Genomic DNA, 72,089 nt, shown 5'->3' on the forward strand with positions numbered 1-72,089 from the left:
CGGCTAGCTCAGCGGCTCGAGCCACCGTACTAACGTCTGGCCTATCCAAGACCCAGTACCGCACGTTCTCAGGTAACCGACTATAAAACTGTTCTAGCCCGAAACACTGCAGAACTTTCTCGTGGTCACCAAACGCTTTCTCTTCTTTGAGCCACTCCTGCATGTTTGACATAAGCCTGTAGGCAAACTCTGTATATGACTCACTTCTGCCTTTCTCGTTTTCCCGAAACTTCCGACGGAACGCCTCCGCTGACAGCCGGTACTTTTTTAGCAGACTCGATTTCACTTTGTCGAAATCCTCTGCCTCCTCTCTCTCCAAGCGAGCGACTACGTCGGCCGCCTCGCCGGGTAGCAAAGTGAGCAAGCGCTGTGGCCACGTTTCCCGAGAGAACCCCTGCTTCTCGCACGTTCGCTCAAAGTTAACCAGGAACAAACCAATGTCCTCTCCAAGCTTAAACGGCCGCATCAGGTCAGTCATTTTGAACAATACTCGTTCTCCTGCACCGTGTGCCTGACTTCCATTACGAGCGCGTTCCATCTCTACCTCGAGACGCTTCATTTCCAAAGCGTGTTCGCGCTCTTCTTTTTCTTTCTGTTCTTTTCGTTCACGCTCATCTTTCTCTTTCTGTTCTTTAAGTTCACGCTCCCTCTCCTCAATGGTCTCAAGGCATTCCGACAGCTCGTCATCCTCAGCTTCTAACTCAAGAATAGCCCTTAGCAGTTCTGGTTTTCTGAGTTTGTCTGAGACATCCAGACCCAACTCTCTTGCAAGCTCCAGCAATTTCGGTTTGCGCAACGACTTCAAATCCATGGCTGCTCTGAATGCTGCTTTCTCTACTGCCTACTATTGTCTTGCCGCAAACTAACCCGGCAGCAACGACAACCACAATTACCAGCTCTGTTTCTGACACTAACAAAAGCCTGGCAAAACTCAGAAGAAGAAAGTCCCGCACTCACCAAACCTCGCAGCCAAGAATTCAGCGCAGTCGTTCCGCTGCAGGCAACCAGTCATCACACAGGGCTCGTTGCTCTGCTCCCGGATGGTCGTTGTGCTGCTCAGCATACAGTCAACCGCATCTCTTCGCTGCTGGCCTCCGTTGTCGCGATCTCACCGCTGGCAACCAGTTGTTGGGGTCTCGGTGCTGACGCCCGTTATTGCAAATGGGTCGCAAGCCCCAAGGGTAGCGTTGGCCTGGCGGCCTGGGGCACTGGAAGCATCCGAAGGTCCCGGCAAAGCAAGAGAAGACAGGTAACAGAACAACTTGTTTATTCTAACATAGCAAAAGAGCGGCCGGTCAGGTCGACCGAAGTGGAGAGACGGGAGAGCACGTAACTCAACAGAAGAAATCGGAGCCTCTCTCCTGGCGTCCGGGGGCAGCTGCTCTTATACTCTCGGCGTCGCGGGCCAGAAGGAAGGTCACGGGATGAGCCCACGCGACGGCGGAGCATGAGCCCACGACGGCGCGCACGGTCGAGCCGAGAGACATGGTGAGCCGAGTGTAGTGACGCATCGCCAACCCACCGACGGACAGACCTGCTGGCTCCTCAATTGGAGAGCTCCGCTCCCCGGCTGCCGCGCTTTGACAAGCGTGGGCACACACACACACACGCACATACGAAGACACGTGGCACTGAAACACGCCTGGACACGCTTGGCGGGGAGGCGTTGCGGCGGCGTCGAACGGGCCAAAATGTCCGCCGCTTTGAACGAAGCCCCGGCGTCCGTTGCATCCGCGCCGGCATTACCGCGCGTTATAGGCGAAACGTAACACCCTTGACTGCCTCCAAGGCGCGGAGTTCTTCTCTTCTATCGACTTACGCAGCGGCTATAGGCAAGTTCCCATGGCACCCGAAGACCAACCTAAAATGGCCTTTGTAACACCAGATGGCCTATATGAATTTAGTGTCATGCCTTTCGGGCTTTGCAACGCCCCCGCAACATTTGAGCGTATGATGGACAACCTTTTGCGTGGTCTCGAGTGGAAAACGTGCCTGTGGTACTTAAATGATCTGCGTACTTTTTCGCCCGATTTTCCCACCCATCTCTGTTGGCTGGAAGAAGTGTTACAGTGCTTAACTGCCGCTTAAATGCCACTTTGACGCAAGTCAGCTCACCATCCTTGGCCATGTAGTATCTAAACACGGTATTCTTCCCAGGGCCGGATTAAGAAAAGTGGGGGCCCTGGGCTAATGCGCATGCAGGTCCCCTTTTCCTATACTGACCTCCCCCCCCACTGTTGCCTGCTCCGCTACTGGAAATATGCCATGTTTCATTTTAATTCCACCAAATTAAAAAGAACGACGTGCGATCAACGGGATTGTTATTATTGTTATTATTATAAGGAAAACAACAAAACTTGCTTGAAACGCGTGCTGTTGTAAACACCAACGCATATGTCCACTTTGTGATTAATCGGCATTGTGTTTTCCGCAAAAGCTCGGCTTTAAGAAAAAGTTTAGTGCATTCAAGGGAAACAAGAACGTAGAAAAGGCAACACAGCTCAGATGTCGATCCTTCTGAAGCTAGGCTTTGTTTGCATCACTAAGTTTAATCCCGTGAGGAGACGCATGGCTGTATCCAAAACATTCTTTATTAAAATTCAAGCATCAGACTGCAGTAATCGTTATACACGTTACTCTATAAATATGGAATAGATTTGTTACTGAAGGCAATGCAAACACAATAAAAATGCACTAGAATACAGATGAAAATTACCAACTGTAATTACAAAACATTATTTTAAAATATTTTCGTTAAAGGTTAGACAAGCAAGGACGACACCAAATAAACGTGGCACTATCAAAAACAACAAAAATACAGTTCTTTATAAGCACGCTAAATATCACAAGAAGAACAAACAAGAGACGAACAACGAAGATTTGCATATCTTGAATTACACTGCTCAGCATTTCATTGGCAACGTGGAGCACGGCCGCTCGATGAAAACGCACAGGTGTGCGCTTTCATCGAGGGGCCGTGCGCGGAGGCTGGGAGGCGACACAACGAACTTATTGGAACTATTCATGTATAGCGCAAACAGTCCTCTTTTAAAATGGCATCTTTCGCGCCTTCGCTTTGGCGAAATCAGATATAGTCTGTTCGAAGGATAGATTGCGGAGGAGGTCACTTTAAATGGACATGATGGCAAGCGAGTTCACCTTGTCGTCAAGGAGGCTCGAACGAAGGCGATTTTTTATGAGCGACAACTTGGAAAACGATCGTTCAGTCTCACAGTTTGCAACGGGTATGTTTAAGTACATTCGCAAAGCAATAGAAAGGTTCGGAAACACATCAATAAGCTTTCTTTCGTGCAGCAACTTCATTATTCCCAGGAAACTCGCGTCCTGGCACACAGAGTTGTGCAGAAAGTTCGCAAATTGAACGATTTCAGTGGAAAATGCTGGCTCCAAATCATTTTTGTAGGTTTTCACCAACTTCTCAGCCTGTTGTGCCAGAGAGGCCTCGCTCCCAACTTCTGTCAGCAATTTTAAGAATCCGAACCTTTCGCAGAGTTCAGTGTAGGCAGCCTTTCGCACTCGCAAAGCAGAGCCTAGACTGTCAAGCACAACATTGTAGGTCTCTACGATAAACTTTTTTCTACCTTGTAGCGCACTATCGCTTTTTCCGTCCGGGTGCTTACTCAAAACGATGCGTTTCCCCTCATCCTGATAACATTACTTGGTACCTTAGCGTGCGTACTCTTTCTTCGAAGGTATCAAAGAGAGGTCGCAAAGAATTAACAAAGCCTTCTAGAGAGCTCAGCAGGTCTACAGCAGTTGAAATGTCTAGGCCTGGTTTCTGAAGTGCTACGCTCGTTTTGTCAAAGCGCTCCAAGATTTCACTCCAGAAAATCGCCATGAATGCACTCTCTAGTTTTGTCATTTTCTTGAAGAGAGAGTGCGCTTCGTTCCTAGTGTCATCGTTTTCTTCCTCGTTCTTTGATATAGCTTCAAGGCAACACAAGACTGCATTGAAATTTTTCAGAATAGCCTTACATGATTCAGCGTGCCTTGACCACCTGGTCTCAGAGAGACTTTTCAAAACAAGCTGCTGGCCAGTTCCGCCCATGCTGTCCAAAAGATACCTCCATCGCTTAGGTGAGGCAGCAAAGAACACATACAGTCTCTGAATTACGGTGAAAAAATTTGACTGCCTCAAGCAACTGTCAAAGCTACACGCGCCAACTAAGTTCAGTGAAAGACCAGCACACGGGACGTAGACTGCCACTTCGTTCAGGTGTTTGATTTGAGCTTGCAGTGATTTGTATTTTCCTGACATATTACTCGCATTATCATAAGCTTGGCCCCTACTATCATCAATTGAGATGCCATTGGTCATCAAGAGGGACATCACGGTATCGAAAACATACAAGCCGGTATGCGATTCAGTTGGAGCAAATCCAAGAAAGCATTCGTACACTTTCCCATTTAAATAGTATCGTAAAACAACTGACAGCTGATCACCGTAAGGTCTGGAGTCGAATAAACAATTAAAGAGAAATATTTTGCGCGTTTCACTTCGTCAACGAGACGTTCCTTGACAGCCTTTGCTATATACTCGATAAATTCATCACAAATGGTTTTTGACAGATACGATGGGTGACCTTCTCCTTTGTTCCCGTAGCGTTTGATGTGCTCCTCTAGAAAGGGATCAAACTTGGCAATGGCCTCAAGCACTCCCATACAATTGCGATTTCTCGGTGAACCAAAAATCTCCTCACTGTCCCTAAACGCTAGGTTGCGCTCAGCTAGAAGCTTAACTACAAAGACTACGCGCTTCACCACCTCTGTCCAGTAAGCGGTCTCAGTGACAAGATGCTTAACCAGCTCCTTGTGAATTGTGCTGCTCGAGTTAGAGCGGGCGAGCCATGCTGCCACGCAGTTCCGGTGCTCGACGCTATTTTAATGTGCGCAAACATTTGCTTCTGCTCTTTTCCAATCAGAAAAACCGTGCGTGGTAAAAGCACTGGGGTTGCTTGAAATCGAAAATAGTTTGCACATGAAACAGTAAACGGAACAGTTGGACTCCAAGTACATTAACCAGTGTCGCTCGTACGCCTCCCCATTTACAGCCTTTCGCACGAAAAGATGAGGTATACAGTCTAGCCCGGTTATAACGAAGTCGGCGGGAAACGGAAATCACTTCGCTATATCCGCTATTTCGTTATATGTGGACTATGAAAAAAAAAATGCTAACATGGGCATACCGATTTATTCCCCCTGAAAGAAGTGGTCCAGCGTCCCCTGAACACGTTTCGCGAGTGCGGACTTCAGGATTGCGGCTTCCATACCATCCAACTTCGAACCAAAGATCTGGTCGAACTCCGGACTCCCGAGGTACATCCGTAGCGTGTCAACAGCTGCGATGGCCGCTGCGGAGGTGACCGGCGTAGGGGCGCAACTAGCATCGTCGCATTCGCTGTCGGAGGCGCTGTCCGCCAAGGTCTCTACCATGACACTCCCGGCAACTTCTTCAGTCGTGAAGTCCTCGGTGGCAACAAGGTCTTCGTCGGCGAAAACGAGGTTCATGTGGCTTAGACCCGCAGGCACAAGGTTCAAGTCGCTAGCGGAATCCCAAAGCTGCATGCTGCATCGATGCTGCCATGCGATGCAGTGAAGCAACCTTTCGCTCCGCAGGAGAGCAGACGACGCCATGAAAGGACGCCGTCAGCCGAATTTTGCTCTTATTTTCGCGGAAAAAATCACCTCAACGACGAAAAAATGTGATGATTGACAGATTATTTTTCGGTTTGTATTAAACCTCTTCATTATATCCGCTGACGCGCTCTTATTTACTTCGTTAAAACCGGACCCAAAATGTATTGAAAATGCAAAGATGGGAATGGGAAATTGAAATCCCTCCGTTATAACCGCTATTTCGCTATAAGTGGCTTTGTTATAACCGGGCTAGACTGTATATAGCGTTTCTGAGTTTTGTATTGCCTTTCGGAAGACGAAAAATTTTCTGCCCGATTTTGAAAATACAATGGCCCTTTCTCAAGGCATACACTACGAAAGCTGTCAGTAATAACGTACGGCCACTTAGCAGGGTCCCTTCGGAGAATCTCGCAACGTACATCTTGCTGCGGGGGTGTCTGTACTTCTCTCTTGCTGCATCGAGAAGCCGTCTCATTCGTCCTCTCGAGGCACACTTTGTGGGTGGGAACATAATTATTTGAAGCCAAACTAACATGAAACAAGGGAGTCGGTTTTTGGAGTGTTGTTTCCTGGCGCTCGTCAGTAGAAGGAGGCTCATCGGGGAGGTTTGGCACCTGTTGATCAGCAGCAGTAGAAATCGGGCGTGGCGGACCGGACACCTGGAGCTCTGTGGCAGGGGCCCGGCCGAGTAGCATAGACGTTGCTGACTCAGGGACAGGACAGGGCTCGGTTAGCGTCGGTTGCTCAGAAATATGGACGACCGAGGTTGGCACCGTTTTCACAAGGTCCAGACAACCAAGATGAGTCAAACCTTGCTTCTTGCCAGGAAACCGTGGCGATGGAGTTGGCAAGTCCTCCACAGAAGCACAGTCGGTACTATTGGGAGTTTGACACGGACTTTGGGTAGAGCGATCATACTGCTCCGCGGAAGCTGCATTCAGTAGGTACTTTGTTATCTTTGGTAGCTTCTTTTCACGCTCTTCTCTTTCTAACTTCGCCTTTCGTTTAGACACACCACTTTGATGCTTCCGACCGAGCATTTTCGCATGAATGGATGCTAATTGTTCACCGGGCACTTCGTCAGTCCGACGCGACCGCAGGTGTCCAACGGTGGCCGTCCCGATGACTGGCGCACGCTGCCTGGATGGTCCGTGGCTGGCCGAGAGTGGTGCGTCCCTCGGGAGCTCCTCAGCGGGCGGGCTTATGCAAGCTTAACCGGCGGCTCGGGGCTGAATCGCAGCCCGCGATCAACTTCCTTTTATAGACGCGCGCCGCGTCTGTCTGTTACTAGCGCCAAAGCAGGCGTTCACATACGCATAGAGTTCCTTGTACAAATTCCCTCCTTCTCCGTACAAACCCACTCCTTCTCCCGTTCCGGTCTCGTCTTCCTATTGGCTAGGAGCAATCGTCTGTTCTGGGAGGTTCTCGATTTTTCTTTCGTCCCGCCGACGCCGAGCGCGAGAACGAAGGGGAGAGGGCGACTCCTAGCGCGGGCGAAGTTCGCGCCCTCCGTCGGCTCTGAGTCATCTTTTTCTACTTCTTTCTGGAAAGCTCGGCGGCCAGTCTGGCCTCCTTGTTCCGTCGAGCGCTCGCGAGGGTGCGCAGCCACTAGGCAGGAATGGGCCTTGGAGACAGTCCTTTGTGTCCAGCTCTCCAACTTCCCCCTTCACTCTTCCACGGCCCTAGCCCGAACAGTGAACATTCCATGCCCCACGGCACGCGGACAAAAGCACGTGTGACGTCTTCTTTCCTTTCCTGCCTAGACTCTGCCGTCAGATTCATCATCATCTGCTATCGGACTCATCCTCCCCCGCCCAAATTCGACGGGGAGGCACTGTTGGGTACTGCAGCACATCCTTTCTGTGAGAAGGACAGCGGCGGAACTATTTGAGAGGTGGAGGGTGACATGGGGGTGACGAGGGGCAAGGGAGATTTAGGTCCTCATCCCACATCCCACGCGGGCAAGACAGATGACGACTATTCACTCTAATAACAGTCGCACCCTTTGGGTGTATATTTGCCACACAACGATAATCGTCATCTGTCTTGTCCGCATTTCCTTTCTTTAATGCGGCGAGCCCGGTACTTCCCAGTCACGAACGGCATGCGCGTTATCAGTGTGACGCAGCATTCTCGACAGGAAAGTAGCGAGCGCCGAGTTTTCAAGAAAGGAAACGCAAGCTAGGCAGATGACGATTATCGTTGTGGGACAAATATACACCCCAAAGGGTGCAACAGTTTTCAGAGTGTAGAGTGTTGTTGTTGGACAAGATACGCCCCAAAGGGTGTAAATTTTTCTAAGAGTGTAGTGTTGGCGAAATTAGTCAGTGTACATGCGGTCGTTGCTTCGTTAGGTGGGAAAACACAGACCATCAATTGTTAAACCAGTGTCATAAACTCGGACCTCTCATAGTAACTGATTTGGGGCCTACCTTACAATGGTGGCCAGGATTAATTCGGAAACATGTACGCATTTTCTGTAACATTAATCATTCTGAGCGACGAGACAATTAAGGTGTAGCGCAATGTTTTCGGCAACGTCCAGCATTTAGTAAGAGAAAAGAGAACAGTGTGCATGTATGGCATGGCATGGCAAGAACTTTATTTTGGTCCAGAGAAACTAGGGCCCGATGGCACAAGCCCCCAGGCTAAGTCGGTGGCTCCGCCCACGTAGGCACCGGTAGGCCAAAGGCTTTCCCGATGTCGTGAGCTCTCCGGACGGCCAGGAGTTGATCTTGGAGGACTTCGCTGGATATGCGCCGACTCCAGTCCTCCTCACTGTTGAGATCCGAAGCCCTTTCGTTGGTGCACAGCCAGAACATATGATCAAATAGACACGGAGTGTGGCCACAACTTTTACATTCCGCGGGAAAGTTCTGGTCAATTTTGTTAAGCACAAAAGGTGTGGGATAAGGTTTAGTTTGAATCAACCCGGCTCCGGTACATCTCTCCAGAGCCCTGGCCATGGCGGCAGCCTTAGCGCCGGAAGACACAACGGAGGACACGTACTGTCCGAACGGCTGTCAAAACATTTTGGTGGTATCGACTCCGCGGGAAGAAAATGCGAGAGCTTACGCCAAGGTACGCAAGATCCATACGAGGGATGGACCTTTCGAAGTGGCGGCCTACACCGCAGCAGGAGAAGATGCATGCAAGGGTGTTGTTCGCGGTATCGAGCTGGACATTAACGACACGGAACTCCTAGACCTCCTAGTACTCCTAGACCTTGCCCTTGTCGGTTGTCCTGGTTTCCCAAGGCCTCCGTTCTTGACTCGACCGGCCCATCTTGCTCTTGGGGTCGACTGTGAACGGGACCTCGATCTTGCCTCAGGTCCGCGGCGTTGCGAGTCGACACCAGGGGAGGTATTCTGTGAGAGTCCACCTGGTGGACATGTCCATTTCGTCTGCTGCTGAAGTGCTGATTGGCTGTGGCGCCTCGCTGCTGCGCACACGCAGACCAGCTCAGCCAATCAGAACTTCAACAGCAGACGAAATGGACATATCCACTAGGTGGACTATCACAGAATACCTCCCCAGAAGATTCTCCGGAGCCGGGTGTGCGCCACCGCAAATAGCGCACTTGGGATCACAATGATGATCTTCAAGTGGGGAAGTGATTCCACAGCCCCTACACTTTCTAACACTTGCCGGATTGGGACACACGTCGGATCTGTCTACGATTTCACCACAGCCGTAGCACACATGTATCTGTCGTCAGTAGAGATTACAAGGCATGAGTACGTTACCACAAATAACGTGGTTTGGCACTCTTTGTTCTTCAAAAAGTACCACCACCGTTGTAGTTTGCTTGATCCGACGTACCTCGACGAGGCCCGGATTTCGATTATTGACGAAAAGGGCTTTCAGTTCCGCGTCGTTAATGTCCAGCTCGATACCGCGAACAACACCCTTGCATGTATCTTCTCCTGTTGCGGTGTAGGCCGCCACTTCGAAGGGTCCATCCCTCGTATGGATCTTGCGTACCTTGGAGTAAGCTCTCGCGTTTTCTTACCGCGGAGTCAATACCACCAAAATGTTTTGACCGCCGTTCGGACAGTACGTGTCCTCCGTCGTGTCTTCCGGCGCTAAGGCTGCCGCCATGGCCAGGGCTCTGGAGAGATGTACCAGGCTGAACTTTTTAACGTCGAGGCCACCGCGTGCGCGGACAATTATCTTGATGTGATCCCTCGGTAGCATCGGGATCCTAGAGGCGGTAGCGACGCGCTCAAACACGTTCTGCGAGGTGGCCGTGCGGCGACTACCTTTCCCGCCATGATTGGTATCCTTTATAGCCACGGATTTCCCGCCAGCGGCTAATGCACGTCTCCTTCGGCGAGTGATGGCTGTCACCCATCCGATATCTTCCTCCGAGGTGATCTCCATGCCTCCAACAGCTAAGCCTGAGGCCATGCCTACACACCGTCGTGCGCGTGAGGCCTAGGCCTACAGCGCGAGTTAGGGGCTGGCACCTTTTCTACGTGGCACGCAGAAAAGAGTTTGCAAACAGGCGAAAAATGGGCCCACCGGCAAAAAACGGGCATCCACGTAATCCTTGTGATACGACGCGTCGATCGACACCAGGTTCTCAGAGGTGGAACAAAAATTCGGCGCAAAAACATTGATCGAAGCGGGAGCCGATGTTTGCACGACCACGCTAGTCGGCTTCTTCTTCTTCCTCCAGTGTGCATGTAGCTATTAATTTTTTTTAAATACTGTAATTTGGTGATGTTACACAAATGCACATGAACGAACTTTGCAAGGGTTGAGTTTCGGTTTTGTTATTACGACATATTTTCTAGTTCTTATCGCAGAAACCTATCTGGACGACAGGTTTAGAGGACATTGATTCAAGGAGGTTATACTACTAGTAGTATTAGTATAACCTCCTTGCACTGAATAACGTCAACAAAGGACGTGATGGCACACTGCAGCACATGCAGTCGCTCGCATCTGTTAAATAATTGCTTTGTTGTGTACAGGCATAAAGACAATATGATCAGAATAATAATCGAATCCGCAACAATAGATAAGCTTGACCAAGAGTGCGCTAGCGCTGCTTCGCTATCCTTATCGAGAAAATAAATATCGTTTCTCGCCGGCTCATATAGCATAAGCATGCTATTTGTCTTAGGTATACAAACCTTTGATCCATCTTCTAATAAAGCATTGTTGAAAGTAGCAATCACAAGCGCTACTTTTAAGAATTCTGTCCGTTTTATCTTGCGTTTCTGCGCTAAGAAATTAAAAACGCATGAATTAAAGCATGCACGCAAAACCGAAACCGAAGCGAATGTGGCGGCGCTGTGGCGTTTACGATGGGGGACGCTCGGGGCGAGGGAATTTCTTTCTCTATGGCGAGGGCATAGCGAGCAGAAGCTGCGTATGGCCGTGTGGTTGTAGCCGATTGTTTTAGCTTCATTTTTTTTCTCCGTGGTAGAATCACGCGGAGCTTTTGGTTGATCGCGCCAAACGAGCAGCGACGGCTATCAGCGGTTGTAAGTTTTGCCAGCGTAAAGAGGTGTGTTTTGAAGTTTCGGACAGTGCAAGACTCTTTGTGAGACAGTTGCGTTCGTGGAGTTGGCGGCAGCAGCTGCTTCGCGGTAACTTTTGAGAACTCGGTGCGTAACAAGTGGCTTCACGGCTTCACACTATGGCCAACAAGAGCGGAGATAGTTTTCAGGGGAACGACAAAAATGGTACGTATGACAGATACCCTGCAGGCGATCAAGACCTTCTTGCTGGTTTGTTAGGCGACTGCTTTGCTCCGTTTTCAATCCGGCGTATGCGCGCGTGCCTTGCGTGTAATTAAATTAGATGTAGCTGACGCTAGCTGTTAAAGCGGTACCGACTGCTTCGCGTGAACGTTTCTATTTTGCGCCATCGTTGGAGCCGGCATTGCGGCGTATGCTGTAGTGGTGCAGGTTTTGTGAGCGTTGCACAATCACATTGCAGAGTGGCGCAATAACGGATTTCCTGAGAGTACTGGCATCAGGAATTGGACCATTCAGCAAAGACCGCGTTGAACAACCATGTTCTTGTTTCTCTATTAGTTCACTGGCAGAAAATTACACCTTCTGACGCTTTCTTGGTGGTCGTGTAAGAGCATGTGGGATTGTGATGGTTTTTTCATTTCATGCTCTTTTCAAAGCAATGTAATAGTTCGCATGACGGCCTCTTTTTGACATGTCATATTAGTGCAAGTACGAACAACGCGTTTTGACACTGAGTATGCTGTGTTGAAGGTCACACGTTTGAAAAATTAATTTAAGCAAATAAATTCGGAAGAGTGCTGTGCGTTAATTACTGAACATGCAACACTCTTTGTAGTGGTGGTTGACACTATCTGTTAGTAGCACCTGAAATTTTTTTATTAGTAGGGAAGTACAGTGCTGTATGCTCACAGCTTTCATCCAGCACCATACAGACATTCATTTCCTTCTTGTGTCTATCACCTGCCTTGCAGCTAATATCTTTGTGTACTCTGTCTTATCACACTCATGTGCGTCTGAGTCACCTAGTTGCATGTCTCTAAGAGGGCTGAGCGAACATAAGTTTCGTATGGCTTGCTGTACAGTCAGCCGCAAAAGCTTGCGGGATATAGTCGCCTAGTTGCATGTCTCTAAGAGGGCTGAGCGAACATAAGTTTCATATGGCTTGCTGTACAGTTAGCCGTAAAAGCTTGCGGGATATAGTCACCTAGTTGCATGTCTCTAAGAGGGCTGAGCGAACATAAGTTTCGTATGGCTTGCTGTACAGTCAGCCGCAAAAGCTTGCGGGATCTGCAATGCGTGGCGAAGCTTGCAGATCCTGCATACTTTTGCGGCTGACTGTACACCACTTGCACTGATAACCAACTATGATAGGTAGTGTGTAATCTCTTTATTGGGCTTCAAACTGGGCAATGAAAGTAACATTTTTTGCGTGTAACTAATTTCCACTTAAGTGTAACGAGTTGCAAGCCTTTATGTGAGTGTAGCAAGCTTTGTTGATTGGTTATTAAAACATAACTGTCTGTCAGGTGCGTAAAAAGAAATAAAATAAGGAAAGCTTGGTTGGGATGTACTAGTTGCATTCACACGGGCTGTTGCAGGGTTCCTTGCAGATGTACAGACTGCTATAAAATGTCATGCAAATGTTTAATCTGTTTTTGCAGGGCATGCGGGAAGGGGGGGGGGGGGGGATTGTGCTCTTAATGTTTTACGAACACACACACTCAATTTAGCCCTTTCTGTGTCTTTCTTTTGCAGCTAATAGCAACAGTGAGACTGATGCAAGAAGCGTTTTTGGGGGGTAAGTGATATTTCAAAAACTTTTCTTCTCGTCAAATTATGTCCATTTTATTTCCCGTGTCCGAAAAAAAGAAAAAAGAATGCAGGCTAAAGGAATTAAGGGACGTTCTTCCTCCTATTAACAAACACCACATGTCAAGCTGGTTTCAGCTGATGTCAGTGGTAGCCTTGCAAATGAGTGAGAAATTGAGGATAACATTGTTCAGTGGGTGATCTTGGTCACGAGTGACAAATTGGTGGCTCTCTAATGCTTAAGATTTCTTGATATTTTTAAATGGTGTTTACACTGATATTTGCTGGAAAAAATGTGCATTTAATAAAGAAATTAGCTCTCACCCAGGGTTGTGGAAATGTAGAATTCTTAAAATATCAACATAAATATTGAGATCTTTGATTAACTTTTAGAGGCAAAGAGGTGGTGCTGTTTGACTTTCCAAATAGTTATAAAATATACTGTGATTATTATTCTAATATGTGAATGCTGGAAGTTTGTCCTTGCAGCTAGTGACAGTATATGGCAGCACTTTTGAAATTGAGCAGCAAGTGGAATGAAGGTGAACAGCTGCTCTGAGAGAACATCTTCAGTGTATTGCCACATTTGAAGAATGATGAAGTGTAGTGTTGCCTGACACATAAGATTTGACAGTGCGTACAATCGTCAACATGGCCTCATTTGGGCAGTCTCATACATTGGGGTCGGGGGAATGAGATTGATACGTTGCAGCTTGACAGCACCTCGCAACACCTGCACAGTATATAGCAAGTGAAAGACTAATTCTTGTTTGCTGAAATCCGGCATGCGGATCACAACTTATTTTTTTTTTCAGAGATGTTGAACTTGTTTTATTACGCATAAATTCATTTAGACTATTTTGATAAAGTTCCAAGTGTCTCAGGAATAGGAATTTATTTTGAATTTTACTCAAAATTGAGAATTTCCTGTTAGTTTCCACAGTCACTCTCAATGCCATGGCCTGTGCTGGTAAGTCTGAAATATGTCTGTAGCCTTGTGCATATGCTTCATTAATTTGTAGGTAAACGAAAGAACAACCACTTGTTATTCTTTAGACTGAGTATTTTTGCAATTTGATGAGGTGTTTGTTTTCAGTTAGAATGATATGTTTACTGGTGCATATGATCTTATTATTGAAAAATAAAGATCAACTTGTGGCTTTCCTTCCACTGTTTGCCACACTTGCATGCCTTTAACCATGCTGTATCAATGAAATGACATATACTCTTGTCATTTGAAAGACTACCATGCATGGGATACACCTGATGTTTTAGAAGTGAAAGAAAAAAAGAGGAAAAAAAGAAAGAGCTAATTATGAGTGATCATACTTGAGAATCGGATGCAAGATTGCTGTTTGAACATTACCTAAAGAACAAATAATATGCGAAAAGCTTTCAGTTCAGTTTGATATACATGGTTATTAAATTTGCATATAATTCAATTTAAAAAAATCAATACTTGCAGATCCCTGCTGCAGTCTACAGGAAGTATAATATTAACCACCCATTTCATTTTAAGTTGCAGTATCCTTACCTCCTTTTGGTTTCACTGATGGTTGACCGTGCTGCTTTATTCTCTTTATTAGTATATTACTAATTTAAAGCAGAACTAACACATTTTCAAAGTTGTAGAAACAATGCTTACACATAAAAGCATCAAAAGTTATTGTTGTGATAGTTAATTTGTTATGGCTCACAAACGGCACCAGACAACATGAAGGACAAATAGGAAAACATTGTCCTGATGTCTTCCTATTTGTCCTTCATGTTCTCTGGTGCCGTTTGTAAGCCATAAAAAGACAACACCTAGCTATTAAGGTTGGGAAACACAAGCTGTTCTAATTTGAAGCCAAAGTTGGTCTCGAAATGCCGGACCTGGTGTTAACTTCATTATGACGTGACGACATGGAGGTAGATTTGCTGATAGTGTGAGACCAGGTATGATCAAACACGAGTGCTGCTGGTGTATCTTATGGATTTTCTCAAGTGTGGCAGCCACAGCGATCGTAGGAATGGAGCAAGCCAATATAGGTTAACGTGACGCATCTACCTCCTAGGTACCAATACTAATTAGCAGAAAAATTGTAGTATAATAAATTATTTAGGGTGCTGTGATGCTTGCCAGTGTTTTTTTCTGATGGTTTATAGGTTTTTGATGTTCATTTAATGCAAAAAAATGACAAGTTGAAAATGTCATGTCAGTGCTCCTTGAACATCTTTACTCATCTCAATCATTAGCTGTCCATTTCTCAAGCGTCATAATGCCGTAATCTCTTACTTGGTAGTAACACTGTGCCTTTAACCACTAAGTTGCTCTTAGCTTGTTCGCTAGCCCGCAGTATAGTTACAGTGCCGGCCCCGTGTTGCCAAAATGCATGGCAGCCAGTGGTCCATAGTGGCAGTGCCACATTCCTGGACACTTTATACCTGCCATTGCTAGAATACAGACAACTTCTGGTGTTGTACTCCTGCTCCTCCACCTTCATGTGCAACTATGTAAACAGCCGTGAGAAATGCCAAACTTTTGTTACTTGTAACTTGAGGCAAAGCACAAAAAAGCACGTAGGACAACGGAAGGGAATGAAGAAAAAGCATATTGTCCTATGTGCTTTCTTGAGCTTCGTCTTAAGTTATGCAGTACCAACTAACCCACCAGTCTGTTCTTTTGTTACTCATCGATATCCCATAAACAGTGATCTATTTCTGGAAAAGTGGTAACCTCCTGACTCCTTGATGTTAGCATGACTTGGTGGGCATTGTGAAATACAGGCGGCTGTGCTTGGACGATGATCCACGTAGTAGCTGAGGTGTGATAATATACTTACTGTTCCTTCATTTGACAATGTGGTCGGGAGCAGCACTGCATGGCTAACACTCTAAAAGCTAGGTTATTTATTTTAAGTGAATGTGAAAGTAGAGGACAGGACAGCCACTGATGTAGCTCAATAATACGCTGCACCTGACATGTAGCAGTTGTGTGGTCCCTTTGTGGCAGTGTGTTGTCTTTCCTGGTATTTTTTTTTTCCAATTTAGGCAGCTGTCTGAAATTTACAAATCTGGACCTTCCACTGGCGTTTTCAGGCTCTAAATTTTCCTGGTGCCTTGTTTTGTTTCAATGTCTGTTGGCCTCTCTATATTTTCATCTGTAATTTGTTCAGGAATGTGGCACTCAAATGTATATGCGTAGAGGCATTGTGCAGGAGTAAGTGGTGTATGTGGAAAAAGATTGGGCCCTCAAGACGGTTGTTCTTGTGGGTCGCCTGTATGGCCAAAGCTGACACATTCAGTATGGAAAACTGTGTGCAGAAAAAGGGGTAATGGAGGAGGAAACAAAAATGAGTGTGTTTTGTCCTCGTTTTTGCACTTTTTACCATGGTGAATACATGCCAACAGACCGAAATGTTTGCCCTTCTCTGTGTCACTGTGGGCTCTTGTAGTGATTGCAGAGATTACAAAAGGTGATTGTCATCAGCCAGAGTTTACAGTGAAATAGCGGCCCCTCTCTAAATTCTGTCTTTCACCACTCTGTGCCCTTCCTCGCACCCATAAATTTCCTGGCCTCATCTGTCCAGCTGATTCTCTGCTGCCCTCAACAGCGTTTCACTCTCCTTGGTCTAGCACACATTGCTGTTTGCCTACCATATATCTTCTCCAGACATTTTGTGGCAGGCTCAGTTCCAGTTGACCCATTTAATGTCAGAAAAATCTGCGTTCAAAGCCTTTCTATGAAAGCAACGTGAATGCATATGATATTGCCCTTTAGGTCATGTGCTTCTGCATTAGCTTCTGTACAACCATTATGGCCTTAAGTTTAATGATTGCATAAAACTGTGCATTCCATTGTGGCTGGGCCAGTAGTGTCACGGTGTAAAGTTTTGCTAGTCATGCCTGGGAACTTTGCACAGAAAGGGAAACAAGTGTCACAGCACCAAATATATGGTAATCAGTGGACACTTAACAGTCGCTATTGCAGCAAGCCTTCTTTTCATGTAAATTTTGGCAATAAATCTGCCTGCAGCTTAAAGACAACTCATCCTGTCGTGCACTGCAAGTAGTTGGAAAAAAAATGCCACCTGCTTTGTAGGTTTCCTCAGTAACTGCTTCTCTTGCATTGTGACCAATTCCTCTTTAGTATAAATAAATTGCTTTACTTGGAACAGAGGTTGCGGTGCGGTACCAGCTAAGAATTGTTGATTGTTGACTATAGTTAAGAGTTGAAGCAGCTAGCAGACTGCTGGTATCTTGCCTTGCTCTTCGCACCTTATGTGCTCTGCTAATTTTAGTACGGTCTACTATACTTGGTTGTAAGTGAATGTCTGAAATTTTCTCGCATCAAAAGTCTTCGTATTACTTACCAAAAGCTGTTCAATTCATATTAAAGTTTGGAAATACCCTCACACAGCAGCTTGACAAGTGCACGGGGAAGTCTGAAACTCTATGGTTGAAAGGAGAGTTACTGTTAGTAAGAACAATAAGAAAAGTTAAAAATGGACATCCATAGAGATGCGTGGGGTAAGAAGCAGTTGATAACATTGTGAAGTTTGAAGCTGAATGTAAACACCAGCTATCCCAGAGTTGGAAACACTTGTTATTTTGTATTGTGTTATGATTGAGTCCTTTTTGCACTGTTAATAATAATAAGTTAGTAAGTTAAGCTGTATTACTGAATTAAGCTTTGGCAATGACAAATGAGCCGCTCTTAGCATGATAGAAGGCTTGGTAAACCAGAAAAGACAAAAACTGGGTGGTGACATTGCCCTAAAGCTCCTGCACTAGCTTGCCTTGACGTCGTAAACTTTCACAGCATCTGCTCGGGTCTGGTTAATTGTTTATTGGAGAAGTACTTGTTTGCATTCTCAAGGAACCAAAGGGTCATCCTTCAACTGTCAAGCTTCGAGAACTTACATGTGCCAAAACAGCCCAAACGAGAAAAACTACTCTGAAAATTCTGGTGTCATGCTGACTTACTGGCCCCGAGACTTTGGTGCGAAAATAAAAAAAAGGAACTTTGGCTTTCAGTTTCTCCCGTTTAAACCAACCTTTTACCATTGAATGAATGAAAATGGGGTTTTATAAGAATACTTTTGCCACTCTAAACTAACCTAAACTTTTCAGTGTCCCTTCACCACTGCAGACATTCTTTTCTGTGTTGTTTTCCTTGTGTCCTCCTCTCTTTGTGTTCTTGGGGCACTGTTGAAGCACTCTCTCTCTGCATGGTTCTGTTGTTTGTGCCACGCCTTGTTGGATGTGTCGGTGGTGACGGTGCTTTGTGCGCTGCTTCTGTGTCGTGACATTCCCCCGTGCTGTCCTTCCCTGGGTGTTGCAATGGCGGTGTTGGCAGTCTGTCTTCGGGCTGCTGTATACCCAGAATGTTCACCGGGCGGTCGGCCTCCAAGTACCCTGTGCTGCCCACATCACTCGAGGATGAGGAGTACAACATGGCCCACCCCAAGCGAGGCAAATGTGTCATCTTCAACAACAGGGTGAGTATGCATTCTCTGGCCCTCAATATTTTAAATATTATTTAACAATACTGTAACCCTTGACTAGGGGTCATAACAGGAAGGGCAGGGCAAAGTTTAAAGAACTAAATAATACCCATCGAAACCACAAAAGCCATGACACATCAATATGACGTCGAACATTCATGTAAATACACAACAGCGGCATGTCCACTGACATCGTTCAATGCAACAACATTGTTTAGTGGATCATTCCACATTTCATTTGCAGCCGAAAAATATGAGCAACGAAATCTGTCGCTGTGACGTCTGTATGACAGAATAACATAACTGTGGTTGGTTCGCAGATTTCTTCTACTTGGATCTTGTAGGTATTTATCCTTGTCAACCTTAATTTGACCTTGAAGTATTTGGAAAAGCAGTTTTATCTAGTATTTTCTTCTACGTGTTTCTGAAAGGTCCATACTACAGGACTAACAATATGTGTCACTTGAGTTCATCCTGTACCTTGAACAAATGAAATTTTGCAACAGAATTAACATTGTGCATCTATTCGCTCACTTACTCAGTAACAAACTTTCCAGCTCATGTTCAGTTGCCAGCAATTTGTCGGTTGCGCATTAGTGCCCTGCACATGAGTGTTTTGCATAGCCTTAATGCCATTTCTTCAGCCGTGGTGGTTCAGTGGTTATGGTGTTGGGCTGCTGAGGAGGAGGTTGTGTGTTTGATTGAGCTGCATTCTGATGGGAGCAGAATGTGGAAACGGTCATTCACCATTCTAAATGTGTGCGTTAAAGAGCCACAGAGGGTCAAAATTAATCCAGAGATCTCCACTATACAGCATCCCTCGTAGCACACTGTGCAGCTTTGGAACATAAAACCCCTCAATTGAACGAAAAGTCTTTAATGCAACCTAAAGAAGAAAGAAATAAGAGGAGGGAAGGGGGGGAGTTGTAAATGAATGAGGCTGATTAACCAGTATGTTGTGGGCAATTAACCTGAACTTTTTGGCTGATCTTTTTTTGTCCCCCGCATAATTAGGCAAGTTACACGAACCTTTATATATTTATGTAAGGGCACAAAATTTGAGAATGCCTAACATGTTTAGAAAGGCCTGATGTTATTTTTAGCAAGTCCCCTTGTGCATTCTCTCTTTTGTGGGCTTTGTGTAAAACCTACAGAGCGTGAAAAAAGAAATGTTGCCACATGCTTGCGCATGAATTGAAGCACTGTCAAGCGCGTCTTCAACAAGCCAAGCTGGTGTGCTAGTTGTAGAGAGTATGCATACAGGCCACAGCATTTAATAATTGCTAGTGAGCCCACGTCAACAAGATCTCATTAAAACAGCACACTTGAAAAAAAAAAAGAGAGGTTTTGTTTGTATCTATATTTTTCAAGTGCACTGCTTTTGCAACGCTATGAATACTACCTAGCCCTTAGTGACAACTTTGTTCCAGAGCCGGACATTTCCTGGGGCCGCAGTTGCAGGTGGGCACCAAAAGCTGATTACTACAGCATTATACAACAGCGTCATTCCAAAGGCATAGCAACTATGTTATTTAGCGGCTTCATTCCAAAGGCATAACAACTATGTTATTTAGCAGCTTCATACCAAAGGCAGCAGATAGCAACTGCGTTATTCATCCTCTTGACGCCAACGTACAAGACCATATCATGGAAAACAAGAGCAAAAATGATTCACTCCGTGCAGTGGCGTAGCCAGAAATTACATTCAGGGGGGGCTCGTGGCAGCTCGGCCTCCTCCTTATAGAATTTGTCGAGGGAACAAATAGATGAATAACTGCACTGCCATTGCTAAAGATCCTGAAAACGAATTCTTGAACGCTACACACTGTCAAGACAGGTAAAATATGAATTTTTTCATTAAAGAATATACTCGTATCTCCCCAAAATTGTGCCCAAAATAACTGATATCAATGGTTCCATGTTTTTTGTCTACCTAATAAGTAAAGAAAATATCGCACGAACTCGCTTCGAAACGAGCGGAACAGTGCATGCCGCTGATATGAAAAATGTAAAGGCCATGAAATCAACAAGTTGAGGACACATATTTTAATGAAACTTTGTCATTCAAGAACCTTGTTTACATTTTTGTACATATGCAACGTCCAGGGAAAAATCTCAATGACGCTGTCCGTTGTTCCAATGTATTGTGCGGAAGCAGCTGTCACCGGTCGTGTATTGTGAGTAATTGCACCGAAATTATAGTTGCAACAGAGAGCACATATAAAAAGCAGAAGTTCTGCAATATATACAAGGCCAAGTCAAATGAAAGTGAGCCAATGTTAATATATGACAAACGGGGTACTTTATTTAAAGGTTATCTTCATGAGCATTCAGGCATTTGTACCACTGACTAATGAGTGGCATGATTCCCGTCTTGTAAAGCTTCTCGGGTTGCTGCTTCAAAAAGTTGGGAACTGACTCTTTCATGTCATCTTCCGACACGAATTTGATGCCCTTGAGCTGTTTTTTTAATTGCCCTAAAATGTGGAAGTTGCAGGGCGACAGGTCTGGGCTGTATGACGGATGTTGCAGAGTTTTCCATTAGAAGTTTGCCAGTTTTGTGTTGATCACATCAGCGACGTGGGGATGGGCATTGTCGTGGAGCAAGATGACCCCATTTGTCTATGTTCCGCATCGTTTGTTCTTGATTGGGACACGCAGCTGATCCGGCATTTCACAATATCGGAAACGATTGATAGTCTCTCCAGGCTTAACAAATTCAGTCATTAATGGCCCCTGACAATCTAAAAAAAAAGTCAGCACCTTTCCGGCAGGAATGACGGCCTTTGCTTTCTTAGGGGGTGGTGAATTCGAATGTTTCCACTGTAAGCTTTGCCGTCGTGTTTCAGGCTCGTAGTAGTGGCACCATGATTCGTCCCTGGTCGCAATTGCAGACAAGAAGTCGTCACCCTCATTATGATATCGGATTAGATGAGTCAAGGCAGCGCCCAACCTCTCCACCTTCTGGTAGTACGTGTTTCCTATAATATTGGCATCCATTGCGCACATAAGGGCCGACAACCAAGATGTTTATGAATTATAGTGTGAATCGAACCATGACTGATGTTCACACGTCCTGCCAGTTTATCGATACTTATCCTCTGTTTTTGTCTAATCGGCTCATCAACCTTTGCAACTGTGGCACGGTGGCTTTGGCCCGATCTTGGATCGTCTTTGCAACTTCACGTCCTTCTCTGAACTGTTTGCTCCAACGCTTCACTGTGGCCAATGAAATGCAATGTTCAACGTAGATGGCAGCCATACAGTGACTAATTTCTCTTTTGGAAACACCTTCAGCTGTCAAAATCCTCACAACAACACCCCTCTTTTCAACTTTTGGAGCGTCTATTATGTCGCGCAACCACGTTCAACCCAGTGTATGAGAGCATTAAAGAACATTTATCCTCACACCTGCATGTCACTTTTGTAAATAGAAAGATGCCTGCGTGCTACGCACATGCCTCGCAGATAATGAACAGAACCATCATTGTGGCGAGGTGGGTTAGCTCGCTTTCATTTGACTCACCCGTGTACATTAGGAATGTGAAGATAGAATATACAAATGCGAAGATACAGCTTGTTAAAGGCAAAAATGTGTCACTGGAAACAAAGTTCACTGCACGTATACACAAAACCTCGCAACAAGATATTTAAATATACGTATAAATCTCTGATAAAAATATGTGTCTAAGAAAAAGTCACTGTATTTAATGCATCAAACAAGGCAAATAAGCATGTGGCGCAATCACAGATCCACAGATCACAGAATACTAAGGCTCACCCCCCCTCCATTCACTGCCCCTGATGTATCGCACGCTACGGAAGGCGGCGCGCTTCCTCCCCACTTTTCCCCCTTGTGCACACAAGACTGAGCCACCATCATCGGCTCACCCATGCCCCCCCACCCCCCCTCCTTATGTTTTCACTGGCACATACAGCATGCGGACTGCGGTCACGATTTGATCCCCCTTGGACTTCACACGGAAGGTGAGGGCGAGAGCGACTGCAGGAATGCACCTGTAGTGTCCATACACTTGCTATAGTAATAATAAAAGTATTCGGCAACAGAAGCGTCCCGTGGCCCATTACTTTCCGCAAAAGAAATAACAAAATTGAACTTTCACAATGCGACAATTCGCTGCAACGCAACGTCTTCTTTCATTTGTGGGTCGGGGCCACTGAAATGAAAAAAATTTAAAGGAAAGCATGTTGGCCGCAATCGAATGCCTACTTTGGGCACTTAAGAGGAAGCTTGAACTCGGGCCAAACTCCGACGCGGCCTATTCAAATACAAGTAAAATGCAAAAATGATTTTCTGAGATAACCATTGGACCAATTTTAATGAAATTTACTGCATTTGAGAGAGAAAGTTAAATTCTAGTGACTGTTGGAAGCGGAATTTCGAGTTAGGGCCTGAATTTTGTTGAGACTTTTCAAAAATTCGAAAGTTTGAAAAATATAGAAGCACGAAGTTTACAAATTAATAGCTCTCCGTCAAGAACATATATTGCAGTTCTTTAAATGGCATCCATTAGATCATTCAAAGTGGACAAATTCTATATGTCAGTTTATATGTTACATGAATTTTTTACGTTGTGTACAAGGGTTCTGTAAAAGCTGTATTTACACATTACTAATTTTTTTCGTATTCATGTGTAATATATCAGTTTTGTTTGCTTTAGATGTGCTATGAGATGGGATTCACAGAATTGTGATATCATTTCTCATTGCTGAGTTACTGAGTTGTAAACTTGATTGTTTTGTTTTCTGAAAATTCGCATTTTTTGCCAATTTTTAGTGAGAATTTGAGGACCTAAATCAAAAATTCGAAACGAACAGTCACTAGATTTTAGGTTTTTATTTTCAATGCAACAAACGTCATCAAGTGGTGTAGTGGTTGCCAAGAAAAACGAATTCTCCTTTTACATGTATTTTGATAGGCGCACTTGAGCTAAAGCTTCCTCTTAATGTGGCTACTGAAGAAATATTGAAGAAAACCTGAGATGCTCGGTCCACTGATAACCATACGCATACTGCTCGGTATCCTACACCGGCGAAACGACTTTCCGGAGAGGTTGCACTCAAGCGAATGCGCTGCGGTCCGTCGAGTCCCCACAGTGATGACGGTGAGCAACCATTGTTTCTTTTTCTCGTCTGCTAGCCAGAAAGAGTCCGAAGCTCTTTCAGGGGAAACTCCACTCGGTTAGAGAAAAAGAAACGGCACACCCAAGTGTGCTGCGCGATGTTCGGGGCAACACGTGAAAAACGCATACGAGAAAAACGCAAGCTGGCTCTGGCAGCCCGTGGTTAGCAAGAAAAAGAAAATTGAAGAGGCTCAGTGTGTCCTCGCGAATAAAAGTCAAAGTAGGAAAATAAATAAGATCGTAGTTACCTTTGCTGGTCTTATCGTCTTGACATGCAGGCTTTGGCGCAGGTGAAAAAAATTTTTTTCTTATCTGTGACATGACGGCACAAATGACCCACCACAACCCTTATCGGACCTCGCTGCGTGCTTTGTCAACTTGTCTGATAGTGTGTTGATTTGGCTTGTCTCGTTGTATGGTGTGATGTACGACTTTAGAAAAGTCAATGCTCCTTTGGCGTCAAATGCTTATTAGAACATTAAACCACAAAGTTCTGGAATTGAACATCTAACGCATGACCTTGGAAGTGTCAATGCACCTTTCATATCAAAAGTTAGTACTTTTTACCGATAAAGTTTTGGAATTAAAATCCATGCGCTCCTTAGATTTCGCAGGCTCCGCAAGATGCCATGACGAGCTCGTTCACCATCAAAACGCCCTTGAAACACTTGAAACTTTATGCTCTGATGGGGCTCCTTGTGTTATGTGACCCCAGGTGCGTGGGCGTTGCCGCGAAATCCAGCCTGAGTTTGCAATGTTCGTGCCGAAATTTTTTTTCGAGCATGAAGGAAAGTCATTCTAGACAAAATCAAGAATGATTTCTGGTGCTGGGGGTTGCTTGGGTTGGCGGTGCATGACAGCACGAAAATATTTCGGCGGGGGGGGGGGGGGGGGAGGGAGGGAGGGCTAATGCCTCATAAGCCCCCTCCCTGGCCCTGACTCTGTACACACTAGCAGCTGGTGACGTCTTTCTTTTTTTTTTAAATACTATTATACTGGCATTTATTGTAAGCCCAGATCAAAGAACCTTGTAACAGCTTACTTGTGGAAAACAACTGCAGACATGAAAGTTTGTTATTAGTATTGTTTAAATTAGGAATGTTCCAAGAAAAACACTGACAGTGACTTGCTTAGACAGTGATGGTAAGCTAAATAGGATACCTTGGTTTCTCTAACAAGAACTACTGGATACATCAGTCCGAAAGATTGTCTGCTGAATGAGGGATGCCCTTTAAAGTTTTGGATTTCAATATATTTTCGCTCTAGCTATTGACAGCATCACCATTTAAATTGGCAGGTATATTCTGTATATTACTGTCTCAAATAAAATGTTAAATAAATTGGTTTGTTCTAGCACCACACAAAAGAAAATGATAACATTTCTTGTTATCCTTTATTACTATTGAAAAGAGCTTCAGGATTAAAATTTTTTCACGAATGTGATATAAAGAATGTCATAATATTTTGGGTTCCGATTGTTAGCAATAAAATGTACTATATGTAAGTGGTAGACGTTTCACTGTAAACTGTTGGGTAGCTTTCTAGAAATGGTACATCAAAAATATTAAAAGTGTGAAAATTCCATTTGGTGGCATTTATCACTCATTTACTGCAAGGATTAAAATGGCTCCAGCGGAATGCACAAAATTTCTTTTCGTTCTTTCCATCATCCCCAAAGCCTTTCTTGACTTTTTTTTTCTTCATCGTTCTTTGCGCACTGAGGAGTAGTAGAACTGCTTTTTGACTTGGCTACAGTAATATTAGCTCCGTATTTGGCTGGTCAAGCTGTGCACCACCAGGTGACTGCACCATGCAGGCCGCTCATGTTTACGCTAAAGCCCCTTCATCACAGTGATAGTATAGTATAGAAGAGCTTTAGTATACGCCTCCGCCCATCCGTCGAAACGCCCAGCTCACCTTCGTTTACCGGAATACCGGGCACGCTCAGTGCTGGGACAGAATGTTCGCAATGCTCGCTGCTTGGATAGCTCTCACTGGGGATTGATGGCCCAGGCGGCTAGTGGAGAGGTTAGAGAGGCTTCACGCGCTGGTTCCAAGACTCGAAGTAGATGACACGATGTCACATCATGACGCAAAGCCAGTGAAGGCAGAGCTTAGTCACGAATGCTCGGTGAATGACTTGAGGAGAAAAACCATTGCTAGGAAGGAGGGTAACTTGTAATTGTCTGTAGCTTTCTTAACATCAGATGACGCTTCACTTAAATTGTGGCGTGAATGTTTTACTGTAACTGTACCCTACAGGTCTGCAAAATTTATCGAAAACGTTTCAGGGACCCCTTAAAGCACCTGTTTATTGGTACCTATTCTTTGTGTTTATTTATTGCCTATTTATTCTTCATTAAATAAACAGCCAATTATTAGTATCTATTAATTTAGTATTTATTTGGTGCCTTTTTGCTGACAGTGCAAGAAATCATGTCCCCTGGCCTATCATGTGAAACCTTTCATCGAGCTGCTCTCTTCCAAGAGAAAAAACGCTGCTTGCATGCATGAGGCCGTTCTTGATGCATTGTGATACATCAAATTGTCTTTTTTAAGTCCTCATATGCATTTGTGGTCTACTGTACTTTGCAGTATTTTGAACCCCATACAAAGCTGACTGAACGGAGGGGGACAGACTTGGATGCCGAGAATCTCTACTATCGCTTCAGTGAGTTGGGTTTCGAGGCAGTCATCAAACCCAACATGACACGCAAGGAAATGCTGGACGAATTGGACAGATGTAAGCCTTCTTGCTGACCTGGATTTTATTGTAGTGAACGAGTGGCTACCAGGCTATCAAAATGAAAGAAAGCATGTTGAATTTCTGTTGCCATGATTTTAGATGCCTGGGACTGTTTACACACATCATTTTGTCTTTTGATAAACTTATACATGGTTGAAAGTGTTGCACAAGACTGACAGTAAATTCTTGCATGGTAAGTGGTCTAGGGACAGAGATGAATTTTTTCATGCACGTGTAACATGTTCGGTCACTTGATAACACACTCTGATTCTGCTTGTACATGTGGTGCTACAGCTGTTAAAGCAGTATTCATATGGGGAGAAATTCGTGGGAGTGCATACCACATGATGACAATGTCACGTCTCTTCAGGGCCAAGCGATGTAGACATCTTCGGGGGATGGGAGACGTTGAGCTGTGCCAGTACAAAATGTCCTCTCTTGGTGGGGGAGATGGCGGGGATCTTGCCAGCTAGTTTAGCCACCTATTACCGCGCTTGAAATCGCCACTGCTTTTGCGCATGCTTGGCGGTTTTGTTCGTTTCAGTGTTTTTCAGTGGTGCAAACACTTGCTAACCTCTTGAAGCTCAGGGATGAAGTGCCCCTGTTTTCATCTCGCTCACCACAGCGTACCTGCACCTGTGTGTTCGCTCAGTGTCGGGAGTATAGGGCACAAAATCATCTGCCACTACTGACATCCTTCCATCCCCACAATGTCTGTGTGAGTGGGGGAACAGCGTGAAGAGCATGATGGCTTGTGACGTCGTGTTCCCCTCCGCGCTGAGGGCTGTCCCATAAGGATAGTGAACTAGTACTCAAGGGGTGCTCAGGGTTGCCTCACTGTGAGAGCGCCTTCAAAAAGAACGTAAATGTGAGATTTTAAAGCCCTCGCTGTCTAGAGTGTGAGCTATTGCAGAGTGTTATAGTAGGCCATTAGGTGGATACATCTGGTGCCAGTCTGGCAGATGCTGGCATGATTTAATTCCCTTTGCTTGTTTGAGGTTTGCTGTTGTGGGCAGCTGTAACATGGATGGAGAGCCAGGTTACTAGTGATCATATTTGGAATTTGGGTAGAACATAAAAAGCAACATCTGAACATATAATCGGCAGTTGCTTCTGGCGTTATCAACATAAGTGTAGTGCTGCTCCATTATAGCCTAACTGCAATAAAAGTTTGGACTGTGTAAAGAGCCTAGTTTGAGATAGTGTAGATAAATAATAACCACTGTGCAAATTTGTACACTTGAAATACAAGTGAATACGTCACAGAAACCTCACTTATTTGATATTTTAAATATTTTCACATCCCTAGTTTCACATCCCCAACTGATTTTGTGGATGTTAAATTTCATTGCAGTTGACCTAGCTTTTATAGTGAGCCCATACACTGGCTGTCCACTTAATAAACTAGTCAGAATTAACTGTCAAACAATAATTTGGTAAAACGTTCTTAGTTGTCCAGTGAAGTAGAAATTTTATTTAAAATTAATATATTTCAGCTGTTGATCAATAACATTTACTAGAATAGGGAGGGTAGGAGCTAAAGCTTCTTGTTAACCCAGCTCCTCAGATGGAAGTAAACTGTAAGTACTTTATTTACCTTTTTTGCAGTGGGCAAACAAGATTACAGAGATGATGACTGCTTTGTCTGCTGCATCCTGACACATGGTGACCGTGATGTTCTTTATGCGACTGATGGAAAGTTCCCTGTAGACAACGTAATGGACCCTTTTCGTGGTGACGTTTGCCCCAGTCTGCTTGGCAAGCCCAAGCTGTTCTTCATTCAGGTTAGCAGCTTTCAATTTTCATACAAGTAATAGTTCATTAATCTGGCTCCAGTTAATGATTCTTTTATTTAAACGGAGCTTACTTAAAGGTCCCACCCGTGGCAGTCCGTATCTGAGTGGTTCGTCTTATATTTTATTTGGATAAAAAAGAATATATACTATATGGAGCACAGTAGATAATTTTTTCTACGATAATGTGTGTGCATGTTACCTGCATATTGCCAGCTGTAAAGTCACATCGAAGTGATTACAGAGGTGTGAAATGCTGCATTTTAGGCAGGATGAGTATAATAATTAGAAAAATAAGTGGCCTAGTGAAACTAAGCCTTCCGCTTAAACCAGGTCACTAAGGCAAAAGAAAAGGAAGAACCATTTTTGTTCATTAGCCTCGTGACCAAAGTCTGTTTGTATGCTTGTGGCAGCTGCCACATTTTATAATTCTTCTCCTTTTAATTTTACGGTAGGCAGGCCCAGGTAAATGTGCAAAAGATTTTTCCCATAAGGGGGGGGGGGAGGCAGACGACTGTTTGTTTATTTATTCATTGATTTATTCAGTACCCTCAGGCACCAAAATTCATTACAGTGGGGGGAAGATGTTACAAACAGTTAGAAACATTCACAAAAGATTTTTCTACACAATGTCTGAGGCAGAAAAGAAAAGTTCAACAAGAGTTACAGCAGTTTCAAAACATGTTAAGTTAGGTATACATGGGCATTACAACAAAAAGGTCAAAGAAACGGCAAAGTTCAGTCACTTCAACAGGGCCGAAAATACATCATTTGACATGATGTTGACGACACTGTCAGGCAACATATTCCATTCTTGTATGGTTTTTGGAAAAAATGATTTTAAGCAGTTCTGTCTTGTACAGAACTTCTCGTACCCTTAGCTCATGGTCCATGCATTGTGACCTGTAATGAGGTGGCATTATGTACTTGTCCCTTTTTCTACTAATTGTGCTGTAGTATATGGAATGAAACAGCTTCAGATGCAGCTTTCTGCCTCCTGATTTAAATTCTTCCTTAGCACTTGTAGTGCTGAACTTAACTTTGTATCGACCTGACACGTACCGCACACCTAGATTCCGCACCCTCTCAAGTTTATCAATGTCACATGCCGTTGGAGGGTCCTACGCTACACGAGCGTACTTTAAGATGGACCTTTCGTACGTTTTGTATAGCAGCTGTAGTGCAGACTGGCTGAATACTCTGGAATTCCTACGAAGAAAACCTAGCATTTGCTCTGCTTTAGCGGTTGCATAGCCTGCTTCTGCCATGATAATTCTGGGGTGTACCAAACACCTAGGTATTTAAACTGTCTATTACATTCGGGTCAAGAAGTGTTCTGATCCACTAGATCAATAACACAGCACTGTGGTCGCAACGAGTGCACTTGTGCTCGGATTATTACTTTTGATAATATATGTGAAAAAGCAGTTCCTTTATTTGTATTATTATCATTATGTTCATTGTTACGTGTGTGATTCTTCATTGTATTGTAAATATTGACTGTATCTCCATTCCTGTAATGACCCTTTGGGGGTTAACAGTATCAATAAACAAACAAACCAACATTGTTATTCAAGGTGTAAGAGAAATTTAAAGAGTTCTTTCGAGTGAATGTCATGTTGACTGTTTTGGTTAGATTTAGCTGCATGCGCCACTTAGTACACCATTCACTAATTAGATTCAGGTCTTGCTGAATCAGGCTGGCATCATCCATGCTGCTAGTCACCCTATACAGCATGCAGTCATCTGCAAACTGTAATGTCAGACCTTCGCCTGTGTACAATAAAAACAGCAAAGGCCCCAGGACAGAGCCCTGAGGCACATCGGATGTAACATCTTGCGGGTGCGACTGAACCCCATTTACAACCATGAACTGCCGGCACAGGGGAAGATATTCTTTAACCCATGATACAACCTGTGGGTGTATTTTATATTTAAGCACTTTTTCTATGAGCACTGTATGGAGTACCATGTTGAAAGTCTTCCTGAAATCGAGGAAGATAAATTCAACTGAAAGCCCTTTATCCAAAGCAGGGGCAATATTGTTTGTGTATTATAACAACTTTGTAGCACCAGAAAACCCTTACGAAATCTATGTTGGCAGGGCGTAGTCGCAGAATTAGTAGTAAAATGAACTACAATGCTCGTGAATAGAATATGCTCTAGTATTTTGCATGCAGTGGATGTCAGTGATATTGGACTGTAGTTTGAAATGTCGCTTCTAGGGCCATACTTGTGAACAGGGACCATAATACCCGTTTTCCAGTCATCAGGAAGGGAGAAACCTGTTGGAAACTTATCTTTAGGTGCCAGGAGACAGTAATGTTGTTAGAGGTGTAACTCTCTGTTGAAAGCATTGATTTTTGACCTAGTATTGGCAGTGTTTCATTTAAAAAAAAATGACTTTAATACCTCTACTATATGCTCAATCTTCATTATGATGACATTGCATCTGAAGCAAAAATGCATTTGTTATACAGTCAAATCTCATGAATTCGAACTTCTGGTTTATTCGAACTAACGCTGTGGTCCCGTCAAAGTTATGTGTATTCCAATGGGCGAAAATGCCCGGTAATTCGAATGCGGAAGCATTTGCGCCAGTTAATTTGAACATACCGCGCTCCAACAGTGCTCTCAGCAGCACGCCAAATCATGCGTTGGCACCCCCGACCAGCATTGCTCTGACTCCGCCATAGAGGAAAAGCTTAGGAGAAACCCCTGAACGCCCCACATGCGGTTCCGTATAAAGTCCAAGGGCGATAACACTGTCGCCGTGTGCCCTATGCTGTACGTGCGAGTGCAAGTGCGCGAGGGAAGCCGACGACTGCGGCTCAATCTCACCCGCGCAAAAGAGACGGAGTAGGAAGGAAGCGTGCTGTCTTCCGTCGTGTGTAAGGCACGGAACGTTGCGAGTCACCAGGGGGAGTGTGGAAGAGGGGGGGCTCTACTCTGGCTGTAACTGCACATGTGGCGGCTGTGCGCGTTCACACGGCCATATCTTGAGAGGGATTTGCATTGGGGGCAGAGTCTAGGTGCGTCGGCAACTCGTAGCTTTGTGCATGCTGTGTGTGCTCGGTGCTCAGTTTGCGTTGAAGCGATAGACGGCACGAATGTCACTTAGTTCGCTGCTGCTGCTGCATTTGCTCACGCCAGTGTTTTGACATCGAGTTTCTGCGGTCATCAAGTGAGATGTTTTCAAATTTGCTTGTGTGCGCGACACCATGCTTGTTAATTTAGTTAGTATGCCTGTGTTTACAAGTTTATATGGCTGATAAAACCAAGGAAAAATTCTAAGTGCGCACACAACCTTGAATTTGGCGTAATCAGTTCCCTAAGAAAGGTACTAACAGATGGGCCATACATATAAAGCTCAGTTTGCACATTAGTCCTTGCGCATGGCGTTGTGCCCACAATGTGCACCCCCTATTTGTTTCAGCAAACAATTGATAGATGCGCTTCGTACTGTAGGAGTTGAGGAGGACGTCGGGATGAAAACTTGGGAGGTATATTTACATTATTTACAGTGAGAGTCAGTGAACAGTCTTAAAGTCATTACGGGCCAGCAGCAACTCGGACGCTGCGGCCCGTGGCAAGAAGCTTGAGAGAGAAGAATCAAGGAATGCTCTAGGAATGCTCTGGTCTGCTTCTTTTAAGCCCTTCGGTGTCACGTTCGGCCAATGGGAGAGCCCGCTCAGGTGACGCCATTTTCGGCCAATCGGCGAGCCCGCTCAGGTGTCGTCATTTTCGGCCAATGGTAGGCGCCCGTGCGATGTAGTCACACCCGGCGAAGAGAGTCGCTCCTTGGTCCCCCTGCGGTCTTGCCTTGCTGACTTGCAATGCGCCGTCACCATAGAGGGTAGGGGGCAATGCCGCCAGGTTGTCACGGCGCATTACAGCCGTCTTGCTTCGGGACCCACTTTACCCGCCACATTGCCAGGCTCTCGCTTTACTTTCGGGAAGAGCCAAGCAGTGAATAGCTCCACCGGCTGCACACGAAGTGGGGTCCGCCAACTTGTTTGCACGTGTCGCGCCTCGGGAATGTGGCATCCGTGCTTCTTCGCTCCTCAATTAGCTGTGATGCGATTCGATGTGGTCTGGTGAACTCGGAAGTAGGCTCAGGAAACGGTCCTGTATCTAACAGTACGTGCTGTTCTCGCCTCTGTGTTCAACTTTGAAGTGCTGCTTTTTAAACACAAGTGTGATATTCCCACTAGCCCTAATGCAAGTCTTAATCGGTAAAACTACTATCGCTTCGTATAGCTGTCCACTAATTTGCTATCATAGTCAATGCTTTGTCTTTCGAGGAAAACTGCGACTTTTTTTTTTACAATGACGAGTCTAAACCGAGGCGTCCTGATAAAAAGGTTGTCGGAGCCACATCCGATTCTGTACAACAAGACGGACCTTAAATACGAGGATGCACCCAGTACCTCATTCTCCTTATCTTTTGCATGCGGCCATGCTGCAACAGAAGGGAGCACACCAACATGATTATGATCAGTGGCAACAACTTCGTCACCTTCATAAGACATGATGTGTTAAGAATGCAGGATGCAGAACATAAACACAGTGCTGATCTGTCAGCAGACAAAGGAAAAAGCACGCGATCACGCAGAGGGAAGCAGCGGCGGAGGCCCAGTGTGGCCTCGGCAACTCCGCCATGGCAGTCTTGGGTAGCAGTAAGGGGCTTAGGTGGCGGAGGCAATTAGCACCATCCATCAAGCTGGCGGTAAAGCGAATTCGCTTCCCTCCTGCCCCTCCTTGAAACTGCGCTCTCCTTCCTGCCTCTAAACTTCCTCGTAACTCCCTCACCTTCGATGGTCTCTGCGTGTCCCCGCCTCCGCATTGGCCCAGCGGCAGCTTAGCCCGCTTCATGAAGTTTCATTTTCTGCCATCATTGGGAAGGGAGTGTTGGCTGGCGTGGGCAGTTTCATGGTCCTCGCTTGCTGTGTGCTTGTGCGCTGTGATATTTCACTACTCGCACCGTACGTGCATCGTGCTATGGTGCACGAGTACTTCAAGAACAAATCCTTTTAATTTGAACAAATTTTCAGGCCCTTTCGAGTTCGAATTATTTAGATTCGGCTGTAGCTGCTATTCATTACTGCAATACACACTCAAATGGGTTCAAAGTCACTATTGGGCCCAGGTAAATTAGCACAAGTGTGAAGACTTCTAACGTGGAGGGGTGTAATGTTGAGGAATGTGAGCCCTATTGTAATGTTGGTGGTATGTGTAGTTATACTGTGGATTCATGTGTGAAAAACAGGTGCATCAAAAGGGACTTTTAAAAGCAAGACTCATGATGGAAACGTTTGCTCCTGTACCCACGAAGTCATTGTAGGCACACAATCGACAAGCATGTGAACTTTGTTCTTAAGCATAAAAACTACAGTGTACATTTCCGTTGGTGTCATGTGTTGAGTAACCTCATCCCCATTGGCCGTGCCAGCTAGTTATCTGTTGGCAAAGGTGATGCAGGACGCCACTTCGGCTATGGGAATGTATGTGTGCGGGGTGCACGTGAAGATGGTGGTAGCGTCAAACACCTGCCAAATGCCAAAGAGCAGCTCTGAAAGCTTTTCTCCCAGTAGTCATTGCTGGGAAGGGCATAGGCTGGCCAAGAAGTGCTGTTGAGTGGTCCCCACTCATTGTGTTTGGCTTGGCAGTTTTTTATTATGAGATACCAGTGCTAGGTAGTGGCACACAAGATGAAGGTGGCATACAGTGCCATTTTGTGGCATCTTTGTCTCGTGTCTCTTCCCTTACCACTGGTATCGCATAATAAGTGGTCCTCATTGGCAGTGCGAGTCCACCATACCACAGTGTTTGGCGACGATTGCAGAGTGTTGCTTCGGTCAAAATTTCATTTTTCTGGCTTCCTAGGGGCTGCGAAAATGTAGGAAAACTCGGGCAGTCCGAAAAAATGAATGCATACCTTTTACTGCCCCCAAGGGCTCAAATTGCCGCTGGCACTTTCGAAATAGCTCTGAAGGCCTGCCAGTACACTAGGTGCATCGGCGCTCATACTGTGAAAGGAGGCGGCAGCTGCACGCGTGTATAATTAAGGAATACTACATCCTGTGGCAGTAGTCCCCTTCCACTCTTAGTATAATTCATGGCCATACATCGCGTATGCTTCACCACGTAAAAGTCGAGCTGCATGGAGTGAAAAACCGGCGTCGAAGCGATGAACTTCGCCTGGACACTCAGTGTCAAAAAATTTGACACCCGCCACTGACCTGACTCAGACAGCAAAAAGTTGCTCGGTGAACTTCACCGCCAAAAGCGGCATATGTGTTTGCCAGACGTCGTGAGTAGTGACCTCGCTCTGACTTCTGGCGGTGCAAAAAGAGTGCAGTAAATCATGTCTAAAAGTGTGTAGGAAGCTGTGCGAGAAGCGTGATTGTAGTCTTGAAGGACTTGCTGTCCTTTGTAGCAGCAATGGAGGTGGGAAGCTTATTCTAGCTTATGATAGTTTTTGGTAACAATGACTCTAAGAAAAAGTTAGTGTGACAAAAAGGAAGGGCTACTTCTTTAGGATGGTCCATGTGTGATCACAAGTAGGATGGCGCTGAGATGAATTCAGCCCGAAGAATTGGATTGTGAAAATAAATCTGATGAAAGAGAGAAAGGCGAAAAACTTTTTGTTGTATTATCAGGTTAGGATGGCCAAGGGAAGATTTCATTGAGGTGACACCTGAAGTTCGGTTATAATCCAATAAGATAAATCTTGCCACTCTTTTTTGGATCGGTTCTAATGAGTCAACTAGGGTGTTTTGATGATCCCATATCGCTGCTGTATATTCTAGCTTAGGTCAAATCATTGTTTGATATAATAGTAGTTTAAGATTTTCTGGGGCTTGATTAAAGTTTCTACGACGGTATCCCAGTGAACAATTAGCTTTGTTAGTAATTAATGTGGCTTATGTCATAACACCACGAAAGGTTACTGGTTATTTGTACTCTGAGGTACTTGTAAGATGACACATGATCTAATTTAGTTTCGTTAATAAGGTAGTCAAAAGAACTGGAAGGAACGGAGACATGAGAAAAAGTCATAATTTTACATTTAGGTGCACTGAGTATAATTAGCCATTGGTTACACCACTCACATACGGTGTCAAGATCAGATTGAAGAACAGAAAAATCGCTTTTATTAGTTATCGGGCGAAAGATCACACGGTCATCAGCGAGCAACTTTATCGAGGAGTTAAGGCTTTTAGGAAGGTCATTCATATAAATTAGAAACAGCAGAGGAGCGAGCACAGAATTCTGAGGAGCTCCAGATTTAACAGCACAGGGTGTCAGGATTGGGGGCTCAATCCCATCGCTCGAGATCCGTTGCCAAGATTGGAGTCCGGCATGAATTCGAAGGTAGCTGGCCCATGCCGTTGTCCAACTTATCCACGCTGAGGACGTTGATGAAGGGAAGAACTGCTTCTCAACGAGAACGGGGAAAATGGGTTTATTTACAGTATTTAAATCAGTCTAACATGACTGCTTGAGAAAAGTGCATCAGTCTAACATGACTGCTTAAGAAAAAGAGTGTCAGTCCAACATGACTGCTCAAGAGAAAGTGTGTCGAGCATCCGCACAACAGCCGTTTTTAAACACTCGGTCCGCCGGCGATACAAGGTGGCAAATGTTCGTTTCGTCATCGCAAAACTAGCCGCCTCCTGCGAAACAAGGTGACGCGAGCGTTCGTTTACTCATTGTAAATTCGCCGCCGCCCCGAAGAACAGTTTACGCACACAAAGGCACACACATTCCGAGGTCGAGCCGATGTCAGAGGGGTGCCGTTCCGCAGAACAGTTTACGCACACATAGGCACACACCTTCCGATGTCCGGCGCCGACGTCAGAGGGGCGCCATTCTGGGTAGCTCGTTGTCCTGCGTGCCGGCCGGCACATGGGAAGCGACATAAAACGGCTTTCCCGCGGCAGCTTGCTCACGCGTAGCAAATCAGGTCCGCGCTTGGGACCTCGGGCACAATAGTTCGTCCGTCGAACCCGTTTCGTCACAACGGCGATGGGGCTGGTGGATGGAGGCGGTTTTCAGCACAAAGCCCGCTTCTTCAAACGCAGCCTAGCTGCAGCGACGGAGAGTGGGGGATGCGCGTCTTGTCCCCCAGTCGTAATTGGGTGGCAATCCTACATTGCAGCTCGCCATTCTTAACAAGGGGGAAGAGGAACTATTATGTATTAGCCATCACATATTGAGTGTGATTAGGCAGAAACACGCAGTCCATTTTAAGATGTTAGGGTCAATATTTAATTTTTATTTAATATTTAACTCATTTTAATGATTAGTAATTAATGAAACACCTTGTCAAATGCTTTGGTGAAAATGAGAAATGTGCAATCGACCTCCAAACCATAATCTCAAGTTGAAATTACTTTATGGGTGAAAGGTAAAAGCTGCATTTCACAGGAGTAGTTCTTGTGAAAGCCATGCCGAAAGTCACTAAAATATAAGTTGGATTCCAAAGATTTTGTTAGATTAGGGTAGTGAAAATTACATGCTTGAGCAATTTACAGGGAGTACCGTATTTACTCAATTCTAACATGCCCTCGATTGTAACATGCACCCGTTTTGCGTAACCAAAAGAAAGAAGAAAGAAAACCACTCTCAATTGTAATGCACACCCGTCTGCTGTGACCTAAAAAGGAAAAGTCCTTCACTGTACCGCGCACCTCATCCTTTCATACAGAAATACAGCTTTCTCTCATTTGGAAAAACAAAGATTTGCTCCAAATACACTGAAGTTGCGATAAATAAAAAAAGTTGCGATTTCGCCCAAAAATCCAAGCATCGATTTCGATAGCAATTTAGTAGACAGGTATACGAAAAGTATGGCTAGTACAGTTGACTCCTTTTAAGACGAACTCCAAGGGATCATGAAAAGTGTTCGTCTTATCAGAAGTTAGTCTAACCAGGAGTGCTTCTAAATATGATGTTTGAGCATGCAGTGTGTGTCCAAATACCTCGTATATGAGAACAAATGAATGAAATGGCCTTTCAGGGAAGAAGTAACTGCAATATAAGCATTTATTGCACTACTAGTGACATACTAACATTGCCCTAGTAAGCCATCAGGCACTGTGGACTGTTACCCAGTCTGTTATTTTTTTTTGTGCATGTCAAGAAAATCGCCTGGCTGCTACAAATGCAGGCATCTCACTTAATTTTCTAAGATATTCCTCAGTGCCCTTGCATTGCTTGAAAAATGCTTCGTATGAAGCCTTGATGCCTCATATGAAGGGCTCATCGCATCGGCGCTGTGCAGGGCAGAGGGGGAGGGTCTGGCGATGGGGAGGCAAAGGAGTGAAAGAACTTGAGGGCGGGGCTAATTCTTGTAGCCGGGCCGGGAGGAGACAGAGGAGTGAGTGAGGAAGGGCGGGAGAGGAGGAGCGGAGGAGCAGCGGAGCCTTTGCAGAAACACCGAGGTGGTTAGGTCTCCTCGTCTCCCCACGTCGCACAGATGGTCGACAGCGCAGAAAAGCTTTCATTTTTGCCTTTTTTCTTTCTTTCCCCTAAAGTACTGCTCGGATGGTCGAGTAAAGCTGCGCGGGTAAGGTGCGGCCGGTTGTGAAAGTTCATCTTAACCAATTAGCACGTGTGCAGTGTTCATATTAAACGTATTAGTTTGCATAGACTCTATGGGAAACCAAACAGACAACTTCCACTGTTCATCTTAACCGAGGGTTCATCTTAAGTGAGTTCGTCATAAAGAGAGTCTACTGTAGTTTTATCAGCCGTATAAATTTTAAACATTCTCTTGCTAACTGCTAGCTAGGCACGAAGCGCATATGAGGCTGCCATTTGGAAATGCCGATGATGATATGGTAATGCAGATTTAGTGTCGTACTCGATTCTAACACGCATGCAGTTTTTGTACCTATTTTATCTGAAAAAAGTGCACTTTATATTCAAGTAAATACGGTATATGTCATAGATATTGGTCTGTAATTCAGGGAGGAATGCATGTTACTGGATATAAATATAGGAATCGCCTTCCAATTGTTAGGTAGCGTGGAACACTGGAGCGACTTCGTGAAAATTTGAGATAAAATTATCGAAGAATACATTGTAGTATTTTTGATAAATTTCGCATTGATTTTGTTGATGCTGCAGCTAAAGGACAATTTAAGTTTCTGGATTAAACTTAGAATACCTGCAGAATCGATAGCAATAAAATTCATCGGACAAAAATATGTGTTCTGTAGCTGCGTCACTAAAGCTGCATAAGAAGAAAAAAAGCATTGCAAAAGCGTCATTTAGCACAAAACAACAATCTTCGTTGTGCAAAATGTAGCTACTGGAATTAGTATGAATGATAACATTTTGTTTTACAAGTTTCACTATATTCCAAAACTCGGGACAGATTTGTAGTCAGCATTGAAGGCAGTGTTATGTTAAGATAATTGTGCTTGGTCTCCCTGATAGCAGTGCGATACTCGGAAAGGGCATTACAGTAAGCGCATATGTAAACATTATTGTTCAAATTTTTAACTTGCCGAAAGCGTCACTTTTATTTTTGGTTAAGAAGCCTTTTCAATGCGGCTGTAAATAAACCACGGTGAACGGCTCATTTGATACAATTTGAAGAGGGATGTACTTCTCAATCAAGCATGCCACTTTGTTTTTAAAAAGGTTCTAATTCTTTTCGACTGTTTTGTCAAAAAAGCCAGGCATATACTCATCTATAAACATTCAAGTTCTCTATTGCTGTATAAGCTTTCCCGTAATTCCTTACTGTTTTTCGTGTAGCAGTTTGACGTGGGACGTAATATAGGTGAAGTGGATTAAGCAATGGTCACTAATACCAGGGAGATGCGTCAGTGGATTCACAAGGTTAAACGTTGTCGTGAGGACTAAGTATAATATGTTCGCCGAGGTTCTGCCTATCCTAGTTGCTTCTAGTTGCTTATCTCGAAAAACACAATATCAAACTGCGAGAAGCTTGGTAGCGAATGTCGGAAGCAACTAGGCCTAGCATTGCCACGGTGGGGGCTTGATGTGCGGGAGCACTGATTCGAGGCTGTGATATAATCAGAATGGCGTTGGTGGTGGCTTCAATTAATACCGCTTTAAACCTGCAGTCATGGCAAAATGTCCAGAAAATCAGACGGCGAAGGGTTTCAGCGTGCGAAATTTCAGACATTCTTATACATAGACTCTATGGTGTACGACTACAGTCGCCAAACGGTAATTCAGACACCGGTAATTAGGACGGGCTTGATTATTCGGACAGCCCCACAGCACCGCCACTAACCCCATAGATGTAATGTATAAGGACGACTGAAATTTCGGATGTCGTACATCGCATTGCGCGATAATTTGCACACCCGACTACACGACCGTGTGCCGATTCAGCCGCCAAGTTGAGCCAAAATAGCTATATTACTGTTTGGATACGTTACCAGCATGGTCGCTGGCCATGTCGCCAGTACATCCACGAAACTAGCGAAGCGTAGTTGAACTAGCGTAGTTGTCGATGAAAATTTGGTGAATGCATTGAGTGTATACTTTTGTCTGTCTGTAGCAACAGCATGACGATGGTCTAGATGTGGGCCGCAATTTTGTAGCAATGCCTTCAGCTTGATTCCATCCCACTCTTAAATCTGGTAAGAGAGAACCATTCATGGCCAACTGATCCCATTGATAACGTGTGAAGAGCAGTGCTCTGACCAATGACGAAGTGTGAAATGGAATAGCATAAAAGGCATTGCTAGAAAATCACGGCCACGTGATGTCTAGGCCAAAGGCAAGTGTATGTGCACTCAGCAACACATTGACAAACTTGGCCTGTGTTCTTGGACTATCACTTTCAAAGGTACATAATTTTCGCGATACTTCAAATGACTGGCACCAGAAGCGTTGGTGGGTGGCAATGTTTCCGCACTCTGATAAGATAGCGTACCTGGCACTGGGACGAGAATGCTGTTGCTCGTAGACACCGATGCGTCTTGCACTATTCGCACAAAATTGAAGGTATGTCCGAAATTGACGAACCAAGAATACGGCGCACATTTTTTTTGCCACTTGTGGAATAAAGTCGCTTATTTACGGTGGAATTCGGTATTTCAGACTCCCGATTATTTTGACTGGCAGTCTGCACCGAGTCCAAATTATCATTCGGCGACAGATGGCACTGCTTTGTCTGTGACAACAGTCCTTTTTGCAGATTCTTGGACTTTGGAAAAAATAAAAAGGGAGAGTTCTCATAACAGACTGCAGCTAAGTGGCAGCTGACGTGTTGAGTTGCCAGAACCATAGTGCATATTGCTGTATTGCCTTGCAGGCTTGCCGTGGTGATAGGCTGGATGCAGGCACTCCGGCAGTCTTGGACACATCTGATTCACCAGGCCAGATATACCGCATCCCAACACATGCTGACTTCCTGGCTGCCTACTCGACCGTGCCAGGTTTGTGAGATTGGAAGCTTTGTGTAGTCATGCTGTTAACAAAGCAGTGCCACTCTGTGTTGGTATTGAGTCCCAATTCCTTTTTGTACCAGCAGACTACAGGACATGTTACAGGGACATGTCTCTCCCACTGGGCCACCACACCCATTGTGGTGGCCAGTGGGAGTGGCCATGAAATTCCGCTTCCTTGCGCCTTATTGTAAATTTTAACTCCCATTTGCAGGAGCCAGAGTCAGGTGGATTCTGCCCATGTGCTGATATTACATTGGGCATCAAAAAAAGAGGCACATCAGGTGGTCAGAATTAACCTGCAGCTTTTTGCTACTGTCTTTCATAGCCCACCAAATGCAGCTTTACTGACATAGAACTATAATTTTGGTCAGTAATCTATGGTTTAAGGGGGTTTGAAACTTGGTTTACAAGGGTTGCAATGCTTTACAAGGATTTGACTGGCTTATCGAAGCGTTTCCACAGGGGCATCTGCGTCAGAAGGCGTTTGGTGTGTTGCGACACCACGTACCCGAGCCCATGAGGGTTGGACCCTCCCGCGTGTAGCTGTGTGTGGCTTAGCCATGTCTGGGGAAAGTGGGATCCTGGAGGTTGAGCCGATGCTGGGTGTTCAGACCTTTAAGGCCCCCTGGCGGAGGCAACACACCTCTTTGGCCTCTGCTTAACATAGTTGGTACCTCCAGTCTGACCCACCTGGAGAAAATCGGCAGTTGCTTTTTCCTGTCCTTCTCTCTGGTCTTCGTCTTTCTCTCGCGCCTTATCATCTTTCCTGTCTTCCTTTCACTTCATTTTACTTCCAATTCTCGAAGCAGCAAGGGTTAACCTGGTGTAGTTTATACAACCTTGGGTCTATTATATTAGGTTATAGTAGCTATGTACGGCTGGCCTCTGCGTTTCCTTTGGGTCTCGTAGCGTCCCCTTGTTGGGCTCGTGGTGTGTGGCTGGCATAGCCGCCGAATATCCAGCAAACTCTACGGCAGAATCTTTATCCCCCTTACCAGATCGCCCTCAGAAAAGAGGGCACACCGATGCAACATTTCAATTTACTTTCCGAAGCAGTGCCACAACATGTGAAGTACCATGTCATACACAGTGTTGGAAACACTTCTGTGAGGAAGCTTTCCCCATTTTTGTGCCAAAAAGCCTCACGCAAAAACTCGGACCAGCCTACAAGGCTCCAGGCTGCAAAGATGTCTAGTGCAGGTCTACTCCTAGAATTGAAAGAGAAAGAGCAGGTTGAGAAGCTTTCAGACGTCACCAGTATAGGTAATATAGCAGTCACGATTTCATCCCACCGCTCGTTAAACATGTGCAGGGGCGTAATCTCCGAGGAAGGAGAGAATAAATTTGAGTGATGAGGAACGCCTTGAGGATTTCCAGGAGCAAGGTGTCACAGTCCAAAGAATCGTCCTTTGACAAAACGATCAAGAAATTCCCCCCAAGCATGTTATTCTCGTATTTGCCACCAATGCAGTTCCCTTGAGGCTGGCTATGTCAAGGTCAATGTCAGGCGGTATGTTCCCAATCCGAGACAATATTTTAAATTTCAAAGGTTTAGCCATGCTTCTCCTTCGTGCAGAGGCAACGCAACATGTGCAAAATGCAGCAGCAACGATCATGACTCAGAAAAGTGTAATTCTCCTCCACATTGCGTAAACTGCAAAGGTGATTACCCTGCCTACTCACAGTCATGTCCCGTTTGGAAAAAGGAAAAGGAAATCATGGCAATCACAGTAAAAGAAACTATATCATTCTGTGAAGCCAGGAAACTTATATCGCACCTACCTAAACTCAGCTATGCCAATGTGGCACATCAGGAGGCAGCACCACATAGGCCCTGCGAGCCTACAGGGTCTACTAGCAGTAGCCCTGTGGTGGCTCCTCCTGTCGCCTTGGTGGTGGCAGCCAGTGCTGCCCCATCACTTTCAAAGGCTCTGGAGACCACGGTCTTGCAGGGCCTTAAGACAACGCGAATGTCAAGGCCTGAGGCACCTGCCTCAGTGCCAGTCGCTCGGTCCTCCAGTGCTTCTGACAGAGCAATGGAGGTCAATACCAAAACACCGGTGTCATTGACACCGAAGGACCAGCACTCTCTCGAGTGCGCAAGGAGGGATAAACTCCCAGTAACCGGTCCAATAAAGGACAGATAACCGAACAGTTGCAGTTCTTATCCCCAGTCGGTTTTTAAACATATGTCAGCTATAGTCTGTATTTAAGGATCAATCTCTATTTAAATATTCTCGGTTCTGTTCCATCATGGCTTTTATTATACAGCACAACTGCAGAGTTATACTACATAACTTAGGTGACATAAAAGACGTCATAAATAGATTCTCCCCAGTTGCCTTTTGTTTACAAGAAACAGATCTAGGCCCCCAAAACCAGAATTTTTTAAAAGGTTTTTCCGTCTTTCGAAAAGACCGGGAAAACACCAGCCAACTGTCTGGAGGAGTTGCCGTTATCGTGAAAGGCGGCACTCCCACCCGAAAAGTTAAACTGAACACTTGTTTCCCGAAGTGGTTGCCATGACTATTCTCTCTTTTAAAACTATAACAGTCTGTTCTTTATACTTACCACCCCATGAAAGTGTAAATGTTAAAGAACTTAAAAAACTGATTGAACAGCTACCGGACCCTTTTATGCTTGTAGGTGAGCTTAACGCCCATTGTACTCTTTGGAGAAGCCAGAAAACAGACCAAAGAGGATAACTCATAGAAGGCTTTATTCTATCTAACAACATCTGTCTTTTAAAATTCAGGAGCACCTACTTATTTTTCACTTACATCACGTCACTTTAGCTGTCTTGATTTAGCTCTCTGTTCACGCTCTCTTTTCATTGATTTTAACTGGACAGTGACTACTTACCTGCCATAATCAAAGTGACATCGACTTTACTCGTCATCACCTGCAGGCCTCATCGTTGGAAAATACAACTGGTAGGCTGGCCACTTTTCACAGAAACAGCCAAACTTGAAGAACATTATTCAGTGCATCTAGGTGTCGATCAGATTAATGAAGCATTTACTAATTGCATAATCACGGCAGCTGAAAGAGCTATACCCCAATGTACTGCCGAACATCGAAAGAAACTAAACCCATGGTGGACAGAGGAATGTACCATAGCAAAAAAAAGAACAGCATAAGGCCTGGGGCAATCTCCGTAGATACCCAACTTACAACAACCTTCTTGACTTCAAACAGAGAAAAGCCCATGCACGATACATTCGTAGACAAGTTGAAAAATGCTCTTGGCAGAAATATGTCTCCTCAGTTAATAGGTCAGTCACCTCCAAACACATGTGGGAACAGGTAAAGAAATTCAGAGGGGATTGCTCATCCTGCACAGTTCCCTTACTCTCAAGTCCTGGTACACAAACAACACTCGAAGAACAAGCAAACGTTCTGGGGGAACACTTACAGAGTATCAAGTGCAGCAAACTACACGGACACATCTTTAACACACAAAAACTATGCTGAAAAACAAAGAGTACAAACAACAGGTGCATCTGATCTACCATACAATGCTGATTGATTGATGGATATTGTTTCTTGGCACAAGGGCCAGAAATGGCCCAAGAGCGCCAAACAGTCTGCTCCCCTCATACTCCCAGAATTGCAATGCTCCCCTCCCGTACAATGCTCCCGTACAATGCTCCCCTCATACTCCTAGAATTAAAGAATGTACTTTCGGCTGGGAAGAAAACTGCAGTTGGCATGGACCACATCCACTATACCATGCTTGCCCATCTGTCAGAAACCTCAATAAAAGCGTTACTACGTAAAATTCGTTGACAAGGTCTGGGAAACTGGTGAAATGCCAAGAAAATGGAAAAATGCCGTAATTATACCTTGTCTAAAATTGGGAAAACTCCCAACATCACCCAGCAGCTACCACCCCATCGCCTTCACCAGTTTGGCAAAGTCATATGAATCTGTTGTGAACACCAGACTAACTTTTACCCTCAGAACTGAAAAGTCCTTAAACATACATCAATGTAGTTATAAAAATGGTTGTTCTACAACTGATCACCTGGTCCGATTAGAACATGAAATACACAATGCCTTTTTACACAAAGAACACTGCCTAGCTATCTTTTTCGACTTGGAGGAGGCATATGACACCACATGAAGATCCGGCATTTTGAGAGACTTTGGCCGACTTTGGGATTCGGGGCAAAAATGCTGAAGTGCCTTTCTGACTTTATGTCCAATCGAACATTTCAGGTGCATCTTGGCAGAGTGCTGTCACATGTAATCACCCAAGAAAACGGTGTATCTCAGGGCTGTGTTTTAAGTACAACACTGTTTGTGGTTAAAATGAACTCTGTTAGCAAGGTCATACCATCTACCTTCATGCATGCTCTTTATGTTGGTGATCTTCAAATAGCTTTCCGCGCGTCTAACATAACAACATGTGAACAGCAGATCCAAATCACTCCAATAAATTGACACAATGGGCTAATACAAATGGCTTCCTTTTTATTTGGAAAAAACTTGTCCTGATGTTCTCTCAGAGGAGGCGCTTGCAACCAGACCCCTTCCTGAAACTAAATGAAATGGTACTGCCAGTTAAGCAAGAACACAAATTTTTAGGGGTCATACTCGATAAAAAGCTAAATTTTCTTAAACACATCAATAACCTAAAGGCTCAAATAAATAAGGCACTCAATCTCCTGTCGCGGAAGCACTGGGGTTCTGACTGTAAATGCCTCTTACATATTTATTGTTCTTTGGCACATAGCAAACTGGACTATGGATGCATAGCATATGGTTCAGCCAGACAATCGTACCCTCAGCGGTTAGATCCCGTGCATAATAAAGGACTACGCTTAGCAACCGGTGCCTATAGGACCTTGCCCATTACCAGTTTGTATTCCAAGAGTAATGAGCCGTCTTTAGAGCAAAGAAGAGCGCAACTCATGTTGAAATACATTCTAAAAGTTCACTCATGACCAGACCATATTTGCCGTAACGTCATCATGCACTGTGATAAATGACTATACACAAACAAGCCAAATAGTACAAGACCACTTATACTTAAATTTGAAGAAAAATGCCATGACTACAATATTCCTGTTGAAGCACTTTTTGTCATGCAAAGGCCTACTAGATTAGCTCCTTGGAACAATTTCAAGAAATTTCGAGATTTTTCATTGACACACCTAAAAAAAAAAAAAAGATATGCCTCGTGAACACATACTACAGGAATTTCGCACAGTATAAGACACTTATGACACACAGAATTTTACATCGATGGCTCGAAGATGCCCATTTATGTAGGAAACAGTGTAATTGAAGGTGCACGGGAACGCACAGTCAGACTACCACAGTTTGTATCAGTTTTCACTGCAGAGTGTTGTGACTTATGGATGGCAGTACAAATGATTATGAACGCCAAACAAAAGATCTAATTTATACAGATTATTTAAGTGCATTTAAGGCCCTGAATACACAATCACAGTACGAACCCATCATAGGCAACGTCCTGCATATACTAGCAAACCTAAGTAAAGACCAGACCATTTGTTTCTGCTGAGTCCCAAGCCACGTTGGGATCCCCAGAAATGAAAAAGCAGATTAATGGGCAGCAAGGGCAAGAAATCTAAATGTTTCAAAAGTTTATATACCTGTCCGGAGGGCCCGCGACGTCGCGGAAAGTCACCACCCCCCTGTCCTGTCGTGGGCGGAGCCACCAACTTGATTTAAGAGCCTTCGGTTCCCCCAATCAAGTTCCTCAGGACACCCTAATAAAGTTCTTGTCACTGTTACTGTTAGGGATGGGATTCAAGCTGTTTGCAAGGCACTGCTCTCTAACTCGCAACACGAATTGCAGTCGAAAGACAACAATAAACTTCAACTCATTAAACCTGTCCTTGGGCAGTGGAAGACATGCTACCATCAGGAACGCTTCAACGAAGTAATTCTTTGTCGACTTCAGCTAGGCCGCACATGAATCAACTACTTATTGAGAGAAGAGGAACAACCAACATATGACAAATGCTTTGAGCTGTTAACCGTAATACACATTCTAATCAGGTGTCAACATCTCGAAACGCATAGACAAAAGTACTTCCGTGTATTGTACAAGTCACACACCCCATTTAACCCGAGGTTGATGCTAGGAGATGATGCACTGATACCTCTAACTGATGTGATCGGCTTTTTAGATGAAACAGATTTTTTAAGTAAGCTTTAATTAGTGCAGGGTATGCTGCATTTACTAACGAAATTTTATCACCCTGTGTCTGGCGCAGCATAGCCTTAGTCGCTTTTGCGCCACTAAACCCTGTTTAACTAATTTAACCAACTTATTGAAGCGTTTTGTTTGTCGTTGAGGAGCATGGGCTTTTGATGTCTTACATTGCTACACCATATGCTGAGGGCACGTTGGGTAAATGGGGCAGTGTGGGGCTATTTTTGTTTTAGGGCAACTCTTCTTTGCATACAAGGGAGCCATTGTGTGATGGTGCAACCAAAGTAGGTTGCACCGGCATTAAAATGGCCATGACAATTTGTGTGGCAGCAGGACGACCAGGCTTTTAGGTGGCCTGTACGATGCGGGTGTCAAGGCCAAATGATCAGGAAAACCAATATAGATAACCCTGTCAGTGCCATAACTTTGACCATTTAAATTGTGCTCAACTGCTTGATCTATTGAGACAGCAAACAGGAGGAATCTTTGGATTGAGTGGCTAGATGTGCCAATTCGAGAAACTATGACTTGGCAGCTTATATGCAGTCGACTTCCATTAATTTGACCTTGACAAGACCAACGAAATTGATGGTGGGTCGAAATAAACAAACTGAAAAAAAAAAACACACACACCCAAATGCACCACTTTGTTTGCACGTTTTTCAATATTTGCTTGAGTCTATCATGTATATGAATCTAATCACATACCCAGTTTTTATAGGTTCAAAGTTAGAAACTAATGTAAAAATGGCATTAGATTTCTGAGATAAAGTAGGAATATAATGTGTATCGGATTTTTAATGAGAAAAATGTAGCATGCTACCGATTCAAGCATCAGAGAGAGATGAAACCAGTGAAGTTTACTTTCACACAATAGAAATTTATTTACACGTAATGTCCATCATCACTCTCGGAGAGCACTCGGACACAATAGAGTTTCATACATTAATTACTAGAGGGAACTCTGATGCTAGTGTTTACGGGAGCTGCAATGGGGGCAGTTGAGCCAGCATGGGAAGTACATTGATTTGCCTAAACTTCGTCCTTCTGGCTTCAAACGGCTTCGTGACTTTGGAAACTTGTAATTTTCAATGAAGTAGTGCGTAGAGAATAATTAAATAGACATTATTAAAATTGTCCGGCGGCAGGATTCGAACACATAACCTGTAACACAAAAGCCCTATATTGAAACCATTACGCCACGGACGCATGCATGGACAAGCGATTTGAAACGCCCTTATGAATTTATCGCAGGCAAACCAGTGCCTTCAGACGCTTGGCGCGTTTAGATCTGGCCACCTCGACAAACTGAGTCGTTGCAATTAGTAGCAATTGTGCGCGTTCACAGCGTCTTGTGCACTTCAAAGAGTATAGATTGCTCTGAAATTTACGACAGTGAAGGCACATAAAGTGCAATAAATAAAGTCGCAAGAACGTCTGAATCCACAGGCACGAAGATCAGACAAATTCATGTACTTTCCATCATTCCCGTGGTGGCTCAGCGATTACAGCACCAGAGATCCCTCTAGTATGTATACTGTAGGAAACTATGTTTGGCACCACTGTGCATTTGATGTTCCACATTTACCAGATGACTTGGCAACAAATGGGATGGTGGCTTGCTCCTAGGCTGAACACTTTGTTAGTTTTCCCTGCTAGGCATTCAGTTTGCTGAAATGCCTTACACAGCTGCCACAACTTTGTCGTCGCTAGTGTCATTACCATTAACTTACCATTAGAATAAGCTTTTGTAAGCAAAGACTGAAAGTGGCACGCCATCATTGCCATCCTATGCAAGAACTTGTTGTTGTCCCAATTTTCTGAACTAATGACATTTTACTCTATATGCGTATTTGCCGACTCGCCCAAATTTAAAAAAAAGTTTACAAATGTAGATTCATTTTACGAACGTGATGAGAAGCTTTATGAAAACTAAATTGATCGCAAACAAATTTTGCTCTTTGAGGGGTACTTTCTTTGAGTAAATTTACATAAACAAGTTCCTGCAGCAGACGAAATTGGCAACAACAGTGTTGCTCAATAATTCATTGCGATCTCTAAACAATGTGTTGCTGGTGAGTGCTGTTCCATGTTTGCTGCTAGTGTGTCGCATCTGAAGGTAAGCCAAGTAAATTGCTTCTGTATCCTTCAAAAAGCTCGTGTTCATGGCAAGCTTAAAGAAATGTACGTGCTACTCCTTCCACCTTTGCCACTTGCATTCGAGGGATTTTATGGAATTTACAGTTCACAGGTTGAATGCACCGTATGTGCTTTCATTGCAGCCATGTCACTCATGCTACGTTACACTCATGGCATGTGACCACATGCAGGCTGCAAATCCTGCAGTGTCAATTGAATGTGGGTGTTATCATTAAGATGAATAAGTTAGCTGTTGTTCCAAACATCTAACTCTAGCCTAGCTTAAGTTAGCATGCCATTACTGGAAATTGGGTTATGTGTATGCTGCCATTATTTGAAATTGGGTTGTGTGCCTGCTTTACTCTTCTGATTTATTGCAATGAGTTCAGAGTAGTGCTGGTTGCCACTTTTAACGAGAAAAATTATTGTCATCATCATATTTGTTGTTCGACATTTACAAAATGTTGGTGGCCGCCTTGGCAAAAAAGCTCTACAAAACAGCTTGATGGGACCAAGGCACCACTGGCAGGTGACAAACACAGCTAGACATACAAACTGTAGTGTAAAATTTAACTGTCAGGTAAAGAAAACAAGTGATTTGACATTACAAAAACATATGCGATGCTATACAAAAAGATAGGTGCATTGATACAGTCACGCAGCACAATGCAGCCAAAGGAACTGAGTATAGTACAGCCATACAATGTATTACATACGTTGAATGAACAGACATGTAAAAAAAAGGAAGTTGTAACACAAAGAAATGTTTTTGACAAACGGAGAACAATGTACTGTACAGTAGACTTCCGTTAATTCGACCCTGACGGGACTGACAAAATTAATTCAATTATCCGGCAGGTCGAATTAAACAATATGCAGAAAAAACGTCAAAACACCCCGCTGATTAATTTGACAGTACTTTCCCGATTCTGACACGCCCCCGAACCAAATGTGCACCTGCTTTCTATGTGTCCAAAGCAGAAAACTAACATAGAGGTAACATTAAAGCCCTTCTACAAACTATAAAACTAATGTGCACCCAAATAAGTGTTGCACAGTGGCGGCTGGTTTCCTAAAGTGAGCTTCGCCGCAATACAGATGTGTCATGGGGTAAAGCATATTAACGCCGTGAACACGGTTTTCGGTCCAATATTCTTGGGGGGGGGGGGGGGGAAGAAGGCCACGCTTTAAACAAGGTGAATACTGTAATCACATTTTGAGGTACTGTTATTGCTTGAATATCTTCCTAGCTAGTGCTAGCCGAGAATAGGCATTTTCGATGGGAGGTGACGTGTTCAACGCATTCACTGTTCCCTAAGCTTTGCCAAGACGTTGCCAGTAAAGGGGTCGTTATTAGTGTCACTGCAGGGTTTGGGTGTGTGCATGTTGACTGGCCAAGTTTGGATTATCCGGTGAAGGCCAGTTTTAGGAACGAAGTCACGAAAGTTTAGGCCCATAGAAATGCATGGGTGCCGACTGGGACCTTTGATCAGAATTGAATTAACCGGAGTCCAATTAATGGAAATCCACTGTAGAACCTCATTTATACAATTACATTTTTGTGCATTTTCCTAGCGGCAACGTTCGTGATCAAGAAAGCAAGAAATGACCCAATAAAGTTACGTTTCTTTTTTACCGGTTCGTACACTCTTGTTAGCCTGGTCTTTTGGAACCAACGTTCAGTATATCACCAAGCTGCAATCGTATAATATGTTTTTCGGCCACTGGGTCCCATGTGAACCAGAAAAAAGCATGAGGTACATGCAGTTGAGCTCAGTAAGCACCTACAATGGCAGCATTCCTGCAATACTTGCCCTCTTTTTGTCACGTAAAAATGCTACCACGCACTCATTTTCCTATTCTGTTACTAGCAAATCTCCTCGCAGGTCATCATATGTCACCATCACAGCTATCGCCGCCAACCCTTTTGTGAAAAACATTTTCACCTACCTGTTTTATAGGGTATGTGGTATAGGAAGCGTACTGCATGCTTTAATAGATGTAACCGAAACACATCACTGTTCTCTGCTGCAGGTAGCATAAAGTGAGCGTTACATTTCGCTCTGGTGGCATTGTGGCATCGTATTCCGATGTAACGCATCAGCTTGATTTCATTATGGTTTTCCATTGCCGTCTTGTCAAATTGACAACACATGTCTCGAGCCTCCAGGACCTAACCAGCTTGACGTGCATCGGTGTCTCGTGTCGCAACAGTTCTCGGCGAGTGGGCACGCCAAAACTTCCTGCCAAAATGCTCCGCCCGAAGGAGCTGCTGACCAAAGCCAAATTCGAGCAGTGTGAACGTAAGCTTGCCGAAGCTGCAAAAGCAGTAAATACATGTCTTGGGGGCCCCACCTGATTGGTGCACGTCAGCATCTCGTGCTGCAATATTTGTGCAATGGTTCGCATTACTTCGATGTCAACTACAGCTGAGTCTGCTGAATTCTTTAGTGATGTCAGATCATACGTTTTCCTGGTTAGCATGTTTTTATCTTGCATTTTTTTCTCAAGACGTATGAAAGAGGTTCTGCCTTATATACTCTGGAAGCGCAAGTGCTTTCATAATGTATAATACTGTTTCCATACTGTTTCCAGCATGAAACATGGGACATAGTGCACGTAGCTGAAGCAAAATAACTGGGAACTTAGGAAGAGAATGTAAGATGGGCATTCAGGATGTGCAGTGTGTCGCCGTATGACAGTAGCGGCAGCAGCGCAAAGACCCCGACCGCCCGCGATTACCTCCACAAGTGAAATAGTATGCATTCTCAAGGGAGGTAACTCCAGATGTCCATCACCTCTTCTGGGAATGTGAAGGATGGAAGACATTCCGGGATATGTATCGGCCTAAGGAAGTGACATCATTTGAGTACTGGGTCTAACCATGGGCTAATGTGAAAGAGACACTCAACTCTCTATGGAGTTTCGCATGTGAAGCTTCCATAGTGAGCCATACTTAGCTACCTTATCCACATCCCCAAAGAGGCCTAGAGCCATCATTTAAATGAATTATTCTCTCTTTCCTGTGACCTAACTAGCATCAAGGTACCTACCTATCTTCTTGTCGAAGTGATATGGTGACACTTATCTATATTCCATGTTTTGTGACATGTGTCATCAAGTGTTGTAATGCTTTAAGCTTTGTGTACATTGGCAGGTTGAAATGTGTAGGCCCAGGTTGCAGAAGGCAAGTGAGCAACCTCAGTTCCATTAGTCAGAAGCTGTAGTTAGTACTGTATTTCCTACGAATCTTGAAAGTTCACACCACACACAGGCAAGCAGGACAGTTGATTAGTCAATCCCGAGCGTGTTATGGTAACAGTGCGAAGGACACAAAGGACAAGGCAGTGCAGTTGCAGGAAGCACAGTGTCTGTCTCGGCAGAGCTTAAGAGGAAACTTTAGCTTGTGCCCAACTCTGAGGCTGCCTGTTCAAATACAGGTAAAACGCAGAAATACTTTTCTGAGATCATAACTGGGCCAATTTTAATTAAACTTGTTGCATTTGAGAGAGAACTATAAATTCGAGTGACTGTTTCAAGTGAAATTTCGATTGAGGGCATTAATTAAAAGGAATTTTCAAAAATTCCTAAGTTCGCAAAAAGAAAGAAGCATGAAGTTTACAAATTTGTAGTTCTGCATCAAGAGCAAATATCACAGTTCTGAAATTGCATCCAAAGCAGACAAATTTGATATGTTAATTTATATATTGCGTGAATTTGTTATGTTGTTTACAAGGGCCTTGCAAAAGTCCTCATGTATTAATGGTCTAATTGAAAACCATGTATAATACATCAATTTTGTCTGCTTTAGATTTACTGTTAGATGCAATTTGCAGAATTGGTGATTTCTTTTTTCATTCCCGTGTTAAAGCTTTAAATGTCATAGTTTCATGTCCTGAAAATTTGCTATTTTCCACAATTTCTAATTAAAAATTGACGACCTGAATAAAAAATTTGCTGCCAACAATCGCTATATTCTAACTTTTTCCTTTAAGTGTAACAAACCTCATTAAATTTGGTGCAGTGGCTGCCGGGAAAAACAATTTCTCCTTTCCCATGTAATTAGATAGGAGCCCCCGAGCTGAAGCTTCCTCTTAAGGAACAGTGAATGTGTTGAACACACGTCATCTCCCATCGAAAACGCCTTTTTTCTGCCTGCCCTAGGAAAATTTTCAGGCAATAATGGTAGCTCGTAATGTTTAATTAGGGTATTTACCCAAACGCATGCCCCCCTCCCCTGTTTTTGCTAGAGTATAAAGCCGAAAGCTGCATTTACGGCGTTTGTATGCTTTGTCGCATAACACCGCTGTATTGTGGCAAAGCTGACTTTGATAATGTGCGGAGAAGTTGACTTTAGAAAACTGGCTGCCACCGTGCAACAGATATTGGACATTTGCCCGTTTTTTTTTGGTTAGAAAATAGTGTGTGTGTTAGATTTATATTTTATTTAGGAGCTTTAATGCCATTTATACGTTAGTATTCCACTTCGGACCCATTGAAATCGAGTGCATGTTTGATTTGGGGGCGCGTTAGAATCTGGCAACCACAGCGAAATGAATCAGTGGTGTGCTTTGGTGTTTTTTCTGCATCTTGTTTCATTCGACCAATTTTGTTGGTCCCATCAGGGTCAAATTAACGGAATTGACTGTGTTGATTATGGAATGTCAGTGTTGTATAAGCTAGAAGTTACTGCGCTATACAGTTTTCACTTTATTATCACTGTTTGGCAGCTTCAAAAGCACCTGGAGAGGCCCAGGCAGTGACTGACAATGCTCCCATGTATGGGCCATCCTTTTCCTCCAGGATTCTACTCGTGGCGCAATACATCACAAGGCTCGTGGTTCGTACAAGGCCTGTGCTCCGTGCTCCAGGAGCGAGCACGGTCTGCGGACCTGTTGTCCATGTTGACGGTGGTGTGCCGCCGTGTTGCACTTTACTTCGAGTCGTGTGTGCCAACTGACCCCGGCATGGACCGCAAGAAGCAGGTGCCGTCCATCACCTCCACGCTCACCCGGCTAGTTTACTTTGGACGGCGTCCTTAGGTGTGCCTTTTCTTTTGTTTGTGCTTTGCCATGTGCCCTCACCTGTCCTTCCTTGTTTTGCCTCAGAGGACCAAAGCTGCATGTGAGAGAACATCATTGGGTGTTTATTTGATTTGGCCAGTTGCACTGGCCGAACTAGTCCCTTGCACAAGGATTTTTATCAGGGCAAGTTGATACCCACTTGTAAGAGTGTCAAAGCAGCATGAAAAAGGGGACATAGTAGAAATGGAATCTGACATGTAGCTGCCGTGCTTATGTCGATGCATTTTTTTTACGTCCCACTTTTTGCATTGTTATGGTCCTTAGTTCCTAGTTTGTTTGTTTATTGACATGGTGTAACAGTGTGGAATATATGACTGCCGTCAAAAAGTTTGAGGACTTTCTGTGGTAATAAGTTGCTGTTTAGATTATTCACCATTGCTATTGATGAGCAGTTCAGGTGCTCACAGGCACTCCAAGGACAAAAAGAGCTTACGTCATGGCAGCTAAGGATAAGTGCAATGATGTATTGCAGTGTAAGGTGGTAAAGGATAAACGGCAGGGAGGGCCATGGGATGCCTTGAGCGACGCTTGGAAATCATGTTTTCTGGAAATTTAGCAAAATATGAAACTTTACAACTGATTTAGTAAATTCACATCAACAAGATGTTTTAGCGCCACCCTTATTGGTTCAACCATGTGGCAGTTGTGTGTACACTTTTTCCAAAGCATTTTGCACATAATGTGTTGGCACTGGAATTGGGGTGTACCATATTGTGTAAGACACATTGAGCATTGCCACCTGTCTGTCAAGTGCATTGGCTAATAGCATACACAGCTATATATTACTGTGTCCAGTGCTCAAACTCTTTTGAGGGTGATAATGTGGGTAGTTTTATTCATCACTAAATTTGTGTCGTAATGCGAGTTATAAAGTTGACTACATGAAAAAAAAAAAAAAGTGCCTACAGTTGCACATACTGTCGGCATAAAAAGTTTAGGTTCAGCAGGATATCTGGAAAAGAAGCCTGGGCAGATGGCCTGGAATTGAGGGTTCAGTCATCAGTAATGCTTCTAAAACAATGCTACACATTTAAAGCATGTAATCGCATCTTTTAAATTTCGAACACTAACTTTACTATCTCACAAATGTTCCTGGGCCAGAGAGCTGAGGGCTGGCCAGGATGTAGATTGATGCGACGCCATTGTGCCCACTGGAGCTGATCTCTTTCTCTGTTTTTCTTTTAGTGTTGAGGTCTAAGAAGCCTAGGTGTCACCTTAGTCGGCTCAATTCCAGGGAATGCAGCACGGCCGTGTAGAGCTTACGGATTGACTGGCCACTAGCACTTTGGCCTTGAAACTTTCGTAACGGTGCAGGAAATCATATCGACCTAAATGGACAGACCCACATTGGGCATATCATTGGCATGGAGTGACCTGGAGCATAGAATTGCAGCTTTGTAACTCAGGCATGAAAATGAAGTGGCATTTAAATTAGAATGAACAATTTGAGAATTTGCCCCAATCATTGGTCTGCCTTCATGACAGGCAAGAAAATATTTTATTTCTGTTTTGCCAGTGCAAACTAGGAAAGCACTTGGATCATCTAAATAATTGTACCTTTGCCATTCTCATTAATTTAAATACCTTGGATCCCAGAGTTTTTTTTCAGCTGGAGTGTTTTGCATATCAAAAAATTATTGATGTTCTTTTACCATGGTTTGCAAGCTTCTAGAGATTATAGCTATTGCTCTGCAGATGTGCCTTATGAGTGGCTTTTTCTAGCCATGCTCCATGTATGCAGAAGTTTGTGAGGGCATGTTTTCTACCATGCCTTTTCTTGATGATGGAATTAGGTTTAGGCAGTGTGTGACGGTCTGTGTTGATTTAGTTTGCTCAGACAAAATCTGTGTGTTCAGAACTGTAAACCTTTACACTACAGAATTATTTTAGTGCAGGCCTAGCTTTGGGGGTGGGAAAGCTGACTTGTCAGTTAGCCCGCTTTCTCTAGTGATATTGTTTTTTCTTTTAATATTGAGAAATGATGCTTTTGCCATGATAGGTTGTGGCAGTGGTGTCAATTCTTGACCACAGTGCAGCATGTGTAGAGTACTGTTAGTACTTGTTGCTGCACCAAGTGTGTACGAACTTTTCTTGCGTAGAGAAAGTACTATAAGGTGTAAGTGTTGTATTGAAGTCCCTTTTGACCAAAGCCAAATTTAGCCAGGTATTTTAGTATCAACCAACACTTTCGCTATGTATAGCCGGTGCATCGCAAACACATGCAGGTATGCAAGAGTGATCTGAGCTGAGCTGTTAGCTTTCTTTTTGATTCTAAAAGGATGTGGGTTGTTGTAGTAAATGTCCCGCATTGGGGGCGGGGGGGGGTGTTTATTTCTCTCCAAGCATTTTTTCTTGCTGTGTGTTTGAGCCAAAGCCATGTCATGGAATGATTCCCGTCATCTAGGAGAACCTTCTGTTGGAACATCAGCTTTCTAAAGAGCTGTCGAACATTGCAACTGTGTGGTGGTAACATGACCAGTGTAAGATTATTTTGATAATTTAGTGAATGGTAACAGGGTTTCCATGACGAGAGAAGGAGAAATGGAAAAAAAGGCAATACATTAGATTGTAATTAAACTCACTTTGGTTTACTTAATTTATTTACATGGTAATGTACTGCCCTATCTTGTCCTGTTCCTTTCAGGATCTGACATGATTGGGATGCCATTCAAAATCAGATTAATGTGCAACTGTTCTTGAAAGTGAAAGAAAAGCAGCCTAGCACAAGCACTCAAAGGAGCAAGTAGATGAAATAGTATGCGGAGTTGTGTTTAAAACGGTGAACAATCATGAAGTGAGCATGCAAGCGCAATGCGCACACTGTTTGCAATACTTATCTCACCAGCTGCACTTGTTTACTATGTACTTGGAACATTTTAAAAGGCCGTATTTTAAGGGGCCCCTCTCCAGGCGTCATCGTATATTTTGGTTATACACTAGAGAGTTGCAAAAGGCTGCTAAAGGAGCATTGTACTGCAACAGTAAAGGTTTAGTAGTTGTAGTCAAGATAGAAGCATGTGAGCTACCCTCCCTATGCTGCAATTCTCTCCAATTGCCTCAGCCAGTTCTTGCAGGCAACATTCCTCTCCTGCCTTCTGCCATGTTGGAGTTGTGGCTACTTTCATCATATACATAGCGCACATAAAACGAGGACAAAAGAGAGACAGAAGTCGAGATGTACCAACTTGCCCATACCGCCAACCTTGTTCTTTTTTGTCACAAGCTCCGTCTCTCTCTCTCTCTTTTAAAAATGTTTTTTTCCCTTGCTGTGTAATATATTTCCAAAAATAGTTCTACGTGTTCTGCATTTAATGGGAATCTCCCAAGTTTTTCGTACTAGTGCCGGTTAATTGGGCTCTGCAGGCTAATTGTGTGCTGCGGGCGTAAGCATGTGGTGCGGAAGCACCATGCTCACGGACAGAGTGGCTCCTTCGACAAGAAGACCACGCAGGCTTTTGTTCAAATTTTTCAGCTGTTTTGGGGCGCATGTCGGTGAAACACTTTGTAGACATGACTGTCTCCTCGTGATCTGTGCGCTGCGGTTGCCCGTTTGCAATGCCCAGACCTGGTGAGGGGCCCTTTATAAATAGGTGCAGTGCAACATAACGGTCTGATATTTAGCAGGCACTCTGGTATGGTATAGCAGACATTCAGGTTGCGTGTTGGGTAAGCATTGTAGCACATCTCTGGCACATGTTGATGATTGACTGAAATTCCAGCCTTTAACTTCGATACAAGGGAAGGAGGCACTGGCTATTTTGGAGCTATATTAGGGGTGCATGAGTCTTAAGAATTTCAGTTGCTTCTGCCTCGAAGCAAAGTGTTCAACTCAAAATTTGATATTCAGCTTCTTCAGATATTTCATAATGCCCAAATATGCAGGGTTGCTGCAATTATTGGAGCCTGTCTGCCATGTAACAGGGCCCACGTGTATACTCTGCCAACAACTTCAACTCTAATATAAGTCAGCATGTAGCCATGATGTTAGAAGCCTTCCTGAACGAATTTCTAAATAAGAGTTTGAAAATTCATTTTAAATGAGATTTAATTTTCACCTTATTTCACCGGAATGTTTGCTTTTCTGCTTTAAGGAAGTGCGCAACTGCTCGGTATTCGATTTTACCTTTGTAGCCTGCATTCTTCAAACATATTTAATAATTTTGATTTGAACATTTGAGTATTCAAGCTCCTGTAAGAGTTAGCAAAACTAGAAGGGATTAAAAGAATGTGGACAACACGTTGCCATCTCTGGTGCTGAAGCTTAGGAACCATGTGAAAATCCTGTACTTAAGAGAGTGATGGCGTTAAGCTTTTAAAATCTCCATATACAATAGTGTCTACTTTACCACTTTACTTCCATGGAGGCCTTAGCTCTAAGAGGTGCCTTGTTATACACAAATGCTTCTCTTAAGCTTCAAATGTTTCTGCCACTTGCCCAATGCAATAACAGACAGCTCATGAAAACTTTGGTGAGACAAGGATTGCATGCCTGGGAAGGACAGCCAGCTCTTTAAATGTACTGTCTGGGATTGTTTCTACAGCAGTAAATGGGCAAGCAAGCACTGAATGTCACAGACACCGTATACTGGTCTGGAATGAAGTAGATTGTAAACACTTTTTATGTGTTGTAACTTGGATTTCAGTAACAATACCTTGATTTGCGCGAGTTGGTTCATCTTGACAGTTTTCATAAAAAACGCTAAAGGCAAAGTCGAAGGAGCACATACGATAGCACTGGCACTATTTCCAACTGGCGTTTATTACAAACGGACATCTATTTATGCTCTGCGCATCAGGTACATCATGCACTCATTATCACACACACAAAGATTGAAGTGAATCATATCATACACGCGATTGTATGGTCAATCAGTTCAAGTTCAAGATCTAAACACTTGAACTGATTGACCATATAATCATGTGTATGATACGATTCATTTCAATCTTTGTGTGTGTGATAATGAGGGCACGATGTACCTGATGCGCAGAGCATAAATAGATGTCCGTTTGTAATAAACGCCAGTTGGAAATAGCGCCAGTGCTGTCGTATGTGCTCCTTCGACTTTGTCTTTAGCGCTTTTTTATAAAAACTGTTGGATTTCAGGATGCGGCAGTTATGCATTATCATTCGGCAGACGTGCTGTGGCGACGACTTTTCATGTCAAAGCATGAATCGGGCCAGTGAATCCTATTGGGCAGTGTGGAAATGCAGAAGAATGAGTTTTCTTCTTTCTGTCAATTATCAGTCTTCATTATGGCCTGACAGTACTTAGGATGTAGTGTGCTAGAACTGATCCTGTGTACTTGGTATAAGTTAGTACAAATTTTTTTTAAACGTGGCATTAAAATTATACTGGTGCACCCTATTGCATTATCTGTCGTATCCCAGTGAGAGTTTTACACAGTTTTTTTTCTAGCAGTAATACTTTTAGGGAGGATATTCTTGGTTACATTCTGAAACATTTGGGTGCATGAGAAGTGCCGTGAAATGTTTTTTACTATTTTGGCCAAGAAGCTGCTCTATTGCGCAGTTTATTTTTATTTTGTTTAGCTTGCTTCTTCTATGTTCTTGCTATGTGAAGCATCATTGTAGCATGAATCAACTTTTTAAGCCGGAGTTTGTGAGTCTAGGTACACAGGTAGCTGCCTTTGACGTACTATTCACCGATAATTGCACTTTGGTTTTGCTTGATTGTGTGTGTGCTTTTATGCCATTTTACTATGTACCATGAGATTTGTAAGGATTCCTCGCTAGTTGCGATTTCTCTCTTTTATTATGTGCTTTCGATTTTACATTTTTCTCATTCTTTGGCTAGTGCGCGGTCCTGTTTGCTTGGATGGCAATATATAATTTATCTTTCTTTTTTTAGGCTCCCGAAATTCACATGCTGCATTGTACTGGGCAAGTCACAATGTTTAGAACACGACTTTTGAGCTTTGGCTTGTAGTATTTTATCCTCATAAGATGAGCTGACAGGGCTTTGCATGGGAAGGGCATACACAACACTTTTGTCTCAATTATTATGTGCATTTATTATAGAAGCTGCATATGTGAAAAGCAGCAGTTTCTTGAACATTCAGTAAATGTGCCTTATGGTGACTTTCTTTTTGCTCCAAACTGAGCTATCTGGAATATTAAAAAATATCTTGGAACCATTCTGAGTAGTGAAAACTAGGCATAGGCTCAAGGAAGGATTGTGTGCGGCAGTAATAGTGATACAAAGGTCAAATTTGTCTCCTCCCCCTCTTTGGGTTGGTCGACATTCAAGGTGCTGTAGCAAGGTGTTGGTTTTGTTGTCGTGTCTCCAAAGACAACAGCACACACATTTGTTCCCTTGAACATAAAGGTTAGATTGCAACTGCACAGTACTATATGCTTTCTGCTGTGTTTGTGCCATGTGTGATGTTTATGCTTTGTTGAAGGGACACCATAGAGGAACCTTGAGCTGAATTGGTAAATAACCCTTCAGGAATATCATGGGCACCGTCAGTGGAGTGCTTGCGAGCCATAAAAGACACAAAAATGATAGATGGGTTTGAACTTCCTGTGCTAGCTCCTTGCGACATCATGAGATTTGGACAGCGTCTGTTTGGGACTATCTAATAGTCTTAAGCAGAAAGCGCAATCCCAATACAATTCATGTTCATTGGTCAACATGGATTGCATTGCATTCTAAAAGAGCTAAAGACTCAATATATTGAGTTTTGAGAACTTTTTCTCAATAGAATAGCTCAAACATGCTAAAGTATTTCAAAATCTTTGACGTCCTCTTAGCACTGGTTCTTCCAAATTGGGCGTGAAAGTCAGAAAGGGAAACCTTGCCCTTTGTTTTCTTTGCCTAATAAGCAATCTTTTTCTTCAAAATAAAGGTAATTAGAGTCCTGAAAAAAAAAAAAAAAGCTTAACCAAACTAAACTAAGTGTTGCTCTTCAGTGTCCTTTTAAATGTTCAGCTCACTAAGAACTCTTGTGTGCATTTGTAGAAGTCTGGCTTGGTTCTCGTGCCTGTGAATTTCACGATTGCCTAGAAGAGCTTATGCTGTATGCAACCTCAAATCACATGCACTACACCTTACCCCTGTCATGTTTACTGTGCTCTCACTGCATTACAACTTTGAGGACACCTCTAAAGCCAAAAACAGAATTGTTGAGTGCTAAACTCATACTTGCGATGTTGTAGTTTTGATGTGAATCTGTCAATTATGGATAGTTTATACATTTGCAATGTGTTTGGTATACCTGGTGTCGGCGACTGAGATTGGATAAGCTACACCGGCAACATTAGAAGTCTTGTACTGTGTATCACACATGCGGGCCCACACTGTTGGCGTCTCGATGATGGTGCTGATGTAGTCTGGTGCACTAGGATATGCACTTAATCCAACATTGGCTGCTGGTTCTGAATTCACTATGCATGTTAGAGTATAAATGAGCCTTTGAAATTTTCACAGTTGCTTCCTTCTGGAGACATCCAAGCAACTGGAATGAGCATGGAACAAAGTGGCAGACTTAAGTGTTTGGATGTTCTCACATTCTTCAATGCAGCTTTAATAGGGCTTCTCTCAACTGTTGTGTTAGTTGTCGGGCTCAGTGCTGCAAGAAGTATAATTCATCTATGCTGCACAGTAGGTGTGGGGCATGCAATATGTGCGCTGGTTGGTGCAAGTAAGCGTAATGCAAGCTTGATCAAATCTGTGCTCTTACTTCGTCTGCCATTTTTTTCTCTCTCCGTACCTGTGATTTTGCATCAGGAGATTTTGTATGACAAATAAAATGGCTGATGGTAGCATTGTGGCCCATTCTGGTGTCTGCTTGCCTGGTCTGAACCCATCCAAGGAGCACACAACACCCAAAAATAAAGAGATTACATGACAGCTGTGCTGACAGTGGTATGGCTTTAGCACCTAGCAAGCGTGGTGCCATTGGCTGTTGCGTGCCGACAGCTGCCCTTTTTATTTTAAAAACAAGTTTTCATGCATGCAATGCTCTGCCTATCCAGAGTGTTTCCATAGCCAAAGTAATTCTTGGTATTTTCAAGTTTGCTCAATCTATTGTAGCCCGAAGTGCCATTTAAATCCACAAGCCTTTTCATCACTGGGCAGTAGCTACTATTTATGGCCATTGGTTTATGTAGTTGAATTAAGGAGATGAGCTAGGAAGGAGGGATCATGCTGAAGACTGACCAATTGGCATCATAGCACCTAGTGGGGGAACAGGAGTTGCCAGATTTGGCTACATTGTGCCAAGCTGGCTGCTCTGGGGGCCTGTTAGCTATTAAAATTTTGGCAACCCTACTGCTTGGCTGCTCTTGAAATCAATGTCAGATAGTATCATACTAGTGCCATAGAATTTTGTGGTGATCGGATTTTGCATAAACAGTCATGTTTTCATTACTATTACAATTTGCATGCACTAAAAGGCAATAGGTAGTTTTGTCTTCAGTGATGCTAAAATGTCTGATTTTATCTGTCAAAAGCATATTCACATTGAGTAACACTGAGTGTGGGTTCCTTTGGTGATCTCTTAGTTGTAGCTTGGCTACTTTCTGGGCTACCTCCTTTCTTAACTGCAGCCTAGGTTGGCTAGTTTTTGGGTGCTTTAGGGGATTTCAAAGGAATTTTTATTCCGGTATCTGGCAGCCCTGGGTAAAGTAAGCAACTGCACAAGTCATCTGCAGGGATTTTAGCATACTGTTCAAGCAAAGTTTTGTTTTGTTGTGGTTCAACAGGGAAGATATCGGATTGTATTAGTGTCATGTGTATGCCAATTTTTTACATGCTCGTACATTTGCGTAATTCTTTGGGCATATCTCACTGTTTTGTTCTGTGGGGCATTTTGCAGCAATACATGAAAACGGGAAGCCTTGCATGTCACGAGTTCATCTCTCATTTACAGGTGTCCAACATGTTATTGGTGCTTGCCAAAATGTCCTTGTGCATCAGTGTTGTCAAACATCGGTATACTGTGTATCAACATACTTGGATTGTGCATGTTTGCTTTAAATTTTGGGCATGATATTGAATATTTAAAGGAGGTTTTATCATTTTATATCTAACACTGAGACAGACCTAATTTCAATTTTTGCTCTAGTACCTAAAGCCACAGGAGCTACTTCTGCTGGTTCTCTGTGGACTAATTGAGCCAATGATATCTATTGTATTGTGGGCAGATGCTGTGCTCTTTGAGCTTGCCTGTTGCTGACACAGCCTAGGAACCATGAATAGACAATGCCGACACAATACTATGATGTCACTAAATTCGAGTTGTGCAGTTGTAAGAGGTATTAAGTGCTAAAATTGATGGGAATGAAAAGAAAAGGCATGAGACAAGCGCTCATCTCACGTCATCTTTTGTTCTCATTTTCCACACTTAATACCTGTTAATATGTTGTAGTACCTACAAGGCCCAATGTCAACCCTTCTACAGTTGACTGTCATTAATTTGACATTTGGTTCAGGTTGTGTAGCATAAATATAAAATTAATCTTTTGGGAAACCTTTTGGTTAAAGTTTCAGATGCAGCTGCTGATGCATAACTATCCCATGAGTCTATATGGTAATTTAAACTTGAGCAATTCGAGCCAATCTTGCATGTCCCACTGCGGTCAAATGAAAGAAAGTCGACTGTGGCATGTTGTGCGCATTACAAAGTGGAGCTAGGTAAACTTCCCCGATAGAGGAGTGAAACGCGAGTGCGACATGCTTGTTCTTGTGCCTTGCCATGTCGTGTCTTGTCTTTTTGTTTGGTTGGACTTTTAAGCGGTAGAAAGTGTTCGCCTTTGTCATACGCAAGATGGGTGCTCGCTTTTTTGCTTTAGCAAGTGGGCCCCATTTCCCTTTTGTGTAATGAAATTGCAAATAAATTATGAACAATTTTGCCATGTTCTGCATTTGCATCTATTTTTCACTGTCAGGCTGCTTGAGCGGATAAGGAAGGGTCAGAGAAGGGCGTTCTCTTCTTTTTTTTTAGGATACGTTGTAGCAGAGGCAATTTGTCCAGCCAATAACTGCACACATGCACTTTCTTCCATCCCACTGAACCGCAAGTTCTACTGCTGGAACAAGCAGATTGCTGTGGCTGTGCTTTCTCATCTTGCTTGATGAAGACAGCTTGGATGTGCAAGCTATAAAACTTGTATTAAGTTTGTTCTCCCCTGCACCGCTTGGATGTAGTCAGATGATGATGCAAGCCCCAGATACTGCAACTCTTCGCAGCTCTAATTTTCGCAGATTTCACGGAACCTAAGGGGGGGCGCGGCTGCAGATGGGATTGCAGTAAAGAGCACGCCAAGCCATACATAAAATAAAATGTGCCTCCAGAGTCATGTATGAGTTCCTGACGTTGAGATCCCATGCGGCAAGAGATATGTCAGCCTGAGATCCTGAGATTTTATGGTAAGACGTACGTTGGCCAGACTGGGCGATGCGTAAATGAGCGTACGCGGGGACATGGTCTATCAATAAAAGGTAGAGACAGAACACATTTGCTACACGCTGCAGTTCACATCAGTGTGAGCCACGACTGGACAAGGTACGGATTCTTGGTAAAAGCAGGGACACCATGGTACGTGAATCGTTAGAGGCTTTTCACACTGAAGAACGAGGTTCATTGTGTATTAGCGATACACCCGTTTTACTTTTGCGTGCAGAAAGAGTGTTTTTGATAGCCAGCTGTGATTAGGGCGTAGTGTATTTGAAGCTTTTTGGTATGTTGCGCATTTGCTTGTGTATATACAGGGTGCCCCAACTATCAAGCACCAAGATTTAAAAATATTGACCCATGTACTTGTTTATCTGTTTTGGGCAACCACTTTTCACGGTCTAACAAATGTTATCGAGGGTTGTGCTGTCACCGAAGCTTGTGTAATCTGATTGCATGTGCGACGCGAATTGTGTAGGAACTTTCTGGAAGACAAGTGGGCACCAGTGATTACTCTGGAACCTTCGATGACCCATGTATAAAAGCTAACGCACTTAACAGGCAGATCAGATTTCGACGATCGCTGACTGTGTTTGCCGCTGTCGTTGTTCTTTGAGTGTAGCTTGTTTTAAGGGCACAGGTGCGCCCAATAAAACGGGGTCAGGCGCGGCCAGTAATACTTCTCTTGTATCCTCGATAGCATACGGGAGAATCCGAGGTGCCCAGCAGGAAAAACAAGGTAGTTCGCGTGGACTGGCGAGTTCTTTCCAAGGACGTTGTTTTGCATGAAAAACGAAGACATTGCTTGCCTAAATGCCCTAGGAACAACGTCGGTGTTGCCTTTCAAGTACTCGACAGTGTTTTTATAGTGAAGCTGTTAAGGGCTAGTTCCCCCAGGATCGTGTTTGTCTGTGTTCGTATGTAGACACAAAACTCCCCATACATGGGCCGATCCCAGAGATAGTAGAATGCTGGGCCGACTCGCGACAGAGGTGAAGCAGGCATTAAGCAATCCCCATATGTGGGCCGATCCCGAAGATGGTGCAATGCCGGGCCGACCCGTGGCGGAGGTGCAGTTCGGCATTAAAGGGCCCACATACACAACTTCGCTGGTCATCCTTCTTCACAGAGTGGAATGGCACTGAGTTTCTTTAGCTCCGGGTCTGCGCGTTGCTGTTTAGCGAAATATTCCGCGCTTATTGTTCCCGGTAAGGCATCGTCATCCTCGTCTCCTTGCGGTGGCGAGTCAGTGGGGCGCGTGATAGGCAGTCGGCATCAGCGTGTTTCCGTCCCGACTTGTAGACGATGAGGATGTCAAATTCCTGGAGTCTGAGACTCCGTCGTGCGAGGCGTTCTGAAGGGTCCTTTAAATTTGTCAGCTCACACAAGGCATGGTAGTGTCAGAGTTGTCGGATGATCTCGCCGATGCCACCATTTGTAAGGGTTGAAGGTCGTAGAGAGGAACTTGGGAGGACTGGACTAGGCATACAGGGTTTATTTACATATTAACAATATTAACATTAGAGCAAGAGATACATCGACAGTCTAGCATGGCTCCCAAATGCAGCACGCAAGACGAGCATACAGCACACAGCTTACGAGCACACAGCTCCCGAGCATGATGACGAGCACGAGCACCTTCTAGCAGCCGACAAACAGCTGCTTATAAACACTCCGTGTTCCCTAGATCCCTAGGTAAGGGAAAAACGGCAGTTCACCACTGATTCGCAGCGTCCAACGTCAACGTAGTCGACCCACCGGTTCTTCATTATCTTGCGTCTTGAAAGGCGCGCGCGACATTGCCACCAGATACATTCCTTCGGGAACTCCCTTGGTCACAGCAGACCAGGTTGACGGTGGCGGGTTCAGTAACAATAGTTGGTCCGTCGATCGCGTTTAGTCATAACGGTGCCGAGGGGGTGTTGAGGCGGCACCTCGAGGTCCCTACAAAATGAGTCACCGCAGCAATTGTGGTAGGCTTCCATGGTTTTTGGGGAAGCTCGCAACGCTCGCAGTAGCAGCTGGCTGATAAACTTGCATGTTGCCACCTCGGCAGGCCATTCCTAACAGTGGTTGGTTACGGCTTTGAAGGGCCTGTCGTATAGGTAAGGGCGGAATTTCATGGTAGCTCAAATGACAGCAAGGCATTCTTTTTCTGTTGTCGAATAATTGGCTTCTGCTTTCAAAAGTGACCGGCCAGCGTAACCAATGACCCTTTCAAGTGCGTATTTTTTCTGAACTATAGGATGGCGCCGAGGCCTAGGCTACTTGCGTCAGTGTGGATTTTGGTGTCGGCATCTTGATTGAAATGGGCGAATACTGGTGGTGACAGCAGGTATCGTTTAAGCACTTCGAATGCTTCGATTTGCAATGTTTCCCACTTCAACTCGACATCGGACTAGGCCACCTTTGCACGTATACTTGTGCCAAAGCCGACTAGCTTATTGAAACGCTTCGTGCATGCTCACGTGCCATTTTCTCGCGTTCTTTCCTTGTGACAGCTCCCGCTATGAGACGCTGTGTTAGATTGCACCATCTCTGCAATTGGCCCATATTCCCAAGTACTTTCCTCGTAGCAGCTAACGCCACGTAGCAACAGTGCCACCTTCGTGGTCAGCCCAGGCTAACAGGTTTTCTCGTTTCATAGCCGGAGTGCAAATGCCATTGCCGCTTTAACATACACCAAATTACATAGCCGTAGGTACATACATACGATTGTATAGCACTATAGTCGCTAATGACGTCACAATTGGTTTCTCTGGCTTACGCTCATCCGGTATCTATGTAGAACCTAACAATATGCATGTCGTAAGCTCGCATCGAACGGCCGGAGTAGAAATGCCGTCGGCGTGTCACATGTTCGTCGTCACCGTTGTCTTGCTGCTGTCGTCACACGTGCTCATGTCAGTTAGTCTTACGCAAACACGTTGGTCCACCTGGTCACGCTTTGCGTTATCCTAACTGATGCTGACTAGCTAGCTACCAGCAAAATGCTTCGCATAACATTGGTTTCCACAGTGCGTGATCCGCTTCACTTTTACTTAATATATATATTAAAAAAAACTGTCTTTGGGTAAACAATGCTCTTTGTACGTAGATACTAAACATTTTAACACCTTTATGGGTGCATAAAGGTTGCTTGTTTGTACCATGGCTTACACATACCCTCACATTTAAGTAGTAAGATCAAATTGTTAATGGGGACAAACGAAGTTTTCTTGCTTGCCGGCTTTTTGTGGCGAATAAGAATGACAGTAGTGGCGGCGGATGACACGAAAAATACATTAAATAAAGTTTCATGCCTAAAGCTGTCAAATTCTCGAGTCAGATACATCTGCGTGCACTAGATGGTCAGAATTCATACACACTTTTCAAACACGTCTTTTCTCATCGCATGTGTAGAGCTCGCTGTTGTGTGCAATCAATTTTTTATAGCAGTAAAAGTAAGGGCGTTACCCGTGGAATAAACGAACACCATTAAGGGGGTAAACATTTTTGTAGTTTGTATCACTCATTTATGCCATTGTACAGTGATTAAACCATTTGGAATCACCTAAAATGAAATCTGCTCTTTGTAGCACTCGGTACATATATCTTATACACAACTATTTAATAAATTTAATGATCACAGATCTACATGCTCAAGAAAGAATAACTGATAGTGGCAACTATCACTAACAGAGCTATAAAATAAATAGCACTGTTAAGTCAATGCTAAAATAACTATGAAAACAGCTTGAAGGAAAAAAACCAGTCAAAAAACACAAGGGACAAGAGGAGAGGTTCACACCACAACGACTGGAATATCAACTGAGCTTTATTAGAATCGGTGTAGTCCCAGCAAGGCCAGCAGAGGCTGGCCTTGCTCCCTCTCACAAGTTCCCTCTCACATGCGAAAGATCTTGCATAGGCCAAACCGGTCGATGTATTAATGACCGTCTGCGTGAGCACCACTCCTCCCTAGGGTCAGATAACGGTGCAAACTTGCCTCGCCATTGCAATCAATGTGGTGGTTGTCCTTTGTCAGCAATGTAACGATTCTTGGTAGGGGCAAGGACAAAGAAGAGCGAGAAATCCTGGAAGTGTACTACATCAGTTTCTTAGGTGACGACTGTTAGTACGTCCTCGGTGCGCTTACTTGAAAAGAATTTGCATTTCTAGGTCGGTCACGATTGAAGCGATTCTTGTCTTTTCATGCTCTGTGATTAGCGACGATGCGGTTGTGCATGCTCTGCTGGCCTTGCTGGGACTACACCGATTCTAATAAAGCTCAGCTGATAGTCCAGTCATTGTGGTGTGAACCTCTCCTCTTGTCCTTTGTGTTTTTTGACTGGTTTTTTTCCTTGAAGTATGTACCAACTGGCCCAGATTTCAACCCTTCTATGAAAACAGCTGTTCACATGCTTACATCAGCTTACCTGACATACAAGCTGCATTTGTGTTAACGGTTTATTAAGCGCTTCTCCCAGCACTAAAAATACTCGAGCAGACACTAATAAGGCAATATAAGTGAAACGTTCCACACATCTTACATGTGACCTGCATCCACCAACGTGCAGGTTGAACATTGCTGGAGTGTTGCGTTGAATCTTGCTTACGGGTGAAGTGACAGGAAAGCGCGTTGGGAATATCCCACAAATAATGAACGATACAATAAATTGAAACTCCTGATTATTCGTTAAGTATCGTTAATAGCAATTTCAACATAATGAATACTTCTTGGAACTGCTTGCACAATTTGAGATAACTGAGCGTGTAGGTGTTGCGAGTTTCACAGAGCAAGACCACAAAGAAAATAGAGGGCATGTTCTGCTGCCACGTCCTTTGAAATTTAAGTGTTCAAAGCGAGACATACTCTATGTTCGGCCAATCTGAAGGGTCCATGACTGGGAGGTATAGCTTCGACCCTTCCCGTTCGGAAATTGTCAATGTACTAACTGCCTTATTGCCGTCCAGTAATCAGAGTAAACAGTCGAAATATGATATTGAGCTTGAGAATACGTTTTGAAATAAAAATTAAATTATGGGGGATTTTACGAGCCAAAACCACAATCTGATTATGAGGCACGCCATAGTGGGTGACTCTGGATTAATTTTGACCACCTAGGGTTCTTTAACGCACGCCGAAATCGAAGTACACAGGCGTTTTTTTGCATTTCGCCCTAATCGAGACTGTGAAATAGAAACAATTTTGCATATGTGCGCTGCAGCACAGCACAACGCCTATTCAATTCACATGTGTGCATTTTGTTTGCACTGCTGAAAGATGGTTACTTGTTGTAATGGACATCTTTTATAAACTTATCTCTCTCCTCATTGCAAACGCCGTAGCCACCAGATGAGATGCATTAATAAAACTTTCTCTTACAAACAGCAATTGTAAATTAACATAAAATATATTGTACGTGTGCATGTGAGTGTGAGTGTGTGTCTCAAGGGCCCCAGCCACGACGTGAATGGGGTCTCATAGGCTACCCCTCAGCAAAAGAGAGTGCACGCTGCAGTGGCACGCACATTTATCCCCTCCCCCCATCGCTTTTGCTTTTCTGTAAGCTCTCTTCTTGCGGCTGATGTCGGTGCGCTTATTTAACATAGTTTTGCACCATGAAACTTGTACTTCTGTAATTTTTTTTAATAAATAAGAATTTGAATGTCTACTGCTCTTCTGTGTATCGCAGAACTCTCTCGTCGTGCGACAAGAGGAAATTCTAAGCTGTGTGAGAGGGCCTCCTATCCTACCCCCAGTGCAACGATACTCTCGACAGTGAGGGCAAATATTTCAGCAACTCAAATGCGTCTCATATTGATGTTTTATCACACATGAGTGTATTGTCAGTCTGCTCTTGAAGATGACTTGGTCGCAAACTGGACGAGGGAAAGCGAATTCGTACACTTGCCTCGCACGCTTTCCAACGTAGCACAGACGTGCTTCCATTTCCATGTTTAGTTGAACTAAAGATAATCCGTGGTCCGCTAGAAAAAAAAATAGGTCGTTTTACTCACGGTTATCGGTTGTTAAAGCAATCCAAGCATGCATAAAAACCTCATTTCAATACAGAGCTGCGAGTTACATGCGAGACAGCCTGATGCTTAGACGCTACACTTCTTGGCATGCATTCGGAAACGGCAGTAGTATATCACGATATTTTCTTTTCCACTGGGTTTCCATGTTCCACGCCGATGTGAGCAGAAGCGCAATATCAGGTCGGACGCATTAAGCAAGGGTGTTGTGAGGCACTTGAAGCGCTTCGGCAGTACCCAATGGACCACAAATAATCCACAGTACATCCAATGGACGTTTAGCGCCGGACGTTTGGACATCCACCGGATATCCCCACAAATCCAGATGACATACGGCGGATATCTGAGGGACCGTCCCGTGCAAAAAAAAAGGCGTTCAATCGGACGTCCCGTGTATGCCCTTATCGGACATTCGGACATCCGTCGGACCTTAAAAATGGACGTTTTTAAAACTAAATATCCGAACAATGTCCGCTGGATAAAACAATCTGGACATGGACATCCCAGGGACATTTGTGGGATTTTAAATCTGGATATTGATTACAGAAACGTCCACGAGATGTACAGAGGACATCCATGATAAATCCGGGATTTATCCATTGTTCGGTTTTGTTGGGGTCTCACCTTGCTGGTACTGCGGCTTTTTCAATGCTTTAGAAGCTGTGCTATACCCAAGAACCAATGTACCAGTTACAGGGATATGCTGCACTTCCTTTACTGTGAAAATTGCATCCACAAATAATTAAGTGCCGCTAAAGGAACTGGGACCATCTTACTAGTGCAGGTTGCAAAGGTGAAAATGTACGTGGACACAACATCCACGGCAGAAGCACATGTTGCAAACTGGCACATTCAACATATTTAATGTAAGTTCCATTGGTACACAGGCATCAGAAATGTATATGTGCAGCTTCCAAATGCACAGAATAAGCCAGAATATGCATTATGTATCAACTCCAATAGTCATCAAAGTTGTAGATATTAAGCTGCATGAATGTGAAATTAAATGATGTAATAAGCCTTTTAATAAAACTTGCTCAGCTTTTTAGGATGGCGTAACTGAGGCATAGACTTGCGCATAAACTGCAGAAACATTGGATCTTTATTTAAAAAGCATACTGTAAGAACATGCCTGTGTGCTTGGCACAGCAAAACATAACCTGTGCCTGAACACATTAAAGAAATGCCCATAAGGACCCACAAGAAATTGAAAATCACAAAGGATGCCAGCAGGAGTATATGTTAACATTGACAAGATCAGTACAGGGGCACAGAAGAGAACTAAAGATGCTTCTTGAAGTGACCTTAACACAGAAAAATTCTAATTGTCAACTTAATGCAGTGATGTACATACACTTTATAAAGGAAAAAGACTAGAATAAACTGACTGCATTGGTACCTGAACTGTGATATCACAAATATAACTAAACAAACAGTACAAGAGAACAAGAAATATCTGGCACAATGACTATGCACACATTTTCTTGCAAAAAGGCACATAATGGCATCTTCGCAACAACAGCAATGCACATGATGCAAAAACAAACTGGCTGTTTCATTGGCTCAATGACTAGATGTTAAACTTGCATATAGACTGGTAGCACTTCTACCTTGTAAAACTGTAGACGTACCCATCAGACTTCACAGAAAAGTTCTTTTGTA

The 72,089-nt window shown here is 44.0% G+C and overlaps 2 protein-coding genes across 3 annotated transcripts in view; one reads left to right on the forward strand and one right to left on the reverse strand.

The window, feature by feature from the left end:
• The first annotated feature begins 11,022 nt into the window (after positions 1 to 11,022).
• On the forward strand, positions 11,023 to 58,702 carry LOC126516803 (caspase-1-like). Of its 2 annotated transcripts, none has more exons than XM_050166909.2 (7): positions 11,023 to 11,354; positions 12,906 to 12,948; positions 18,301 to 18,442; positions 26,188 to 26,335; positions 27,947 to 28,122; positions 40,439 to 40,562; positions 53,707 to 58,702. In XM_050166909.2, the coding sequence occupies exons 1-7, from the start codon at positions 11,309 to 11,311 to the stop codon at positions 53,943 to 53,945; spliced, it is 918 nt and encodes a 305-aa protein (XP_050022866.1). In that variant the 5' UTR covers positions 11,023 to 11,308; the 3' UTR covers positions 53,946 to 58,702. The 2 variants fall into 2 exon arrangements, with proteins under 2 accessions (XP_050022866.1, XP_050022867.1); XM_050166910.2 differs by having other exon boundaries at positions 18,328 to 18,442.
• Positions 58,703 to 71,506: 12,804 nt separating this feature from the next.
• The window catches only part of LOC126516931 (uncharacterized), a 14,824-nt gene continuing 14,241 nt past the window's right edge, over positions 71,507 to 72,089 (reverse strand). Inside the window, exon 9 of the mRNA XM_055064081.2 lies at positions 71,507 to 72,089. This exon is cut by the window's right edge and continues 1,784 nt beyond it. The gene's annotated coding sequence lies outside the window, so the exon portion shown is untranslated.

The sequence above is a fragment of the Dermacentor andersoni genome, chromosome 1 (assembly GCF_023375885.2).
Source record: "Dermacentor andersoni chromosome 1, qqDerAnde1_hic_scaffold, whole genome shotgun sequence".
Classification (NCBI taxonomy): domain Eukaryota; kingdom Metazoa; phylum Arthropoda; class Arachnida; order Ixodida; family Ixodidae; genus Dermacentor; species Dermacentor andersoni.

Excerpts from the sequence above, each read along its gene's own strand:
- LOC126516803 (XM_050166909.2), top strand. The coding sequence starts at position 11,309 with ATGGCCAACAAGAGCGGAGATAGTTTTCAGGGGAACGACAAAAATG. Across the intron at positions 11,355-12,905 it reads TCAGGGGAACGACAAAAATG|CTAATAGCAACAGTGAGACT; the intron begins GTACGTATGACA and ends TTTCTTTTGCAG. Across the intron at positions 12,949-18,300 it reads GCAAGAAGCGTTTTTGGGGG|TCTGTCTTCGGGCTGCTGTA; the intron begins GTAAGTGATATT and ends CGGTGTTGGCAG.